This window comes from Carcharhinus amblyrhynchos, chromosome 26, assembly GCF_965287045.1.
Source record: "Carcharhinus amblyrhynchos chromosome 26, sCarAmb.v2.hapA, whole genome shotgun sequence".
In the NCBI taxonomy this organism is placed as follows: Eukaryota; Metazoa; Chordata; class Chondrichthyes; order Carcharhiniformes; family Carcharhinidae; genus Carcharhinus; species Carcharhinus amblyrhynchos.
Genome location: NC_137349.1, coordinates 28,184,429 through 28,237,034, shown reverse-complemented (window position 1 = coordinate 28,237,034; position 52,606 = coordinate 28,184,429). Strand labels below are relative to the sequence as shown.

Below are 52,606 nucleotides of genomic sequence, written 5' to 3'. Positions count from 1 at the left end.
CTCGTTGCAACTTCTGACATCCCTCCACACAATCCACAACACCTCTAACCTTTGTGTCATCGGCAAACTTACCAACCCATCCCTCCACTTCCTCATCCAGGTCATTTATAAAAATCACAAAGAGCAAGGATCCCAGGACAGATCCCTGGGGTACTGCACTGGTGACCGACCTCCATGCAGATAAAAACCCATCTACAACCACTCTTTGCCTTCTGTGGGCAAGCCAGTTCTGGATCCACAAAGCAATGTCCCCTTGGATCCCATGCCCCCTCGCTTTCTCAATAAGCCTTGCATGGGGGACCTTATCAAACGCCTTGCTGAAGACCATATAAATGTATCTACTGCTCTTCCTTCGTCAATGTATTTAGTCACATCTTCAAAAAATTCAACCAGGCTCGTAAGGCACAATCTGCCCTTGACAAAGCGGTGCTGACTATTTTTGATCATACTATACCTCTCCAAATTTTCATAAATCCTGCCTCTCAGGATCTTCTCAATCAACTTACCAACCACTGAGGTCAGACTCACTGGTCGATAATTTCCTGGGCTATCTCTTCTCCCTTTCTTGAATAAAGGAACCACATCCGCAACTCCCCAATCTTCTGGAACCTCTCCTGTCTCCACTGATGACGCAAAGATCATCGCCAGAGACTCTGCAATCTCTTCCCTCACCTCCCACAGTAACCTGGGGTACATCCCATCCGGTCCCAGCCACTTATCTAACTTGATGCTTTTCAAAAGCTCCAACACATCCTCTTTCTTAATGTCAACATATTCGAGCTTTTCAGTCCGCTGCAAGCCTGCACTACAACCACCAAGATCCTTTTCTGCTGTGAATACTGAAGTAAAGTATTCATTGGGTACCTCTGCTATTTCTGCTGGTTCTATACAAACCTTTCCACTGTCACACTTGATAGGTCCTATTCCTTCACATCTCATCCTTTTGCTCTTCACATACTTGTAGAATGCCTTGGGGTTCTCCTTAATCTTACCTGCCAAGACCTTCTCATGATCCCTTCTGGCTGTCCTAATTTCCTTCTTAAGTTCCTTCCTACTAGTCGTATACTCTAGATCCCTAACATTATCTAGCTCACTGAACCTTTTGTAAGCTTTTCTTCTTGACTAAATTCATTACAGCTTTCGTGCACCACGGTTCCTGTAACCTACCAAAACTTCCCTGTCTTACTGGAATGTTGTATAGAACTCCAGACAAATATTCCTTTAAAATCTGCCACATTACTTCTGTACATTTCCCTGAGAAAACCTCCTTCCAATTTATGCCTCTAATTTCCTGCCTGATGGCTTCATAATTCCCCTTACTCCAGATAAACACTTCCCTAGCTTGCCTAATCCTCTCTCCCTCCAATGCTAATGTAAAGGAAATAGAGTTATGATCGCTATCCCCAAAATGCTTTCCCACTGAGAGATCTGACACCTGTCCAGGTTCATTTCCCAATACCAAATCAAGTATAGCCTCTCCTCTTGTAGGCTTATCCACATACTGTATCAGGAAACCCTCCTGAACACACCTAACAAACTCCTCCCCATCTAAACCCCTTACCCTAGGGAGATTCCAATTGATATTTTGGAAATTAAAGTCTCCCATCATGACAACTCTTGTTATTATTACATCTCTCCAGGATCTCTTTTCCTATCTGCTCCTCAACATCCCTGTTCCTATTGGGCAGCCTACAGAAAACACCCAGTAAAGTTATTGACCCCTTCCTGTTCCGAACCTCCACCCACAGAGACTCTGTAGACAATCCCTCCATGGCGTCCATCTTTTCTATAGCCTTGACACTATCTCTGATGAACAATGCCACTCCCTCACCTCTTTTGCTGCCCTCCCTGTCCCTCCTAAAACATCTGAAACCCAGAACCTGAAGTATCCAGTCCTGTCCCTGAGTCATCCAAGTCTCTGTAATGGCCACCACATCACATTTCCAAGTAGCAATCCACGCTCCAAGCTCATCCACTTTGTTCACAACACTCCTTGTGTTAAAATAGACACATCTCAAACCTTCGGTCTGAACGCTCCCCTTCTCCATCACCTGCCTATCCTCCCTCTCACACTGTCGACAGGAGGAGAGAGGCTCTCTTACTTAGGGGACTGGGATCCTTCCAATCAAATGCTGAGAAGGCTGTGCGAGCGGGTAGCTATAGTCAATGCTATCAAGCCAGCCTTCTGGAACTCAATGCTGTATCGAATAAAGTTTAATGGCCTCTCATGATTGATCCGAGTCACTGAATGCAATCTTACATGCTGTATTCTACTAACAGCACCACTAGCTCACATACACTCCTCCACTCACCAAACCTCCTTCACTCGCCTACCAGGAATCTCAATCAACAATGGTTCGTTCCTCACATTCATATGCTATACCTTAGCTCATACTACTGGAAGGGGCATACCCATCTTACAGCTTGGGCACATTGTCACCTATTTAACTAGCTAATCACACAACACAGTGCACCATACTCATTGATACTGATCTCTCTGGTCTGCTGGACAGGTGGCCCATAACAGGTAGTAGCGGCAGATAATAAGTAGGGGCAGACACAACTATATGCTGGGACCCTTGAAGGATATGGTGCTGGTCCTAACCAGCAACACTGCTGAACCATAGAGGGTGACATTGTGTTCTTGCCTGATCCACTTTTACCCTCAACCCACAATCAGGTATGATTTACAATATTCAGATGGTGTAAGCATGCACTTTTTAGTTTGCACATCCACCACCCCACTCAGGTAGGACATGGAGATCCCAGGAGTGGAAGGTTGCATAAGAGTTTTGTTGTAGAAGACTCAGACAGGGGGCGTGATTTTTCAAGCCCGCTATACTTGTCAATTGGCACAGTGAACCAGAAGAAAGCGCACAAGGATTTTGTTCCAGGCACAAACTGGTCTCACGCTGAAAGCCATCTGTCTGGCCACATTTTGCTAGCAGGATCAGCTTCGCGTCGAAAAAGAGAGCAAAGCCGATTTAAATATTTATTGTTTTATTATTAATGCACCTGACACGACGTTTCCAATCTCCTAGACATTCCCCCACTCGTCAGCAAGACCTCTCATTTTCACTCTTGGTCCTCAGCAAACTTGATGGCCACACCATTGAAGCCCAGGTTGTCAGGGCAGTGCCAAAGGGATGAGCAGTCTCCACTTTTGATTGCACCAACTTGACTTGATGGGAGTTTGAGTTGACTGGTAACAGCAAGGGCACTGGCAGAATGACAGGGGTGGGAGCATGAACTTGCTGTTGCCTTGAGAGCAGATTCGTGTTCCATGTGGCCACTGCCATTGCCACTGTTCCAAGGAGTCACTTCAGCATTCCTGGTAATCAGTTGGAGGACAGATTGCTGCACTGCTGTAAGACCCTGTGAGACCTGCCCTTTTCTGCATGCCTTCAAAGTTCTGAGGCAAGATCTTCCCAAAAATATTCTAAATGCCTAACGATGAGAAAACAAGAATTTCAGGCTAGTTTTTTGGGAGAGCTTGGAAAAGCAATCTTATGACACTCACTTTTTTGGGCAGAAGTGCAGTCTCACCAGTAGGAGGAAGGGTTGGAGACTAAACTCTCTGGTGAATCCAGCGGCAGACCGCTTGGACCACCCTCACTGATAGCTCCATGAGCCAGTAATAATCCATTCGATAATAATTATTTGAGTTTCTACTTTTTAATTTACCCCCTAACGACTCATGTGTTCTAAGCAGAACCTCTTCCCTAGTCCTTTCTATGTTGTGGTACCGATATGGACACTACAACTAGATCCTCCCCATTCCCCTGCAAGTTCCTTTCCAGCCCAGAACAGATCTCCCGAACCTTGGCAACTGGCAGACATGATGTGGGTATGTTGTCAGACTTTTTACTGGCAGACATTACAGCCTTCTGGACTCATGCTCTCAACTGTCCCTAATCCCTGTTTATACTACCCTCTCCTTCCACAACATTCATCTTAACTTCCCCTGCTTGAATGCCTTTCTGTACTATGGTGCAACGATCAGTTCATTTATTCACCCTGCAGTTCCCATTTCAGTCCACTGAGGCTGTTGGAAGCTCGAATAAGTTGGACAATTGCAAAGGCTAAACCTCCTTCACTTCCACCTTCTCAATTTCCATTACTGCCTCATTGGTAATCACATTCTCCTGTGTCTGACCACGGACCAAATCAGATAACACTATCCTAAAGGGTGTGACTACTTTCTGGAACTAACGACCCTATTTTATCATTTTGATTCTAAGTGCTGGGCAGACTTGAAACTGGGAGTGTTTCAGATTTAGACGCATTCTGAGATGCCCCTATAAGCAATCTGCCTGAAAAAATATCAGCAAGTCTGAAAAGTGCTGCACAAGCAATGGGCAAGGCTTAATGCACCCAAAACCCTGCAGCTCCGATCAGCGTCTTCAACTGCGCATGATAGAAAAAGAAATGATAGAATGCAAATCCCCTGCCACATCCCTCCCGGGACAGATGCCTCCCCCTAGCACCCACAGACATTGCCCCACCCCCACATTACTGACCCTCTTATCTCCCCACACCCCTGCCACCCAAACCGATCAAGGGCTCCTCCCCCTTTCCCCCTCACTGATCTCAGGCAGAGTGGCAGCAGACCTCCTCTTCCCCTCCCCACTTCCCTTTCCCCTCCCCCACTGATCTCAAGCAGACATCATCGGACTCTCAAGCAGAGAGTCGTCAGATGCTCGGCACTTACCTCCTCACTAACTGGAACGCCTGAACCGGACTTTTGTGGAGCATGTCTGTTTCATGCCAATTCTGAATGGATGAATGCGGTGGTAAAGGGGGAAGTGCTGGTATGGTTCAGTGTGCAGCCCATTAAGTCAATTTAAATGCATGCAAATGCATTTAAACGGCCATCGTGCCCGGTCCTGATCGTGGCCATTTTCAGGCCTTGGAAAAGGGGGAATCAGTGTGGGGGCTGGCATGGATCGCACTACTTGCCTCAAGCCCGACGTTACCAAGTTTTCACACCTGTAAGGAGGCGCATGTTGATGGTAAAATCAGGCCTAAAGTGTCCAGGTAAACTTCCTCCTCCATCATGGATTGCTGTGCCTACAGTTTGGCCTCCAGCTCAGTGACTCTGAGCCAAAGTTCCTCCAGTCTCAGACACTCACCTCAGATGTATTTGCTTTGGATCACAAAGGATTTTACAAATACCCACATTCTGCAACTGCCATCTTTATCATGGCTAATCAATTAATTATTTTACTAAACAAATTTTCATCAATGTCTTTAGTCCTGCATGTGCTTATATTCTTATTATTCAAATTATGTTCTACTTACCCCAATTAAAATTCCCTAATTAAGATAAAATAGAAAATGCTCACTAGCCAATCTAATAAGTTTTACTAGTATTTGAAATCTTGGTAGTAATAAAACCTGATAATTACTAAATTACCCAAGTTTTGAATAATAAATGAGAAAAATACTTACCAGATAATCAATTCCTGATTTGCTGTGATATCCTATTTAGATTTTTCTCCTAAAACCTGAGCTTGGTGCTACCTAACCACTACTTTTTGATTCACCTCATCTACCCTCCTTTACTTATGCACTCCTGGTTGTGTCCTGCCATAAGGCCCTGGCTCTTTAGGTCCTGTTATTTTTTCCATTCAATTTATAATAGATTTCATATGTATTCCTTATAGAGACATGCAAACTACAGGGGACCAGTAAAATGCTAAAAGTGAGAGCACTATGTTGTATATAGAATCAGAGGCCTCTGAAGCCACATGGTACAAATGTATTCAGTCTTAATTAAATCTGTAAGTTTGACCTTTAAAGCAAATAAGTTGGAGAAATTTTTGACCTGTTCAATCTTTCTTGAGTCTTTATGACTCATCTGAAAAAAAAGTTGTGCATGAAACCCCTTTACAAAATAAGATTCATTGTTAAATTCCATTTAATGCAAAACGAGTGCCCTGAAATAAACAGAGTGGGAGGCAGATACAGTTAAGCCTTTTGGTACAGTAGTTATTATTTTATCCCTGCCGTACTGATGTAAAAAGATCATAGATTGCAGTCAAGAAAGAGATCAATGGGAGGGAGAGACATGGTTATAAAGATGAGTTTTTGTGGGGTTTTTGAAGTCAGAGAGAGCAGGAATACAGCAAAGAGATTTTAAGAGATAACCCGTGAAGCAAGAGCTGAAAGGTTAGCCTCAAAAAGTAGAGCAAAAGGAATGAGATTCGAGTCATAAACCTGAGTCAGAACATAGAATTCAGGTAGTGGGATATGACTCAGAGAGGAGGAAGTCAGGCTGCAGCAGATTTTGAAAATTAGTTTTAGGGCACAGAAAGCTGTCTCAGCTATTTTGAGTTAAAATGCAACCGAGTTTGATGTGATTAAGTCTAGAAGATAAACATATTCCATTTATAAATGATTTGTAAACTATTTCTTCTTGTCCTTCTATTTACAGCCTTTGATATAGTTGACCACATCAACTTTCTCCAAAGCCTGGACGGGAATGCATTCACTTTGTTCCATTTCTATCAATCTAATTGTAGCTAGAGAATCACTTGTAAAGCACTTACTGCTCCAGCACTATTTCCTTTGGTGTTCCCCAAAGATCTAGTCTTGGTTCCCTTTTATTTACATAGAAATATAGAAAATAGAAACAGGAGTAGGTTATTAAAACCCTCAGACCTGCTCTGCTATTCAATATGATCATGGTTGATTCAATATCTCAATGCCATTCGCCTGCACTCTCCCCAAAATCCTTGACAGCTTTAGTGTCTAGAAATCTACCTGTTTCCTTCTTAACACGCTGCCTCTCAATGAAATATCTATAAGCATGAGTTTTTCCAAGTATGCTGATGATATCCACTCTACCACACCACCACCTCCCTTGATTCCTGTTGCTAAAATGTAAACGTCCAGTACTGGATAAGCAGAAATGTCTTCCAACTGAAAATTTGGAAATCGTTGTCTTTAGCCACTGTTCCAAGCTCCATTCCTTAGCTACAATCCATCCCTCTCCCTGGTAACTGTCTGAACCTAAGACAGACAGCATACAAATTGGTGTCATAAGTGACAGCAATCTCCCACCTCCAATGTTGAAAGGAATGACATGTTCAATTCCATGGGGCTAGACAATTAGAAAGTCCCTGATGGCTGCCTGTTGCATGTGGACTGGTAACCCTGCCGCACCCCATCACCTCCATCCAACCTTTGCAAAAATGGTTTGGAGGCAGATGGAGCTGGGAAACTGTGGCTGCCAGTGACTATTTTTAGCTCATGTCTGCCTCCATTCTTAATCATAGTGGAGGAATCAAAATCCTGCCCATTAGGTCCATCACTCCCCCCCCCGCCAAAGATGCTGCCGGACTTGCTTAGCATTTTCTGTTTTTACTTCTCTTGTTTCTCACTTTGCAATAGAAGTTACTGAGCAGCAGTCAGGAGTGGGAACCGCTCTGTATTTTTTGATTTGATTTATTGTGACACGTAAATAGTGAAATGTATTGTTTCTTGCATACAGACAAAGCATACCGTACATAGAGAAGGAAACGAGAGAATGCAGAATGTAGTGCTACAAGGTAATGCGAGGGAGGTCCATTCAAAAGTCAGATGGCAGCAAGGAAGGAGCTGTTCTTGAGTCGTTGGTATGTCCTCGAACTTTTGTACCTTTTCCCTGACACAACAATGTAGAAAAGAGAATGTCCGGAGTGCATGACGTTCTTAATTATGCTGGCTGCTTTTTCAAGGCAGCGGGAAGTGTAGTCAATGTCAATGAGTGGGAGGCTGGTTTGAATGATAGACTGGGCTTCATCATTTGTAGTTTCTTGCGGTCTTGGACAGAGCAGCAGCCATATCAAGCTGTGATACAATCATAAAGAATGCTTTCTATGGTGCATCTGCAAAAGTTGGTGAGAGTTGTAACAGACATGCCAAATTTCCTTAGTCTTCTGAGAAGTTAGAGGTGTTGACGTGCTTTAGTTAGGAAACCCCAGGTTATCCTAACCTGACCAGGTCAGGTTTTTGGTGATCTGGACATCTAGAAACTTGAAGCTTTCTACCGTTTCTACTTTGTCCCCATTGATGTAGACAGGGGCCTGTCCTCCACTATGCTTCCTGAAGTCGATGACTATCTCCTTTGTTTTGTTGACATTGAGGGACAGATTATTGTGATTGCACCATAGAACTATAGAACCCTACAGTGCAGAAAGAGGCCCTTCGGTCCATCGAGTCTGCATTGGCCACAATCCCACCCAGGCCCTACCCCCATATCCCAACATATTTTACCCACTAATCCCTCTAACCTAAGCATCTCAGGACACTAAGGGGCAATTTTAGCATGGCCAATCAACCTAACCCGCACATCTTTGGACTGTGGGAGGAAACTGGAGCACACGGAGGAAATCCACACAGATACGAGGAAAATGTGCAAACTCCACACAGACAGTGACCGTAGCTGGGAATCCAACCCAGGTCCCTGGAGCTGTGAGCAGCAGTGCTAACCACTGTGCTACCATGCTGCCCACTACCAGTTCACCAGATTTGCTATCTCTTTCCTGCACTCCTTTTTGTCATTGTTTGAGATCTGACCCACTATGGTGATCTCAACAGCAAACTTGAAAATCAAGTTGGAGGGGAATTTAGCCACAGTCTTAGGTGTATAAGGAAAATAATAGGGGGCTGAGGACACAGCCTTGTGGGGCACCAGTTGTGAGGATGATCATGGAGGAGGTGTTGTTATCTATCTTTACTGATTGTGGTCTGTGTTTAAGAAGTTCAGGATCCAGTTGCAGAGGGAAGGGCTGAGACCCAGGCCACGGAGTGTGGAGATGAGTTTCATAGAAATAATGATGTTGAAGCTGAGCTGTAGTTGATAAATAGGAGCCTGACATTAGTGTCTTTGTATCTTTGTGTTCCGGGGTTGAACACAGGGCTAGAGAGATGGCATCTGTTGTGGACCTGTTGAGGCAGAGTGAAATGTAGTGGATCCAGGCAATCTGGGAGGCCAGAATTGATTTGTGCTATGACTAACCTTTCAAAGCATTTCATAATAGTGGATGTCAGAGTCACCGGATGAGTCATTTAGGCATGCTGTTTAGCTTTTCTTTGGTGCCTGGATGCTGGTCATCTTCTTGAAGCAGATGGGGGTCTCAGATTGTTGTAAAGGTTGAAGATGTCTACAAACACCCCTGCCAGCTGATCTGCGCAGGATCTGAGTGCTTGTCCAGGTACCCGATCTGGGCCAGTCACTTTCCATGGTTTGACCTTTGAGAAGGCTGCCCTGACATCTGCAATGGTGACCTCAGATGCAGGTTCATCCGAGGCTTCCAGGCTGGAGAGCATGCTCTCGCTGACCTCTTGCTCAAAACAGGCATAGAATGCATTGAGCTCATCAAGTGCATTGAGGGGTGCGTTGGTGCCAGTGATTTTACATGCCTTCATCTTATAGCCTGTTATGTCTTGCCATAGACCATGGGGGTCTGTGTGGCTAGCCTGGGACTCTAGCTTGGTCTGGTACTGTCTTTTGGCATCTTTGATGGAACTCCTTAGATCATATCTGGCTTTCTTTATTTAGGTATATTTTTCCTCTCCCCAGCTCAGAGACACAGATGCCATTTATGGCACCCATACTGTCATCTTGCTGAGATCAACTCACAGGCCTAAACATTTCAATGCCTCAGCACTTGTTCACTGAAATACTGGAGGAGTCACATGGCTGTAACATTGGGTTCCATTGCACAGCTGGTTTTGATGAATATGAACATATTAGGAGCAGAAGAACCTGCTCCATCATCCAATAAGTTCACGGCTGATCTGATTGTAACTTCAACTCCACATTCCCACCTACCTCTGATAGCCTTTCACCTCCTGGCTTATCAAGAATCTGTCTACTGTAATCAAAAACTTTGCTTCTACCACTTTTTGACCAAGAGAGTTCCAAAGACTCATAACCTTCAGAGAACAAAACTCTGTCCTAAATGGACAAAACCATATTTTTGAACTATGGCCCCTTGTACTAGACTTTATCACAAGAGGAAATATCCTCTCCACATCAACTGTCAAGACCCCTCAAGATCTTACAGGTTCAATCAAGTCACCTCTTACTCTCTAAACTCTAGTGGATACAAGCGAATCATGTTCTTTGCAGTTATAAGCAGGCTTCAAGCTGTCTGCTTAGAAGTCCTTTTATTGCTGCTTAAATGGTTTACATGGGTTATGTTTATTATTACTCTGGCCCATGTACTTTCTGGGATTTTTTTTTAATGACCCAGACTTGTTAGAGGAAGAATAATTGACAGATTAGGTGACAAGTTCTTACTTTCAATTTTGGGCTGCTGTTTTTAGATTAGGTGTTTTTACTTCAGGCTGGTTGCTACCAGGTTTTTTCTCTATCTTCTTGTACTGTAAATTCTGCTGGCTAACTGGAAGCAGTTCTTCTTGCCTTCCTGGTGCGAATGTTCTGCTGTTGGTGATTTGCTGGTTAGTAACTAGAGTGTCTCTGTCTCTTGAAGTAGTTTGCTGGCAACAACTAGAGGCCAGCAGTGGCATTATCTCTACCTCAAGGTCTGCTGGAAGTTACAAGGCTGGGAAGTCAGAATTTCAATTCTCCAACCAAAGGACTAAGTTCTAGCATCATGTCAGCATTCTTATTTTCTGTGCTAAATCTATGGCAAGTGTATGTTTTCAGGAAGTTTGTTTGGTTGGACCATTTCATATGTTCAGGGTTATACAATATCATGGTTGTTTTTTTTGCTTGTAATTGGTAAAAGTTATTGCTATATGTTAACTGTATTCTAAATAAAACTTCCTTTGATAAAGCCTCCCTAGTGGATCATTTGAACCATACCTGAGTGAAACATCTCATGTTTACCCTAGCCAAATTTAAACTGCAAAACTTATGATCCAGGCCAACTTCATAAAACACTTTGGAGTTTCTAACATTAATCATAACAATTGGGGGGTCTTTGTGGGATTAAAATCTGTAATCTTTAATTGATTGGGGATTATTGGGCTCAAAGATAGTGAATGGTAAGCATATTTGTGTTTTCTTTTCAGGTGTTGTAGTCAGGTTTAAGTAGGGCGTACCTCGTGGAATAATGACTCCTTCAAAGGCTCAGATGTTCCTGGCAGTGGAAGAAGTCATGTGGGATGGTTTACAAAAGATGACTAAAACAAAGCTTCTTGCAAAAATGTTGCAGTTGACATTACCTGATAAGGGGGACTTCATAGTGGCAATAGTGCAGCATTTAAAATTGCCAGAAACACAGTGAGAGTAACTGGAAATGGCCAGAATTGAATTACAAATTAAACAACTTGAACATGAAAAAGAATTGAAACAGTTTCAATTGCAACAAAAAAAAAATGAAACTGCTTGAATTACAGATCAGGGAGAAAGAAAGGGATAGCCCTAGTAGAACAAAAAAATGAGAATTTACACTTCAGAAATTGACAATAAAGAGTGAACATCAGTTTAAATTGGCGAAGCTAGAGGGAAAAGCATAGGTTGAGAGAAGTGATGAAGACAGTGAGGAAGAACAACAGCGTTGTAGTCAAAGGACTGGTTGGGATCTATTTAAATATGTCCAAGCACTGCCAAGGTTTGATGAAAATAATTCAGTAGCTTTTTTTATTTAATTTGAGAAAGTGGCTAAACAAATGAAATGGTCACTAATCATGCAGGTATTATTGTTTCAAACAAAGTTGGTAGGTAGAGCTGGTGAGGTGTTTGCATCACAACCAGAGGAGGTATTTGGGAATTATGATCAAGTGAAAAAATCCATCTTAAGTGCAAACGAAGTAGTGCCAGAAGCCGTCATATAATGGTTTAGAAATCTAGGGAAAGAACCCAGTCAAATGCACATAGAATTTGAAAGGATCAGAGTAATTTTGATAGATGAATAAGGGCTTTGAAAATAGACCAGATGTATGAAGCTCTTAGATAAATGATTATTTTTGAGGAGTTTGGTGGTGAGAACTCATGTGGAAGAGCAGAGGGTTAAAACTGCAAGATTAGCAGCAGAAATGGCAGATGACTTGTGTGATATCTTTGGACATTTTCCAAAGCAGGTCATTGCTTGCATTATATTCCAAAAAGTCAGCTTGTGAAGGATATAAATATTCCTTACTCACTCTGACGTTAATTTAGAATGAAGCACTGCAAGCATACACTTCCTGACTCAACCATATTACAATTTCAGTGTCTTTTTAAATGTACTCAATTGAAATCCAAATTAATAGCCTGCATCTTCATAAAACAACCTAAATACAATTAACACCTATGGTCTAATTTGTTGCACTGACTTTTGTCTATTCATTCCTATTCCCTTCACAGTGTATGACTGAAGGGCCTCTTCCTTCCTTTTAAAATGATGAAATCACCCCTTCCGTCACATCAGAGAACCTAGGATCCCTCTCATTGGTCTGCCATTCCATTGCTCCTCTTTCTTCCCTGTGAGAACCACATACAGGTAAATGTAAATTCCAGTTGTGGCCAGAATGCACCTGACTTTTAGGAATTGTGAGCCAGCTTTAACTTGGGTTAGTCTTGTAGTTGAATATGCAAACTTTCAGAAGGCTGCATGCCACAATCATGGAGATGAGTAGGCAATACAAAGGTTCCATACTGCCTACATTGTCTCAATTTGTGGGGTGTGGGAGGAAGGTGGGCTGATGGCAGAGATTGGTAATTGTGCATCGTAATCCTCACAGCTGAAAACAGGCTTTAGCTAATCCTTAGCCCAGAGTGTTGCAAAAAGGCCAGAAACACAGTACCACGTTAAGAAAAGATCACAACTGATGTTAAAACAGAACGTGAGGGGTAAAAAAAATCAGAGATCTGCAAGCTTTCTGCATAAAAGGGCTTCCACCAACACCTGCTATTTTGAGTCAGATGCATTAGTAAAAGTTTCAGAAGTTGAGCTGCATATATGTTCTTGCATGTCTATGAAAAGCATCTAACGTAAGCCACAAAAAAGCTTGGGCAATGGTGCAGAATTTGTTTGGATTTAAATACATTACTTATTCTTTGAAGTTCCAGCTTCGGAACACTCTTACATTGAAAAGTAAATAGACCAGATTTATTTTTAACTCCTGGAGACAAAAAGATCAGCACACAGATTTCAGCAAATATTTTATATATTTCATCATGATCTGGCAACGACATTATCACTATCATTTCCCTCCCAGCTTTTCTGTCCTTTCCATAAGAAACCTACCTCAGGAAAGTTGGTGTCTGATTTGAATTTCTGATTTTAACATTTTTAAATAAAAATGTTTTTTTTGCCTTGCAAAATGTTAAATGCTTGAAAAGTTGTGTGTTCTGCAGTATCAATGCTGCATTCCTCAGTAGTGGTGTTGTGTTCCTTAATATCAGTGCTGTGTTCCTCAACATTTCTGCTGCATTTTTCAATATTAGTACTGTATTCCTGCACGCGGTGTTCCTCAACATCACTGCTGCATTCCTCAGTGCTGTGGTTCCCCAGTATGTGTTTCTTGATGTATTTCTCTTTGATGTTTCTCTCCAACAGTTTCAGTGCTATGTTCCTGAGCAATCAGTGCTGCATTCCTCTATATCAATCCTAGGTATCACTACTGCGTTCCTCAGTATTTATATAGCAAAATCAGAAACTATTACAAATTTGTGTGTGCATCAAAAAGAGAAAAGGCAGATGAAAATTTTGTTATACTAAAGAATATTCTTAAAGTTAAACTCCTAAGATTTACTTGTTCTCTTCCACATGTCAGTCCTATGAGTTTCTCCTGAGTAACCATGAGAACAGGAGTCGATTATTCATTCCTTCAAGCCTGTTCTGCCATTCAAAATTCATGGCTAATCTGAACCATGACTTAATTTTTCTATCATTGTTCCATATTCCATAAACTTACCCAGCAAAAAAAAACTATTCACTTCAGTGACCCAACATTCAACTTTCAAAGGAGTTTATTCCAGACTTCCACTAAATTTTGAGTAATAAGGTATTTCTAGAACTCACCACTAAATGGTCTGGTTCTAATTTCTTGCTTTAATTTCTTGTTCTTAATTTCCCAGGTAGAAGAAATAAGTTTTTTAAATCTACCCTTTGGAATCTCCTGATCATTTTAAGCACCTCTCAACCTTTTAATCAACTTTCTAAATCCAAGAGAATATAAGTGAAGTTATCATTCTGATGAATCATTCTGATAAATCTGCACAATACAGCTTTCAAAGCCAAAACACCATTACTGAGGGTTGGTACTCAAACCTAATAAAAGACTCCAATTGGGGTCTGACCAAAGCTTTTAAATGAAGCATCACCTCTTCACTTCTGATCTCCAATCCCCTGGAACAACATACCTTCCAATTATTTTTGTAGTGCAAACCTTTTGAATTTTTTAACATGCTTGCCCACACGATGTAAAATAACTTATATGCAGCCTATGGGGAACTTTTGTGTTGTTGCGGAAACATTTCCCTGGAGAGATATGCTCCAGGCAAAACATTAACTTAATTTTTTCTCATTTCAACAGCAAAATGCCAGACTGAGGATCAGCAGAGCACTCAATTCCTTCAGTGGAACATTTTCTATTCCCTCGGCAAATATTCTTGTGGTCTTCTTAAATGAAGCTGCCAATTAGTGCTAAAGTGTGGATAGTTTAGTGATGGGGAAACCCACCTATTAAGAACCAGGCTGCAGCAAATCAATTTTCAAACCAAGCTCTCAAAGTTTAAATTTTATTTAAAAAGTATATTTATTCCACCATTTCTGCACCATTAGGCTATGTTAACTTTCAGACTGGCATGTACACAGAATCACACCACCAAGTGCTGAGGTGGAAACATTGAGTTTTAATACAATGGTACAAAAGGGCTGCACCTGTGAGGGAACCCAGACTTCCAATTAGCAAAGTATAAGAATATACAATGGTGTGACCTTTTTTTTCTCTCTTACAACTGTACATCTCATCCCATCTTGTGCCAACTACTGATATCCAAAAACACAACCAAAATGAATACAGGCAAACAGCCAATTCTTTGTATCAAAATGTACTTACAAATGAATACATCTGGCTAAAGGACACAACATCATAAACATAAGAATCAAAGACGTCTTTGCGAAAGGGTTTCTAAAAAGGTGCAGAGGAATTGCAATGAATGGTGTGAATAATGAGCACATTTTACAGGGCTGAACTCCCCTGGGGTTTACTCAGCACTCAAATACAAGCACCAATCCAGAAGTATAAAATCTGCTGGATGGTCTGAAGAATGTCTGTAACAAGCAGAGTATCTAAAACAAGCATCAAGAGAATGGCTAGTGGCACACTTAAGAGAGCTGGCTTGGTGACCAAAAGCTGATGTTGTAGAATTAAGAACTTGAGCTGGGGCTGCAAGATTTGAGTAAGCAATAAAGACTGCAGTCCTGGATCAGATATCTCTATCTCCATGTCAAGGGGCAGCTCAGAGATTCATCCTGAAATCACTGACTGAGGAGGGATTGTGGGATACATGGTAGGAGTTTGCGTGGTTGACCCAATAGCTGACACTTATTTAAAAATTTATTTGTTCAAGAGATGTGGGAGTTACTGGCTAAGCTAGCATTTATTGCCCATCGTTAATTGCCCTTGAAATATGGTGTGAGCAGCTTTCTTGAAATCTGTGATGTAGGTACACCCACAGGGCTGTTAAGAAGTGATTTCTAGGAATTTAACCCATCGACAATAAAAGAACAGCAGTACACTTCCATGTCAGGATGCTCTGTGGTACGGAGGGGAATTTAGCATCTGGTGGTGTTCCCATACTGAAAGCTTGTGCCAAGATCATCTACTCACTCGATCCTCTCACTGTTCTGATGATCGACAGTAACTGCATCCAAGGGGGCGGTGTAAGAGGCACACTAAGGAAAGATTCTTGAAAGCATCTTGTAAACTCCCATGAAAGGTCTCATGCTAGAAACTTCTGGGGCAGAGCAAATAAAGTGGATGGCCACATGATATAGGCTAGATTGCAAGGTGCCCAGGGACCAATCCATCTCAAAACAGTCAAACGCAGACAGGTGCAGATCATATTGTGACACAGCATGTAGCACATGTTGCCAATTGTAAGGAAGTTCTTCATAACTGTTATTTCCTCAGTAGAGGTCATGGGTAAGTTTGACAAATATGCCCTCCATGCCCAGAACACGGCACATCAATTCCATAGGGGTAGTTTCAGATCCAAGCATGGGAGATTGACTTTATACATGAACAGCTTTCAGGGTGTGAACAATACTTCATAAAAATTTGTGCAAATGGAATCTGGTAAAAGCCACTGTTTGGATCTGTTGCAATGATGTGTTTCCACTGGGCAATCTTGTGGAAGGTTGAGTCAACATCCAGCATGAGTGAAAGTTATGGCTTACTGTAGTGTCCAACATCAGCGAATGCCGTAAGAAGTCAAAAAAACTCCACGAGAAGTGATGGAGTGGAAACCATAGAGAAGTTACAGTGCAAAAAGAGGTCATTCGGCTCATTGTGTCTGCATTGGCGAAAAAAAAGAGAAAAAGAAATTAGCCACTCATTTTAATCCCATTTTCCAGCACCTGGTCCATAACCCAGGTTCAATTCCAGCCTCAGATCACTGTCTATGTGGAGTTTACACATTCTCCCCGTGTTTGTGTGGGTTTTACCCACAGTCCAAAGATGTGCAGGTTAGGTTGATCAGCCATACTAAATTGACCCTAGTGTCAGGAGATTAGCAGGGTCAAAATGTGCGGTTAATAGGGCCTTGGTGGGATTGTGGTCGGTGCAGACTTGATGGGCCAAATCAGTAGAAGTGTGAATTTCATCTAACAGCAAATTCAGGATTGAGATCTCCGCATTGACAGCTGCCGGGGTGCATAACCCATGGTTGGTGCTGTACCTCTACTTCACTAGACATGATAGGTAAGAGTAAATGATTTATAACCAATGTAGAGTCCCTATGTTCTCCAAAGAGGGTGCCTTATCATTCTCAAGAGTAGACTGTGATGACTGAGCCCTTGCTGCAAGAGGTTATCATCAAAGAATGTCATCACTGACACACATCCTCATTTCATTCATCTGATTGCAATCTGAAATCAGCCAGATTTATCAGTAACTGAGACACTATATTCTGCACCCTCTCTTATCCATCTCCCTATATATACTTTATGAACAATGTTTTGTCTATGTAGCACGCAAGAAACAATACTTTTCATATATCCCAATTCATGTGACAATAATAAATCAAACCAAACAGTTATCCTGACTACATTTCCTCCCAACCTATTTCCTGTCAGGATATGCTTCCATTCACCCAGGTGCCCCCTTATATCCCTCTCCATATTTCCCTGCCTCTATATTTGCTTCAAACCTGCTGCAGCTCCAACCATTTCCACTTCTAACGCACGGTCGACCTGAAACGATCTCTCCACGATAAGTTACCTGACCTACTAAGGTTTTCCATCTTAGCATCTGCAGTATTTGTTTTAAGCTCTCTTAACACCAACAAATACTCTAAACAAATTCCATTCTAATGACTACAATTATCTTCTCAGAGTGTGAGGGGGGGAATAATAAGGTTAGAAGGTGAGGGTGGAAACGATTGTGAGTTAAAGTGACGGGGTGGGGGGGGAGATTTGAAGTATCTGGAATTCCAAGCCAGTTCCATTTCCTACTTTAAGGAGCAACTCCCACTCTCCCAAAGACCTCGTCGCCCTTCGAGAACTTTTCCAAGGCCACGCCCCCCCACACGTGCGGTTAAGGCAGCTTCCGGCGCGGCCGGAAGCAGCCTGACGCAAGTGGGTGGAGCTTCAGGCGGTTGGTTTGTCCGCTGTCGGTGCTCCGCTCGCCATGGTGATAGCGAACCGGAACGATGTATCGGAGCCGATGCACCCGGACGACTGCGTGTGAGTAACCCCCGCAGCCGCCGCCGCCGCCACCACCATTACCACCATTCCTTTCGCCGAGTTTTCCGAAATATCTTGTGGGCCGAGAGATTTCCACAGGAGGGAGGGGAGGATGGCTTATTGTCTGATTGACAGACCGGCTGACCAATAGCAAGATGAGATGGTTCCCCTGGGTTATGGACTGCACCAATCAGAGTAAGGAGTAGGCGGGATCTGTTGGGCTGTGCTTCAGGGAGACGAATTGTATCAGAACACCCTTGTCTGCATACCTGTCATGTCAGTGTTAGCTCCAGGGTCATACCAGCACATGCACTTATGGTGGGGGTGGGGGTGGTTCTGTTGTTAGCATTTTTATTTTACCTAAAGCAAAAGCTAAACATTGCAGATGCTGAAAATCTGAAATAAAAGCAAAAACATTTAGCAGTTCAGGAGCATCTGCTGTGAGAGGAGCAGCTTCAGATGATCAGTTATTGTTGTGACACCTCCATATGCTTGTTGTTATCTCTGATTCCAGAATCTTGTATAAATAGTTGTCTTTCAGTGCTTGTAATTATGAACCAAACCTTGACGATTTTCCAGGTCAGTTAGTTGCCGTTCAGTGTGTTACTTTTCCTGAACGTTTCTCAAGTAGAGCTGCTCTGGGAATAACGGAACTGAATAGAAGTCCCTGGAGAACACGATGTCATAACGCATCTGTTTAGTATCGTCTTTCCTGTTTATTCTGTAACACATGCAAACAAATGAGAAGATTATTTTCTGAATGTTTGAAAGATAGAGGGATCTTTTAGAAATACCAATGGAATCTATCTCGTTAAGACACGAACAGTCAAGCCTTCCAATCTATCCTCCCAAATGATGTACCAGGTTATATAGAAATAACAAAACAATTATCCATTGTGTGTTTCAGTGAAAAATAATTTGGGGATTATTTCAGACACTTCTATTTACACATTCTGAGTTGTCAGCCTCACAATTCAATGCGCAATGAGACTTGTTACTAAAGGAGTACGATCATGTATACTGTATTTTTTCTTCTCCTTTTGTGGTCTATCCCTTCTTTATCATTGAATGATACAACACACGAGGCCATTCAGTCCATTGTGCACATGTCATTTCTTTTGATGGGGTTATTAATTAGTTCCACTGCTCTTTCCCCATAAGAGTTATCCAATTCTCTTTTGTAAATTACTATTGAGTCTATTTAATTAAACTAGGAAGAGTGCAGAAAAGATTTACTAGGATGTTACAGGGACTTGATGGATTGAGTTATAAGGAGAGGCTGAATAAACTGGGACTTTTTTCTTTGGAGCATAGGAGGCTGAGGGGTGACCTTTATAGAAGTCTACAAAATAATGAGGTGCGTAGACAAGGTAGATAGTCAATATCTTTTCCCAAAAGTAGGGGAGTCTAAACCAGAGGGCATAGGTTTAAGGTGAGAGAGGAAAGATACAAAAGTGTCCAGAGGGGCAATTTTTTCACACACAGGGTGCTGTATGTCTGGAACAAGCTGCCAGAGGTGGTAGTAGAGGCAGGTACAATTTTATCTTTTAAAAAGCATTTAAATAGTTACATCGGTACGATGTTTATAGAGGGATATGGGCCAAATGCGGGCAATTGGGATTAGTTTAGGCCTTTTTTTAAAAAAAAGGGCAGCATGGACAAGTTGGGCCGAAGAGCCTGTTTCCATGCTGTAAACCTCTATAACTCTACTTTCCACCATCCATTCAGGCAATACATTCATAATAACTCACTTTATAAAAAAAGTTTTTTTCTGTTGCCCCTGGTTCTTTTGCCAATCACCTTGGATTTGTGTCCTTTAATTACTGATGCCTCTGTAAGTGGAAACAGTTTCTCCTTATTTGCTTTCAAAATACTTAATGATTTTAAAACCTCTATCAAATCTTCTCCTTCGCCTTCTCTGCTATAAGGAAAACAACACCAGCTTTTTCAGTGAGGTGTGAATTTAAAGGGTAATACAATTACAATAAATTATAAAGTGAGTTGTACCAGCATCAAAAAAAACACCCACAATGATGGCTGCAGAACCTGCAACTTGCAGATTAATCTCTTAAACTGCTAACAAAAGGAACTATCCCATCCCTAATGGATTTGATTTGCTGTACATCCATCATCTTTTAATTATTTTTTTCCACAACAACTCTTGACTTCCACATCAGATTCCTAAATATGCTTATTCAAAAGGAGGAATTGATATTTGAGGGTCAAAGATGATCTACGCTGATTTTGACCAGGCACAGTGCATAAATAATTATGTTTGCATTTTCTGCAATTATTGTATAAATGACTTGCTGTTGCTGGTGGATTTTTGAGAGACTTTAGTTCACTGAAACCCTCCTGCGTGCTTGTAATAAAAGTTACTCCAGGCTCTGAGAGGTTTTCATCCACAACATTCAGTCTCTCCACATAACTAAAATCATTCATTCTTAGTGCAATTCTAGTGAATCTCTTATGCATCCTTTACAATTGATAAACATTTTTCCTAAAGTACAGTGCCCAGGATTGAACACACTACTGCACTTGAGGCCTAACCAATGTTTATAAAGACTGTATAGTTTGCTAACCATCAGGAATATTGGATGAACATTAATGGTCCCTTGTGAATCACTGTTTGTCGATTTCTTGCAACTGCCCTCCGTATTAGTTTTGTCAAATGCATTTGATTGGCTGTTTCCTAGATATGAAGTAACTGCCAGTTGCCTCCATACAATGCTTGTTTATTAAAGTTGTCTTGTGCATCACACTTAACAATGTTGACCTTAAAAATGGTGTACATTTTGAGTGGTTTTCTCTTAAAGACAATAACTTATTGCTAATGTTTCAGTTCTTGACAGGCATCATTGGCTTCCAGTAACTGATGGTTTCTCACAGAACAGTGTGTTTAAGCCAGTTGAAACATAATTAGATGAGTGAGGAGATGGTACTGCTGTTTAAAGGAAATGTGTCTCCATCTCATATACATTGGTTTTACAATTTGAAATGTGTTCATTTTAGCAGCTCTCACCACTGAGCCAAGAGGTTATGAGTTCAAAGCATGCCATAGAAACTGAAGCAGATAATTTTAGGCCAACACTTCATTGTAGCTTCTCAAATTAAATTTATAATGGCGAATTGGCTAATGTGTTGCCTCCACAACAACTGTGACAAGATCTCAGAAGTACTAGTTTGGCTGAGAATCACTTGTCATCCTGAGATTGTGGGTGGTGCTGTATGAATGCAAGTTTTTCTTTCCGTATAGTTCATGGGTGTTCATATTTCACCACCTCGTCAGCTTCTCAATAGTCTCACCTAATCAACTGTTACTGCCCAACTTCACATACCGACTCTTGTTTAGAACTATGGGCAGAGGTGTGAAAGTGAGTGTCGGGTATCTCAAAACCAAATAGCTCTAACAAATGAGGCTCAGCAGTCTTAGTTGGCTGCCTACCTAGGAGAGTGAAAGCTGATTTTATATCCCCAGCTATGCCCTGAATAGTGAAGGCTTCATTGGCTAACAATGTGGAAGAACACAGACAGTGCCATTGGGTTTGATGGTGGTGTAAAAAGGTCAGTTGAGACTCTCTGGTTTGTTTAGCAGTTCATCTAGTAAAAGGACAACTCTTAAAATTAAAAGCTGCACTGTTCAGCTGCTGTGTTTGTGGCAAATTTTGCACCAGTGCAGCATTAGTTTCCTTGGACAAGATAGTGGGAGTAGCTGTGAGTATATTTAAATGGTTAAGATTTATGCAATCCATGCACATTATTCAGTAAACCAATAAACCATCAGATTGCTGAGCCCTGTATCGATAGGGAAGTGACCACAGGAACAGGCAGGAGATATGACTAACAGTCCTCAATCAAAGTACTGCGCACAGATAGGCTCAGGCTTTTGGTCACTTTCCACAGATTAGAGCAGATATCACATTCGTATCCTCCTAAGATGACAGAGTAGACTTCTTTAGGTGGAGTGTTGCTCTTCTCAGTATGGGGAAAGGAAAAAAAGAGGAATCATAAACGCTGTGTGGCCTCCATGTATCAATCCTCATGGTTGATACATGAAGAAAATTAAACAAAGACCAAGGACCAACCTTGACAGTTAGGTGTGGGCTCTGGCATTGAATCTGAATTGACACATCAGCTCGAGTCACTTCACTTCAAAGCACTTGGAGAGTACTTTCATTATTCAAGGCAGCTAATGTTGTACTGGTGCAAGATTTGCCACAAGCACAGCAGTTGAATGGAAGAATGTGTTCATTTTGGACACTCTCAATGGGATCAGCCATGTACCACACCAGGACAAAGCCCATTGTCTTTGGTGATCCCAATGCCTGTGTTGGTATAGACTGAAATAAATGGAGGGAAGTTCTGGGACACATTGGAATTGATACTGTAAACTCCAAAGACCGGCTTCTTTTCTCCAGTGCAGTGAGTTCAGTCTCCCCATCACAAACACAATCTTTCAATGAGTTGCTAAAGTGAAAACAGTATTAATGCACTGGTACATATCAGATGACACATTGTATGAAAGAGACACAACAAAAATGTGTAGTCTACCCGCTGCCTAAGAGGTGCTGAATGCTGGTCATATCATTGGATTTCAGGAGCGTCGTACCTTTGAAGATAAGATTTAAAGCACAATGACAAGTCAAACCCCAAAATTCTCAGCCCAAATACAAAAATTAATCATAGAGCTCGCTGGTAATCCAGAAGATAGTATCAGAATTGAAAATTCTTGGAAGAAATTAGCATGGCACCTGAGGTCCTTGGATTCATCAAACAGAAGCACCAAAATTAATTTGGCGATAAAAGCCAAGTTACTAAAATTTATATAAAATCGCCAACAAGAAAAGCTAGATACCATAAAGCAAAAACACATGCTGCAGGCAAAACAGATGAAGAACCAATGATGGGAGAACAAGGCTGCAAAGCTTTGGGAAGCTGCCAATGAGCAGTACGTGAAGGTTCTCCACGAAGGTGTCTAATTTGTCTATGGTCCCAAAACCAACAATGCCCATCCTCTCGGCAGATAGCAGTTAGCTTCTATCACACAAGCATGACAATCCCTCTTGTTAGGCAGAACAGTTTAACAATCTCCTGAACTGCAGTGTGTGGCAGAGCCAGTGAATAGCTTCCACAACATTGTGTTCTGAATGAGCTTGCTCTCGATCCATCTCAAGCCAAAGTCACCAAGGGCATAAAGCAACTTTCTTTGGTGAATCTTTACGAGTCAATGGAAATCCACATGAAATATTGAAGTACAGAGGAACTTAAGTGGTTGGCAAACTCACTACCCCTGGAATTAGAGCATTGGGCCTCAGTATTACAAGGATGTGTGCATAATTTGCCTGTAGAAATAGAAGAGTATCAAATCCATCTGTGACAATCATCACAGTATTTAATTTCTATTCATGGTGAGAAATATCCTTGCAAGGGTTAATCTTTACAGGATTGCTACTCCTCTTTCAAACTCTGTACCTAGAATCACCGTGCTGGATGAGGACATGATCTTTGCAGCATCAACATTCAAGAAATGTTCGACAAGAAGAATATGGACCTCTACATAGTTTTCATTTACCTGACCAAAACCTTCAACACTGAATGATAAACACCTGTAGAATTTGCTGTACCAGTATGGCTATCCTTAAAAGAGGAACTGGTCATGGATTCATTTCATGATGGCAGAGGTGATGCAGAATGATGCCTCATTATATTCCTTTCCTGTCATCAGTGGCACCAAGCAAGACTGTGTAATAGCTTCAATTCTATTTGCCATCTCCTTTTCAGCCATGCTGTTGTGTGTGTCAAACATAAGATTACACGTTCCATTAAGGATAGATAAAAACCTCTTCAATCTGCAAATGTTCATGGTTCACATAAAGATCGCAGAACAAGTACAAAGTGAGCTCTTGTTTGTCGACAACTGTACTCTCATAGTACACACATCCCAAAGACTTGCAGCTGCTTGTTGACTACTTTCCCAAACCTCAATACTTCAGCCTTACAATATGTCTGAAAAACACAGATTTGGTTCCAATCTGCTTCTGGCCAGAAATCTCAAGGCTCTCTGGTCACAATCGGTAATTCACCCCTCAACTCAGTTTGGACAATCCATTATCTTGGGAGTAGCCTCTCTAATACTCTAAGCGGGAAGATTCTTCCCGCTTAGAAAGGATAGCAGAACTAGAAGGCACAGCCTCAAAATAACTGGGGGGGGGGGGGGGGGGGGTTGCAATTTAGATTGGAGTTGAGGGGGAACTTCTTCACTGAAAGGGTGGTGACTCCCTGGAATTCTCTGCCCATTGAAGTGGTGGAGGCTACCTCACTGGATATATTTAAGTCACGGGTAGATAGGTTTCTGATAGACAAGAGAATTAAGGGTTATGGGGAGAAAGCGGGAAAGTGGAACTGATCTTGTTGAATGGCGGGGCAGGCTTGAAGAGCTAGATGGCCTACTCCTCCTATTTCTTATGTTCAATAACACTATGCTGGATGATGAAATCACCCATCAACTGGCGAAAAAAATCAATCTTTGGCAGGTTCACCCATGTGGAGTTTGTCTCAAAACAAAGACCAAAGCCTATCACATCACTTCTCTTCTGGCTGTGAGACATGAACAACTTAGCAGTATCACATAACATAACTGGATGCCTTTCACATTCATTGCTTAAGCTATATTTGCAACTTCCAAGTAGCAGGATAAAATCCTTAATACCTGTAATAAAGAGTGCTGCACATTTGGTATTGAGACTGTGTTCATTAGAGCTCAGCTTGGCTGCATCGACCATGTTGTTCATGTACCAAAGGCGGTATTCTACAGGACCTGTATCATAGGACATCTCAACTCGGATACAAAGACATTCTGAAAATCTCTAAATTGGAGCCTACTACACAGGGAAAAGAAGCCCTGCATAGATTCGAATGGAAAAGTCTATTATTTGGGCAAAACAGAATCCGGTCCCCTCAGGACAAATGAGTACACCACAGGTCAGTGCTTCACCCACCCTTCCAGCAAAGACTTCACATGTAATATTTGCAGTCAGATCTACAAATCAGACTTTGGTTTAAAATCACATATGAGATGACGCCAACCTAGATGGTAAAAAAACTGGTATCCTTTCTGAACACCCATCCATTGGAAGGGATGGGAAATCCATCTGTAAGGTCTCTATCCTTGCTATAGCGTGATGTCCAGTATTGAACATAACTTCACCAGAGATTTTTAAAAGGTCTAGCATAAGTTGTTTGTTTTTGTACCCGATGTTTCCATTAGTAAAACCATATGCTTTTCATGATCACCACCACCTCAATTTTTCCTGAACCTTCAAAGATTTCTGTTCCTGTACCCTCTTAATTTATGTTGACTCTTTCTACTACAGTGGATCACTTCACATTTCTGCCACGTGTCTACCCATTTCATCAACCAGTTATGGTCGTCCATATGTTTCTGAATTTCTGCAAACTTTAAAATTATAACCTGGAAATTGCATGTACAGGGTATTAACGTGTATCACAAAAGCAGCTGTCCTAATGTTGCCCTTGGTGGAATACCACTATTCTTCCCTCCAATCTGAAAAACAAATGTTCACCAACACATTTTGCCTGCATTTTGTCCTTAACCAGTGTTTTATAAAGGATTAGCATATTTTTTAAACTTTTGTACTCTATATAAATGCACATAAAACAAATACTACAGCAATACTTATTAACATATTTGGTGCCAATAAAATACTTTATCAATATTGATTAACATTGTGCTCCTCCTCAAATTTCAGCCAAACTAGCAACAAAAGAAATAAGAAAATTGAACCTTATTTCCACTGAGCACTTAATGGGCTTTAATGTTGCCACCTTACGGCTGTGTTCACTCTGCTTCAGGTCAGAATGCAAATCCTCAAACTGATAGTGCATTTCATTGATTCAAATTTACTCATTATTTTATTTAGTTTTTTGACTCTGCTTCTCCAGAATAAAGACTGGAAGGGGCGGGGAGAAAAACAAATGGTACGTTTGTGCTGTATTATTTAGTTGTGTTTTGAGATTTTGCTCTTTCAACTTTCATGCCATTACAATTTCACGTGAGGATGGCACCAGGTGTGGTTGTGTTTTTCCTTGTGATCAAATAGCATGCAGCATTCACTCACTAAACTTGCCCACGAAGATTGGCTTATTGGACGAGGTACCAGCAGGTTGCCGGTGCCTGTAGAACTGCGAGGATTCAGTGCATCAGGAAATGGGGAAGGAACGAGTTAACACACACTGTGCTTGAGAATCCAGTACTTGCAGAACTGCTTGCATTGTTTATGACAGCAGATTGTGAAGCTGATTTTAGTTCTGCATCTGTCTAATTTAGTCTCTCTTTTAAATATATTCTCAGCTTGATTGAAGATTGCCTTCCTCCTCTTCACTACTCTCCAACAAAACGTACATCACCTGCAAAACGCAAGCAATATTACATCAACCAGGCAATCCGCAACTCTGATCTCATTCCCAAGGCAAAAGGAAGAAAAAGTCTAAGGCGACTTGAGAACAGTAAGAAATGTACACTAAGAATGCAGAATTTCTATAGTGCTCATTTTCTGTTACAAGCAAGACTGACACTTTGAAATATAAATACAGTTCATTACCATTTAGTTAAAGGTTAGTCTTGCACCTTTTCTTTTTGCTGGTCTAAATTGCATTTAATCATGTATTTAGAAAACAAATTGTGCTGGATTAGACAATGTGGGATCTTACGCTCTTTTTAGAAGGTACAACTGGTTTCTAGTTCTTGTGGTCAGGAGAGAAAAAACAACTTAACTTCCCCTGTAGTGAGTAAATTCACTTCCAAATGTGGAAATAGACAGAACTTGCATTCATTTAGCTTCTTTCTCAATCTCCGGATGTTGCAAAGCATTTTACAATCAATTAATTAGTTTTGAAATATAATCACGTTATGTTGGTGAACAGATCAGCACATTTTTGCAGAATCTTGCATTCCCTTTTTGGGTACTCAATCAAACCTGCCTTCACCACCCTCTGAGAAAGTTCATTCGAGACTCAACCACTCTCTGGGTGAAAAGTGTTTTCCTCATATCACTTTTACACCTTTTGTCAATTATTTTGAACCAGTGCCCTCTAGTTCTTGATGCTCTGAGTGGGAACAATTTCTCACTGCCCTGTCCAAACGCCTCTATCAAATTTCCTCTCGGCCTTTTTTCTCTGAGGAAAGCAGTCTCAACTTCTCCAATCTATCCTCATAGCTACAGTTCTTTTATCCCTGGAATCATTCTTATCAATCTCCCCTCTATTATCTCCAATACTTTCACATCCTACCTCAAATATGGTGCCCAGAACTGGATGAGGCCAAACTAGTCTCAAACAAGTTCACCGTTGAAATTCAGAAGAATGAGGGGAAATCTTATAGAAACATATAAAATTATGAAGGGAATAGATAAGATAGAAGCGGGGAAGTTGTTTCCACTGCTGCGTGAAACTAGAACTGGGGGCATAGCCTCAAAATAAGGAGAAGCAGATTTAGGACTGAGTTGAGGAACCTCTTCACACAGAGTTGTGAATCTGTGGAATTCCTTGCCCAGTGAAGCAGTTGAGGCTATCTCATTGAATGTTTTTAAGGTGAGGATAGATAAATTTTTGAACAGGAAAGGAATTAAGGGTCATGGTGAACGGGCGGGTAAGTAGAGCTGAATCCACAAAAGATCAGCCGTATCTTATTGAATGGCGGAGCAGGCTCGAGGAGTCAGTGTTGGGACTCTTGCTCTTCCTGATGTGTATTAATGACCTTGACTATGTATTCAGGTCATGATTCCAAAATTTTCAGAAGATATGAAGATTGGATATGTTGTCAACTATGATGAAGATAATCTTGAAAAGGACTTACTCCTGCTCCCAGGTCTTATGTTCTTTATGTAATATGACCACCTTGCTCTTGTATTTAATGCCCCCTACTAATCCAACAAAAAGCCCAAGATACTACGTGCTTCATTAACTGCTCTCTCACAACATGACCTGCCATCTTCAATGACTTGCGTACATAGACAGAAAGGTCCCTCTGTTCCTTTAGTGTTTTTCTCTTTGGTTTGTGCAGTTACTTCATATTATTCTTGCCAAAATGAATTACCTCACAGTTCTATGCATTGAACTTTATCTGCCATTTGACTGGATAGTCCACCAATATGCCTTGTCCTTTTCAGGATTATCTTCTTCATAGTTGACAATATATCCAGTCTTCATATCTTCTGAAAATTTTGGAATCATGACCTGAATACATAGTCAAGGTCATTAATATACATTGGGAAGAGCAAGAGTCCCAACACTGACTCCTGGGGAACTCCACTACAAACATTTTTCCAATCTAAAAAAACAACTATTCTCAGTTTCCTGTCATTCAGTCAATTTCTTATCCAAGTGCCTATTTCCCCTTTTATTCCATGAGCTAGAATGTTGCTTAACAGTCTGTGTTGCACTATACCAAATGCCTTTTGAAAATCCACATACACCACTTCAACAACATTGCTGTTATGAATCTTCTCTTTGCTCCACAAAAAACTTCAAGTTAATTAAACATGATTTTCCCTCAATAAATTCATGCTTGTTTTCCTTGATTATCCTGCACTAAGTGACTATTGATTGTTGTCCTTAACTAGTGTTTCCAGAAGTTGTCTCACCACTGAAGTCAAACTCACTAGTTTATAGTTGCCAGCTTTATCCTTGTACCCTTTTTTTTCAACAAGGTTGTAACATTCACAGTTCTCCAGTTCTGTCAACATCCCTGTGTCTAAAGAAGACTGGAACACTTCCACTAGTGTCTCTTCAATTTCCATTCTCACTTCCCACAATATCCTTTGCATTTCATTTGGTCCTGGTATCTTACCTTTTTAAGTAAAAATAGCCATTCTAACGTCTCCTTCTCAATTGTAAATTCTTCAAAACTACGAGTTATCTTCTCTCGTACCTTGTCCTGGGTAGCATATTCTTTTGTAAAAACAGATACAAAGCACTAATGTAATACTTGCTCCCAATTGTACTATCAGGAGGACATTAAGACAGATTAGTTGGGGCCCTAACATTACTTTGGTCAGCTCCGTTGGCTGATCTTGGCTAAAGCAGTGCTTTGAGTACTAGTGCCCCGTGTTTAGGAAGAGAAAATCAGACAGAGTTCCTGCTTCTTATTATACGTAGTGATCGCTGCTGGAATGCACTTGTGTATGTTAGCTGAGAACTGAATTGGGCTTCGCTGTTGAAAGGCTAAGTGCCTTGATGGGAAAACCTGGCATTGCTCATTTGAGTTGAGATGGTGTATGATTGATGGGAATTTAGAGATGCTGGGAATCCCATGACATTGCTACTGTCGTCCATCTTGGTGGGAGAGCTTTGAGAGGAGAAACTTGACAAGTTTCTGCAGTGTGTCTTGCAGATAAAAGGTACTGCAGAGATGATGTGCCAGTGGATTGGTACCAAATTCACAAATATGGTTTGCATTTGGTCCAACTGGCAGAATTGGCAAGGAATTCTAGTGCAAATTAGGTTCAAGTAACTGCTGGTTAGAGTTTAGCCCAAAGAAGGGAAACTGCTGAATGTAAAGAACATAGATCTACTTAGAGGCTGGTAGCACTGAATCCATGAGGATAACTAGTGCAGACTGAAAATTATGATGTGCATAGACTTCACCTTACTCCTCATTGTAGTGATCTTTTAGTACAAGTCCCAATCCCTGATTAGAGCTTGCCATGTCTGATTTTCGAACTGAAAGAAAACTGCTAATGTCAGGATGCATATGATTGGTTATAGAACCATAGAACACTACAGCACAAACAGGCCCTTTGGCCCTTCTTGGGTCTGCAGAACCATTTTTCTGCGTAATCCCACTGACCTGCACCTGGACCATATCCCTCCACACCCCTCTCATCCATTTACGGTCAGTTTAAATTCTGAGGAGCAAAATGGAATATAATCAAGTCCATTGTCACTGTCTCAGTTTAATTACCTCGACTGAAAACTCATAAATTTTGATTAGCCCTAATACCATTATCTGCAGCATGTAAAAACTTAGCTGCACTTCTGATTTTTTTTTTAGCTCACTATTTGATGAACCTTGTGGAGAAAGATGACTGCACCAAAGATGAAGGAGACCAAACAGATCCTGCTTCCCCTACAATTTTCACAGAAGCTTGTAGTAATGACGACTATATTGAGGTATTCTAATTGATTAACTTGAATTTAGAGCTTTACTAACGTGTACTCTGATTAAAATGATCTATAGTCGAAATCACTGATTTATGGTGAATGAATAAATCGGATTCTATTTATTTTGTGCGACCCTGAGTTTTTCTTGTAATCACTCGTCTGGAGTTCATATTCTGAGATTCTTCTGTTTATGATCCCGGGGCCATAGATTATTGATGGCCAAATTAAATCTTATTCATGGCGAATTCTGGGATTTTTTAATCTGTTTCATTTGATTTGATTTCTCTTCATTAATTCTGTTCATCCTTCTAATGAAAACAGATAACCCTGTCCCTTAAACTACCTTATATAAACAGGTATTGTGGCCAAAATATTGTATAGTCATCAATTTTGTCAAAATTCCTGGAAACTGTAAAGCCCTTGTATTGTACAGAAATGTAATAAATTTACTACTTCAGAGGGATGGAAATTAATATGTAGGTTTCTTTTATGTTGATGCTCACCTGCTGGACGAGGGTGGATATGCATCAAAAAATGAATACATCTTCCTTAGACACACAAAAAGATATTATGCCCAGTAATTTGTTTAATATTCCTTTTACAAAATTCTAAGCACAGTTTTAGTTTGTTGAAAGATTGTTATAATTGTATAGGCACAAGATAAGCAACAATTGGACATTGAGTTTGGAACAGAAGTGCAAAATTCCAGGCAGTGCCTTTTGTTACATGATTCAGCCAGCTACAGCTTGTCTGGCTTGTTCAATTACACAACTTTATCTTAATTCCCATTTTTAAATTTAATTTCTGATCTTTTTAACTATGTGACTTGGAAGTAAGCATTTACAAATTAATTTGCTCTTCACTGCATTTTCAGGCAGTAGAATTTGAGCACTGCTTGTCTCTTTTACCATAGAAATTGCCTCTTCCACCTGCTTCTGATAAACATGTCCTCTGATCTAATTAGTACTTGTGTATGTGCCCCTTTGCTTTTTACCCGATTCAGCGGTCACTCATTCAATGTGATTTAGTTAACTACACGGTGAGCCATGATCGCAGTCTGTTTACACTCTCCCCGGACATCATCCTGTGAACATAATAGGGCTGAGGAGATGAGGAGCTAGTCCTTGGACCAGAGTCATTGGTACTTAAAGTCACTGAGTATTCTCTCATTTTCCATTCTGCTCCTGAATAATTTAATTGCTCTTTCAGTGCGAAGAAAGTGCTCCAATGCTGGAGTAATAAGTTAAAAAGAATCGTGCTTGAATATTCAGATTCAGGGATACAGGGTCTTGTGATCTGATGGGATCGCCACCTGTGAGAATGGATTTTATTGAAACTATTAGCTACGAGTTAAACACACTCAGTACAAAACTTCAAATTTGCTGGATAATGAGTTAGCCAAATTGATACTAAAAATTACACCCATTAGATGGTTATTGCTGCACCCAATACATAGTGATTGAATTCTATTTTTCAGGTCTGGAATGATTTCATGAACCGATCTGGTGAGGAGCAAGAGAAGTTCCTGCGTTATCTAGAGGAAGAAGCAAAGAAGAAGAGCAAAGGAAAAGTTCATTTGAATTCGCAGGACAAAAGAGGAGGTAAGAAATAATCTTTAGGAAAATAAAAATCAAGACTAAGACATTCAACCCTACATTTCTGTTAGATAACGGCCAACCTTTATCTCAACTCTATTTACTTGTCTATGCTCCATATCTCTCTGTACACTTATCTAAGAAAAACATATCAAACAAACTGCATTTGGTGGAGACAAAGTTCCACGTTTTCACTAGCCTTTGTGTTGCTTCTTGATTTCCTCCTGAATCACTTGTTTCTAATTTTAAGTTGTCACTTTTTTCTGGATTCCTCTGTCAAAAAATATTTTCTTTTTACCTACCCTATTAATTTCTTTATTTTAAGCATCTTATTGAAATCATGCTTTAATTATGCTTAGGAATACAAGAGAAGTTTATTCAATCTATCCTCATAATTTAACCCTTTCAGGTCCAATATAATTCTACTGAATTTGTGCTGGTCCCTGTTCGAGTCCAATGTATCCTCCTGAAATGCAGTACACCAAGTGGAAAGCAATAATTGAGCCTGACCAAGGCTGTATTCAACTGAAGTTTAATTTCCTCATCTTTTGTAGTCGTTTGTTAGTAGACTTGACAATTGCTTGGAAAAAAAGACATTTTTGGTCAAAGTTTTTTGTCTTGCACTCAAGACTTTTGCAAGAATACAATGTAAAGAAAATCAACAAAATTATACTGTAAGGAGACTGCAGATTGGTGGTAAGTGAACTCTGATTAGTAAAGGCTGTGCCATGGAAAATGCGCAGCTGTTGTCTGAAATTTAAACTAGGCAGCTTGACTCTGGTTAGGGCATTGCCCTAAGGAATGAATTTGTGGCTAATTTCTAAATAGTCACACTGTAGCTGTTACTGGGCATTAAATACTGACAATAGTTGACGTGTTTGCCCTGTTGACAGGATATCACAGGAAGCTGAGCAAAAGACATTAATAGCTTTTACATTTTCAACTTTTTCTTGCAGAGCAATCAGGCTACACAGGAAAAGAGTGTTTTCAGCGAATTGACCGAAGACTCCGCATTACTTTAAGGCGCCGTCAGATCCCTATGGTTAGCACTACCGTGGTTTTATTTAATCAGATTAGAGTTCTTGTGTAATTGCCATAGCACTATTTGCATGGCACCACTTTGATGAAACATATATTCTTGGAAAACTGCAATTTTTTGCCATTGTTTTGAAGATCACAAGCTGTGATTCCATCTGTTTTTCCTACAGTAGTAAACCTGTAATCTTGAGGGCCTAATTTTCAAACATGCACATCAACACAAGGGTTAACATTATGCTACAATAGCGTTCCCTGATTCCACACCGCTTTCTATTTCAGTTGTGTCATCATTAAGTGGAATGTCTCTGAATAATATTTGAGGCTTTAGCAAGTGCCACAGAATGAAACCTGAAAATTGCACTATTCTGAACTTGCAGTTAGTTAGCAGACTGACCTCTCATTTCTGGGACCTATGTTCCCAAGCTGATAAGACAAAACATTTTTAAGGTGGTTACAGTTTGTGCTGTTTCAATTCTATTTTTGGACGCATTGACCAACAGAATAGAGCTCTTCCCTAATGGTGTAGGCAGCCAAATAAATGGTGTATAACATACTAGTGAAGAGCTTCATTAAAAGATTAAGAAAAATTTCTTTCCAAAGATACTGTAGTGGGTGCTGATGAAGATGTTGTTATTATTAGTCATCAGCAGTATAAGATGTGACATAAAAAATCCATGATTCATAAAATTGCAGGTTCACAGATATTCACTAAAGTGAATAGAGTGTTCCTCACTCACTACTGTGCTAAGTCACCTCAGATAAATTCATGCCCTTGACCCACCACAAGTAGACAAAGGAACACCTGTGCACATATAAACTATGCTATTAGTGCCCTGCTTACACATTAATTTCATAAAAAGCAAATTAGATTATTTGAAGTGCAGTCATCAATGAATGATTAAATTATAAATGATAAAAAAACCTGCCGTTACATGATATCTTCTATCCGTGGCACTTCACAGTGCTTTATAACCAATTAAATATTTTAAGTGAAGTCACTGTTGCAATATAGAAAATGTGGCAACCAGTTTGTACATAGGTTGATCATAGGCCAGTGAGGTAATAATCAGCTGTGGGTTATGGACAGATATTGGTCAGGATGTAATTTAATTGTCATTCTGCAACAAACATAGTTTTGGACATTCCTTCATTTAGGGTACTCTGGAGTTTTTGGAAGAGGAGCTGACTGGATTCTTCGCCATAAAGCCACAGTCTGTATACAAAGCAATGTTGGAAAACAGGTAACATCAATTCCTTCAAAGCCATATGTTACAATATTTTTAATGCCTTGTAATCCAACAAGGAAAAATGTTTTATTTACCCTGTGCTTCAAATGGTGAAATCCTTGCCAATGGAGAAAGATAAAGATGGTCTGAGCTGTTTTGATTGTTTGTATTATTTACGCCACCTTATTTTTAATTTTGTGTTATGCTCATGTGCCAAAAATATTTCAATGTCAATCATAACCTGCATCAACAATGGAATTCGACCTGGTGCGGAGTAGATAACCAAAGAACACCACCAAGTGGTTGAGTATTCGGCTGTGATTCTGTTTGAAAAATAAACATCTTGGAAGATCTCAGCTTTGCAGTGTTGGGTAAATGTGATTTTTAAAAAAAATATTTCCCTGACTTTCCCTAACTTCTGGCTCCACAGTGTCACATTTGAGGAGTATCCCAAAAACATGCTAGGAAATCCCTCTTGGCAGTTCCCATGTAGGGGTTTACCTGGCAATAGTCCAGAAGGACTAACTTCCCCTGGGCGATTGTATTGGGCTGGAAACCATCTGGCAAAACAAGTGAAATCATTTATTTTGAATTGATCAGATTTTACACTGATAGTTACTCAGTGATTTTTTTTTTCCAACTCTTTTCAAAGTTTAGCGTAACTTTTTAACAAACAGACCAAGCCTCGCAAGGGGGATACACCACACCTGCAAAGTATCTCTTCCCATCCTCCCACATGAAACTTTCCCACCCAACATCGCAACCCAGATATCTCGAACTTCCTCTATCCTCGCACTTACCTTCTCCCTTTCAATGGGACATATAAACTACTTATTTACAGTGGCTATTGCTTTACAAAGTGGGTGTATCCTCCTTTGCGCCACACCTTTTGCACTTCACTGCTTGAGTTGGGGAAGGACTTTACTTCTTCAGTCTCACCTGGCATGAGCCAGGAAGGTCAGGAGAGACAGGCACTTTCCATTTCAAGCACAGGTAAATCACTACGGTATGGCACCTTGTTGATTGCTATGCCATGGAAGTTATGGCCATGAATTTCTGACTATTCGTTTATGCTCCTATTTCAGCTACGAAAGGTTGTTACTTCATGCCCTTTGTCAGTATCTGGATCTTATCTCACAAAGTAAGTAGGTTTTACAATAATCCTTTGTTATTTAGCTCCGCAGTAGACATATAATTGAGCCTGACCTACTACTTTATAACTTTTTTTACAGGTTCTAACTGCAATGGAAAAAGGCAGACGGAAGTAAGCAACAAAGGCACAGACTTTTTGCCTCCAGTGCCCCTGTTATCTGTCTACCTTGAACAGAAGAGTTGATCATGAAATTTTCCTTTTCCCCTTAATTCTATCAGATCTGTAAATGTCATACATATCTAATCATCAGCAGCCAAAATACATCAATGTAAAATGTTCCCTATGTGCTTGGTCACACATTAGGAACTAAAAGGCCTCAATTTCTGCATATAAATTTAGTGAATTTTGATGTGCTTAAACCATATATACATTTACACTTTGAATGTATACAATTTTTTGAAGATCTGCCAAAAATATGGTGCCTCACTTTTTTAATTTTCTAATGCTTTGTGATACATTTGATATCAATATAAAATTAAATGTTTTCTGCAGCTTGGTTCATGTGGTATTGTAGAATAATGGCTATTTGAGATGTATTTATAAAATGTTAATATTAAATTCTTTTTCCATCCATTTTTTTTACCATCCCTATCCTGTTGACGTTGCTTGTATTGGAGCGAGTCGGGGGGAGGGTAGTGAGTGTTGTGGTGATTTGAGCTACTAACAATCTCATCTGACAATTCAGGAGAGTCTGGAATGAGTATTAAGTGTGATAGTATGTCCAAGCCTCTCACCCAACATGTACTTCAAAAGGATTTTCCACTGGGGAGTAAGGAGCAGTAGCTACTTCTCTCCAGTTAAATTAAGATGGACTAGTGCAGTAAATTGAAACTCTTGTGTGTAGATAAGGAAATATACCATACAGTGCATTTCATCCACAAGACAGTGGATTGATGGAACACATATTTTAAAATATTGTAAATTGCATTTGGTATGCATAACTGCAGGTACCATTAGGTATTGCAAAAAATACATTTAAAGTTGCAGCATTTTCTGCATGATTTGTTTTAAGTTTTACTTATGGAATTACTTGAGTTGATTGATTTTTGGTGTGGATATGGTCACTAAGGAGGAAAAGTACAAACTCAGATTACATTATATGGACAGTGTGGTATAGTGCTACTTTGGTATATTTTATATGTGGTGTGAACTTAGTCACCAGGGATTGTGCTATGTCTTTCTTGAAGTATGTTTAATAAAAATTTGTCCAAATGAAAAAGCTTTAATTGTATATTAGACTTTGATATTTTTAAAGTGTCACAGAATTTCCCTGTTCTGTCCATTCACCATAAATATTTCAGTCATTGTACTATGCCCTTAAACTGTTGCTACACCACTGGATCAGTGAGCAAATGCTTTACTTGAGTTACACAGACCAGGAAAATCTCAACTTCGATTTCCAGATCTATATGGAGATCATTGCTGGATGTTGGAGCAGAGAGCAGCAATTAGCAGATTAGATTCAGAGACTTATTGGGAAATGCCCTACAACATCCCACAATCTGCAGTGAGATGATTGACCTGATTTCTTTTGGTTGTCAATTTTCCTAAACAAACACTAATCTGCAGGGAAGTATTACATTTCTCTATTGAAGAAAACTCAGTTGCACCTGGATGTTATCCAATTTCTGCTTCATTATTTTGTGGGAGAGGGCAAGCAAAGAGGGAAATTGATCCAGGTTATCTAGTGCTCACTACCTTGTTAATCTAACAAAGCAATACATTAATAATTAATTTTGCCATCACATTACACTTCAAAAAGTTCCCATATATAGAGATTTTACCAGGAGGGAGGTTAAAGGAAAGTTAAAATCTAAATTTATTGATCATCGCAACTCACTTATCTCTAAATTTTTGTTTGCCTTCACCCCTTTAGAATGCTGTTTTCTTCCCTGTACTTAAATTATTGCTTTCAAACCTAATTTGTTATATAAAACTTGAAGATTGAGACGAGAAGAAACTTTTCATTTCTTGATAGATGCACATCTTAAAAATACACTTGGATGTTGCTTAAACTGGCACACAGTCATTTCAAACTTGTATCTTGCTGCAAGTCCAATTAGATGCCTGAAATTTTAAATTAAAGTGTGTGGGATTAATTTTAGTCACTCTTTTAGCCTGCTGATTAATGCAATGCCATTATTAACCATTTGTTACAGGAACATGTTAAGTCATACACTTAAGAATATTTAAATCCATGAGTCAGTAAATTCCCAGAGTGCAGTTAAGTCTCAATTTATTTGCTGATTCAAGTACCTCTGATAATATATTCATATCTTGATTTTAAAACTGGGCACAGTTTTAGTTAACAATTTTAACCCTTTTTTTTCAAAGTTCATAACTTGTTGGGGGAGAAAACCACCACTTAACTCACAACTCTAACCACTAATGTATTTTTTTTTAGTTTAGGGTTACCCTTCTGACCAATTAATCTGCCATCCCAAAGAAAATTAAGAAATCGTAGAAGTTGAAGTTTTTGTACACATTGCCACCACCAAGGAAACCATATTAAACATTTTTATATTTTACAGTATATTAATGTTTTAAAGACAGGACTGGGGGAAAAGTTGAGTTAACTTTTTACAGCAGGAATACAAAATGAAACAGCCACAGTATAACATTCTAACTATAAGTTTCATCAATATACAAAAAAAAGACAATTCTAATTTTCGAAAGAGTCTTAAGTATGGATGCACACAAGTGAAAAGCTGCACCTGAATGACGGATGTAAATATCACAGATTTTAAGTTGCCTTTGGTGTTCTCAAAAGACTTGCTGTTTTCCTCTGGAGGAGTCCATACAGTGTATTTAAATGAGTTTCAGAAAATCTCAAAGCTCATCACTATGGTCACACAACACACTTTTTTTTTATATACACATGATAAATATTTCTTTGTTCTAAATATTTACAAGGTAAAGCTTTCACCACATCCACATGTTCCTTTAATATTTGGATTATTGAAAACAAATTCACTGGAAAGTTTTGATTCAATAAAATCCATCTCTGTTCCTAGCAGAGTTAACTGTGCTTTCTGATCAATGAACACACGTACTCCTGAAAAGAAAATAAAACAATGAGGGATAAAAGTTTTTAAATATAAGAACATAAGAACATAAGAAATAGGAGCAGAAGTAGGCCATCTGGCCCTTCGAGCCTGCCCCGCCATTCAATAAGATCATGGCTGATCTGTCGTGGCTCAGTTCCACTTTCCCGCCCTCTCCCCATAACCCTTAATCCCTTCTCTTATCAAAAACCCATCAACCCGCTTCTTAAAAATATTTAGCGAGGCAGCCTCCACCACTTCAACGGGCAGAGAATTCCAGAGATTCACCACCCTTTGAGTGAAGAAGTTCCTCCTCAACTCCGTTCTGAACCGCCCCCCCTTTATCTTGAGGCTGTGCCCCCTAGTCCTACTGTCTTTTTTGAGCGGGAAGAGTCTTTCCACCTCTATCCTATCCATCCCATTCATCATCTTATACGTCTCAATGAGATCTCCCCTCATTCTTCTAAACTGTAACGAGTACAAGCCTAGTTTATTCAGCCTCTCCTCATAGCTCAACCCCCTCAACTCCGGTATCAGCCTAGTAAACCTCCTCTGCACTCCCTCCAAGGCCAAAATATCCTTGCGCAGGTGCGGCGCCCAAAACTGCACACAGTACTCCAGCTGCGGCCTCACCAATGCCCTATACAGCTGCAGCAAGACCTCCCTACTTTTATATTCAATCCCCCTCGCTATGAAGGCCAGCATCCCATTCGCCTTCCTGACCACCTGCTGCACCTGCAGGCTGGGTTTTTGCGACTCATGCACAAGGACCCCGAGGTCCCTCTGCACCGTTGCCTGCTGCAGTTTTTCGCCACGTAAGTAATAGTCCTTCCTACCATTCTTCCTACCAAAGTGGACCACCTCACACTTGCCAACATTAAATTCCATTTGCCATTTCCTGGCCCATTCGCCCAGCCTATCTAGATCCTTCTGCAGACTCTCCACACCCTCCGCACAATTTGCCTTTCCCCCAATCTTGGTGTCATCAGCAAATTTCGACACCCTACACTCGGTTCCCTCCTCCAGATCATCTATATAAATGGTAAATAGCTGAGGCCCCAGCACCGACCCCTGGGGCACCCCACTAGTCACCAACCGCCAATCCGAATAGCACCCATTGACCCCCACTCTCTGCCTCCTATTTGACAACCAATCCTCTATCCACGCTAACACCCTACCCCCAATACATTAACTCAATTGTCAAAAGCTTATAGTTTGTTATCATACAGTGGACAAATGCTCGAATCAAAACAGATCTTTAGGTCAGCCATGCCTCAGTTGACAGAATTCTCACTTCTGTAAACTTGAGGTCATCTAAAATTCTGCTGCCCATGCCCTGACTTGCATCAAGTCCTATCCATATCTTACTCCTATGCTCACTGGCCTTCAGAGCCCCAGTTAAGCAACATTTTGATTTTCAGATTAGAAAATGAGAAATTTTTCATGACCTTGACCCTCATCACTAATTTCCTACTGTACCACAACCTTCCAAGATATCAATCCTCACCTAATGATGGCCTCGAGAAACTTAAATCTTAATTGCTTCATCACTAGGGCCGTTCAACGTTATCGATGGGCAACCTAGACTAGTGAGTGGGCTGCAAGATTAAAATCAGGCACTTTCACTAACCATGACCCCATGAATATGATTAAATACATTTAATAAATGCTGATTTTTTTTAACGAGTTCTAGAAAATGCTTAGTCATATTACTGGAACTATCAACTTCAAATGGTAAAAACAGAAGAAATATTTACACTTTGGATACAGAGGAGCATTGACACGGTTCTCACAGTCAAGGTTGCGTGCAAGCAGCATGCACCTCATTTCACTTGCCCTTGCTTTATAATGCATATCACTGTCATAGGGAAAAATAACTATGCAGACAGAAATCAGCTGAATTTGGCAAGCCTACCCTTGGGCAACAGTCAGCAAAATGCCTCATGGGCCACAGTCACAATACAGACAGTTTGCATATGGTCTCTGCACCACACATTATCTGCCACTGCTCTATGCCCTGGTATTCCTGCTCTGAACATCCCTGCAAGTGTACACCTTTCTTTGACACGTTCCTTAAAAGCCCTTTTTCTGATCAAGTTTCTGGCTATTTTCTCTAATATCATTGTATGTGGTTCAGTGGCAAATTTTACATCATAGTTCTTGTTATTACTTTAAAAACCCCACTACAAGTTGTTGTTGAATCAATTCCCTCTCCACAGACTTGAACAAAAAAATGCATCCTAGCACTCCAATGCATTACTGAGGGCAAGCTGCACTGTTGGTGTCATCTTTTGAAAGAGACATTACACCAAAATTCCATCACATGTAAAAGATTCCATGGCAATATTTTGTAGAAGAGTTGGGAAATTATCTCCAGTATCCTGACTAGTAGTTATCCCTCAATCACAATACTTAACAAGACTATCCGGTTATCACATTACTGCTTGCAGGAACTTATATGGGAAAATCTGTATTGTACTTCGCACACAACAAATGACAGTATTTTGGGACATCCTGTATAAATACTTTTTGTTTTCATGTATTATTTTGGGTAACAATTCTACATTTATTGTATTGTGTTTGTAGACAAAACTGTCCCCATCCCAAACACACATCAGTCAGCTCTTTTACTCTCTCAAGTTAATTCATTACCATAAGCAAGGCCTGGCAGCAATCACTTGTCCCATACTGTTGGCCTGAGAATGAAGAACAAATGAAGCTCCAAAGCCAACTTCTGTAAGGAAAATATCCTCCCAGTAAACTGGGGATTTTTAGTTTAAATTAAACATGGAATGCTTGACAACATTTCAGCACGAGTTAGTGATTGCCAACATTGCATACCATCCTGATTAACTTCTTCATCAAACTTCCCCTTCTCTGTTGCGTACTCTATCACATATGAGAGACCACTGCAACCACGAGTGCGGACTCCCACTTTCAAACCAACCTGAAGGAAAGAAAGGAAAATTCTCTAAACAATATCAATGCAGCTGCAATACATGCGTTTCGGAATAACTCTTGAAACAAAACTGGAGGACACTCCCTTAAACAGCTCTTCCTTAATTGTACATATAGATCAATAGTGAACAAAGATTATGCACCTCGATTGTGTCGATTCTCCCTGTAAGGACATAGTGAGGGGGCACAGATATGTACAGATTGGTAAGCACTATCTGGTCAGTCCCAAAATTGAAAAAGTTCCAGTTTACCTTCTCTCTTACAATCTTCAAAATATTAAGCATCTTCTTCAACCTGCTTACACCATCAGTTTCTATTGCTTCCATAGACAATCTATTCAACATTTCACTACGCTGTGTGTAGAGATGTTAAATCTGATTACCTTCCCTATCAAGTCATTAGAGTCTGGTTGGTCAAACAACTAATCAGGATTTTATTAAGTCAACAGCCCTTAGAACCCTGAAATATGAACACGGGGTGGCACAGTTTCACAGTGGTTAGCACTGCTACTTCACAGTGCCAGGGACTTGGGTTTGATTCCTAGCTCAGGTCACCGTATATGTTATTCTCCAGGATCATAGAGGAAATTGTATTTAAATCTGGAAATTAGATTAAATTATAAAGTTTAAATTCTGTAGATTGTAATTTTACATTCAAGTGTTTCAACTGTACAAACAATGCCCATACTTAAAACATCCATCACTAAAATGGGCGGTACCAGTGAGCCGGGAAGGCAGTTGGAGCGGAGAATGAGAGGCAGGGCTTCAAAATGAACTGGTCCGTGTGCAAGTTGTTGTTCAACGAAGGGAGGATGGTCTTAAGAACTCTTCTGGTCTTGCCTGAGACATTGTATTTTATTTATTTTACTTTAGCGGATGACTGTAGATAAGTGCCGTAATTTTTTTTTGAAATGTTACTGACGGCTATATTATTATTCCAGCAGAACCATGAGAACGTTAGGTCCTCATATTTCCTATTTTATTTCCTACCAGAAGCCTTGGCCCGTACAACGAAGGACCATCACGGTTGATTACTAATGATATCGACTTTCCTTTGCGCTGATGGCGGTTTTCCATTGAATGGTTGACACTTGCTTTGAGATGTTAGGATGGAAAATTTCCCCATTAGAAAGGTCAATAAATGATGCCTTCCAAGGGTCAGTGCTGGACTACTTTCGTTATCTCTGTATTTGGGCACAGAGAGCACAATTGCAAAATTTACCATGACAGAAAAACATGGGATTATGCAAATAATGCAGATAGTTATTATCAGAGCGTGGTTGAGGTGTGGAATAGACTGCCTGCTGTGATAGTGGACTCGGACACTTTAGGAACTTTCGAGTGGTTATTGGATAGGCACATGCAGCACACCAGAATTATAGGGAGCGGGATAGCTTGAGCTTGGGATTGGACATAGCTCAGCACAATACTGAGGGCCGAAGGGCCTGTACTGTGCTGTAATGTTCTATGTTCCATCTTGTCTTAAAATTAGCAGTCTCATATTGGCTAGAGATAACCATGATCTTTTAGCATTAATATCAATTTTAAAGTTTCCGATTATAGTGTATTAAGCACTCCAATTATTTCAGACACAAAAGGAAATCATAACTCCCAAGTGTGCACCTCATTAAGGTTGCAGTGAATACAGGAACAGATAATAGCAAAATACTGCTGGTTTAATTTCAGAACTTCAGCAAATGCTGAAAAAGATTAGCAGGTCTGGCGACATTTGTGAATAAAGAAAATGTTTCGACGTGCAGAATATGACACTATCCAGTCATACTGGATTTGAAGCATTGGGCTGAATTTTACAGTCCAGGATCTGAAGCGCTTCCCACTTTGTGGCGCATATTATGGGATATATTGACATCAACACGGGTGGCACAGAGCACCAGCGACCTGGGTTCAATTCCAACATTGGGTCATTGTGGACTCTGCACATTCTCTCCACGTCTGCATGGATTTCCTCCAGGTGCTCTGGTTTCCTCCCATAATGTGGAGATGCCGGCACTGGACTGGGGTAAGCACATTAATAAGTCTCACAACACAAGGTTAAAGTGTAATAGGTTTATTTGGTAGCAAAAGCCATAAGCCTTTGGAGCACTATTCCTTTATCAGGCGAATGGGAGTTGTGTTCACAAACAGGGCATATGAAAACACAAACTCAATTTACAAGATAATGGTTGGAATGTCCATCTTTACAGGTAATCCAAGTCATAAAGGTACAGACAATGTGAGTGGAGGGAGGGTTAAGCACAGGTTGAAGAGATGTGTATTGTCTCCAGCTAGGACAGTTAGTGAGATTTTGCAAGTTCAGGCAAGTTGTGGGGGTTTTAGATAGTGTGACATGAACCCAAGATCCTGGTGGATTCCGGGGAAGTGCCGGAAGATTGGAAAGCGGTTAATGTTACGCCGTTGTTTAAGAAGGGTGCCAGGCAAAAGGCAGGGAATTATAGGCCGGTTAGTTTAACGTCTGTTGTAGGTAAACTGTTAGAATCCGTCATCAAGGAGGAAATAGCGAGGCATCTTGAGAGGAATTGCTTGATAGAGCAGACGCAGCACGGTTTCATTAAAGGGAAGTCATGTCTGACAAATTTACTGGAGTTCTATGAGGATGTGTCTAGGGCGGTGGATAGAGGAGAGCCGGTGGATGTGGTCTTTCTTGATTGTCAGAAGGCGTTTGACAAGGTACCTCACAAGAGGTTATTGCAGAAGGTCAGGGGACATGGAGTTGGGGGTAGGGTGTTAGCGTGGATAGAGGATTGGTTGTCAAATAGGAGGCAGAGAGTGGGGGTGAATGGGTGCTATTCGGATTGGCGGATGGTGACTAGTGGAGTGCCCCAGGGGTCGGTGCTGGGGCCTCAGCTATTTACCATTTATATAGATGATCTGGAGGCGGGAACCGAGTGCAGGGTGTCGAAATTTGCTGATGACACCAAGATTGGTGGAACCGCAAATTGTGCAGAGGGTGTGGAGAGTCTACAGAAGGATCTAGATAGGCTGGGCGAATGGGCCAGGAAATGGCAAATGGAATTTAATGTTGGCAAGTGCGAGGTGGTCCACTTTGGTAGGAATAATGGTAGGAAGGACTATTACTTACGTGACAAAAAACTGCAGCAGGCGACGGTGCAGTGGGACCTTGGGGTCCTTGTGCACGAGTCGCAAAAACCCAGCCTGCAGGTGCAGCAGGTGGTCAGGAAGGCGAATGGGATGCTGGCCTTCATAGCGAGGGGGATTGAATATAAAAGTAGGGAGGTCTTGCTGCGGCTGTATAGGGCATTGGTGAGGCCGCAGCTGGAGTACTGTGTGCAGTTTTGGGCGCCATACTTACGCAAGGATATTTTGGCCTTGGAGGGAGTGCAGAGGAGGTTTACTAGGCTGATGCCGGAGTTGAGGGGGTTGAGCTATGAGGAGAGGCTGAATAAACTAGGCTTGTACTCGTTAGAGTTTAGGAGAATGAGGGGAGATCTCATTGAGACGTATAAGATGATGAATGGGATGGATAGTATAGAGGTGGAGAGACTCTTCCCGCTCAGAAAGGACAGTAGGACTAGGGGGCACAGCCTCAAGATAAAGGGGGGGCGGTTTAGAACGGAGTTGAGGAGGAACTTCTTCACTCAAAGGATGGTGAATCTCTGGAATTCTCTGCCCGTTGAAGTGGTGGAGGCTACCTCGCTAAATATTTTTAAGACGCGGGTTGATGGGTTTTTGATAAGAGAGAGGATTAAGGGTTATGGGGAGAGGGCGGGAATGTGGAACTGAGCTACGACAGATCAGCCATGATCTTATTGAATGGCGAGGCAGGCTCGAAGGGCTAGATGGCCTACTCCTGCTCCTATTTCTTATGTTCTTATGGTTGAGGCCGTCCTCAGGTGTGTGGACATGATTGCTGGCTATCAGTTTCTGCTCAGCAATTCTGCATTGTCGTGGGTCGTGAAGGCCGCCTTGGAGAACACTTACCTGAAGATCAGAGGCTGAATGCCCATGACTGCTGAAGTGTTCCCCAACAGGAAGGGAACACTCCTACCTGGTGGTTGTCGAGGGTGTTCATTCACCTGTTGTCGTAGCGTCTGCATGGTCTCCCCAGTGTACTAGGCCTCGGGACATCCTTTCCGTCAGCATCTCTTTAACCTGTGCTTAACCCTCTCTCCATTCACGTTGTCTGTACCTTTAAGACTTGATTACTTATAAAGACCCGCATTCCAATCATTATCTTGTAAACTGAGTTTGTGTCTTTATATGCCCTGTTTGTGAACACAACTTCCACTCACCTGATGAAGGAGCAGCGCTCCGAAAGCTTATGGCTTGTGCTACCAAATAAACTTGTTTGACTTTAACCTGATGTTGTGAGACTTCTTACTGTTCCTCCCACAATCCAGAAGACGTGCTGGTTAGGTGCATTGGCCGTGTTAAATTCTCCCTCAGTGTACCTGAACAGGTGCTGGAGTGTGGCGACTAGAGGATTTTCACAGCAACTTCATTGCAGAGTTAATGCAAGCCTACTTGTGACAAATAAATAAACATAAAAAAACTTAAATGTCAGGCACCGTTAATGACATCACACTAGTTTCCAATAATACAGCAATTGGGCAGGTCAAAAATTCAGGAACCTGCCTGCCTTACTTAGTTATTAATTTTAACAGGCAATTGAGCTGATTAACTACCCACTCACTAGAATAATAGTCAGAAGGCAATAATATGCCTGATATATGGGATGGATTTATCATAGGTGGGGAATCCAATTTTTTTTTAAAGGGCAAGCTTGTTTGGGTGGATTTAAATCTGCAGCTGATAACAGGCTCAGCTTTGCAAGGACTGCTCAGCTGAGTGTGCAGAGGAAATTTTCAGATATTTTTTCTAGAAGACTCATCTTCAGTTCGAAGGATCATTATGATGGAATATTTTCCTGTGCATTACCCAGGGATGAGAGGGGTAAAGTATCCAAGACACATGGGTTGCTGGTCCAATTGGAGACACAATCTCCAGCAGGCAGGAGAGGAGAATTAAGAGAAAAAGGATGAGTGGAAGAAAAGAACTGAGGTTCAGGATTCTGTGGTTCATCAGGAAGGGCACAGGGCCCAAGGATCAGGAGAAACCCAGGAACACTCAGCAGAAGGACAGACCATCTTCTACCGCCCCAAGGATATACTGGCAAAGATTTAGCTATCTGAAACAGGTCTCTTGATCCCACTGAGCCTTTTGTGTCATTGGGACCAAATCCTCCTCATCACATTAACACTGTCAACCTCTTTGTCACCTCTTGCTTTGCAACACAAGTCTGCCTGGGCTTCTTTCTCTCACCAGAACTCAGCATCAACTGGTCACATGTCTATCAAGTATTGCACTGAACCTGGGGCAGGTTTGCAGCCCCAGAACGTCTCTCCCTTTACTCCAATGGTACAGACAATGGAGCTATGTAATAAATGCACAACATTTCAATGCCAAAAGATGGGAGACTTGATTTTTAAAACGTATGCCACTTACGAAGATTGACATGATTGGCAGATATTAGCTAAAACGTATAATTTAAAAAAAAACTGAAAATGCTGGGAAGACTTAGCAGATCTGGCAGCATCTATGGAGGAAGTGAAACAGAGTTAACACTGTTTGTTTGTATGATTTCTTCAGAGATGAAGAAAAGGTAGAAATATACTTGGTTTCATACCCTTGAAGAGGAGGTGGAGCAAAATAAATCAGGGATAGGTGGGAGCTCAGGAGAGATTTGACAAATGTCATGGACATAAGCGAAAGGGAGTGGTAATGATAGAGTTAAAGGCCAAGACAGTGCTAACAGTGGCAAAAAAACAAAAAGGTCAGCATTCTCCAAAAGCAAAGTAAGGACAAGTTAAAGATTAGCCCGGAGGAGCAGACGAGAGAAAATATAAAAATGGAGGACAGAGTTCATGGTCTGATGCTGTTGACTTCAATGTTAAGTCCAGAAGGCTATAAAGTGTCCAACTGGAAGATGAGATGATGTTTCTCAGCTTGCGCTGGCTTTCAGAGTGCTGATACTTGTCTGCCATCAACACATCATGTTACTATTATACTGCCCTTCAGCACACATTGGTCAGAGGACAGTCTGTAACCCGTTCTTACCACTATTTTGCAGCAATTACCATACTATTGGGCATAGACTGATAGCAGGCCCAGAAGTTAGAACACTGCCGACCCGGGTGCAGAAACTGCCGCTGTTGGTACACAACCATATTATTTAGCCTGTTAATTATGCATCTCTCTTCACATATGCTGCCAGGCCCACTGAGTTCTTCCAGCACTTTCTGTTCTTGTATAAATAATACCTTGTTAACTTGTATGCTTAAGACCTTCTAATTCCCTCTATGAAACACGGAGGTTATAGCTTGTACCAAGTCTGACTGCAGTTTAAATAAAATGGCAAGTCAGAATAGAGATGAAAACATCCAGGCAAAAGGAACATTCTTGTTCTAAAGTTCAGTATTGTACTATTGCTACCATAATTTGTAAGCAAATTATGTCTGCATGAACATGATTAATGGTAGGGACTATAATGACTGTAAAGCACTGAGGAAGCTCCTTGTTAACATAGCAGTGCTACAGGACTCTATGACTCCAATGCTAATTTTATTTGTTTTAACTTATAATTATTTACAAAGGAGTTACAGATTCTGACACTTTTTTTGCTCAGACAATAACAATTACATCAGTGGAAGTGGCTCTAGAGTCTCTCTGTCCAACAGTAGATAAAACTAAACTAACATATATACTGGTATCTGTACAACCATAAATTTAGACAGCCTGGATTGATGACTACCCAAGAGGGCAAGCAAGTATTGTGGCTCAGATTAATAACAGAGGGACAGTGTGTTGGATACTATCTCTTCACCTTTGGAAAACAGTTTAAAACAACTTAGGATGCAGTACCTCTAGAAACAAGTTAATTAAAAGTCAGTTTCAATCCAGTCTCTGATGGAAGGGAGACAATGGACCAAAAATATTAGTAAAGTTGTAGTCTTACACTGAGATGATAAGAGCACCTGGCATGAGAAACAACAGATTCACTATTATTACAGAGGCTACATCTCTACAACTGGGCAAAAGCCATTGCCCATTATTTGATCAACACCATACTTAGTGAGAAAATGTTAGACGTCATCTGATCTTGGGCCCTACGAAAGGGTTAACTCTTATCACTGATAGTCACCCTTGAAGTACAAAATTCATCCCTTCCCCACAAAAATTTACATTTATGATTGTCAGTTGCCACTTAGTTAACAGACTAGATCAGTCTTCTGATTCAAGGCTTACAATCTTATTATTTTGAAGTACAATTTTACATACACATTCTGGTCTGTGTTGCAGAAGATTTTTAATTCTGTTGACAGCAGATGAAGTCTGAAAATTGAAAACAATATACATAATTAAAAAGATAAAAACTGCCATTGATAACAAATATAACAGGGTAGATTTTAGGACAGACTGTTTGACTGCTGTAAAATAAAGGAAGTTGTCATGATTCAGGAGAGGTTAACATTAGAAGAATGTTAACAATTCCACTGCATTACTCCTCCTTCAAACAATATAAATCTCAAGTTAACTTATTATTCATTTCATTTTCTGAGGTCATGTCTGCTCAAAATGGCTATATTGACAAAATTAGAAACAGTAGCTCATTGTAAAAAGTGATTCTTTGTATAAACTGCTTAAAATATTTCACCTGACAGCATATCTATGTAATATTATTTGACAGTACATCAAAGGAGTTAGATGAGAAGTATTATGGTACCAGCTAACATCCCAGCCATTGTTAGTGGGTAATTTGAAGCAAGATTGTGACTTTAATTATGGACGTAGACCTAATGCAACCTGAGTTGTCAATCAGGGGGTATGGGCAAGTGGCTTGTAAATTTCTGGCTGTACGTCACAAGGGATCAGCATGAAACATTTATCTCCCTAGTTTGAAGAGATTGGGTTTCCATCTGACTAGTGTGACAGGCCAGCGTTAGATGCAAAACTTGTATTTTATCCCTGGCAGATATCTTGTAATATTGCTCATAGCGAGTCAAGAGGTTTTCTAATCACGAGGTGTTATCCAAAATATTACCATTGACATGGGAATGTTAGGGAAGCAATGGATAGGAATTTTCCCTGGCTAATGATTGTAGAACTCCAAGGACAGAATTTTCTGATCTCATTTGTGGCTGCCCCGCCACCAACAAGAATGGAGAATTTGGCACACAGCCAAACTCCATTCACTGTAGCGGCACTGAATCCCAGCCACAGACAAGGCAAGAGGCGTAAGACTTAGAATTCTAAGGCTAAGAATTTGGGTGATGTAATGATTTGCAATGCTGCCTCACAGCACCAGGGACCTAGATTCAATTGCAGCCTTGGGTGACTGTCTGGAGCTTGCATTGGACCCCCATTTGTGTGTGAATTTCCTCCAGCTGTTTCGGTTTCCTCCCACAGTCCAAAGATATACAGGGTAGGTTGATTGGACATTATGGGGTGATTTGGCATGTCCAAAGATGTAGATTAAGTGGATTAACTATGGTAAAATATACTGAGTTATGGAGATAGGGTGGGAAAGTGGGTCTGGGTAAGATACTCTTCAAAAGATCAGTGCCAGCTCAGTAGGTTGTATTATCTCCTTCTATACCATGGTGATTCTATCACTCAAGGTTAGAGATTGGCCATTCGGGACTGAGACCTGGAGAAAATATGGATTAACAAAGTTATGAAAAAAACCTTCAAAAGTGTTGGGGAGTAGGAGTTGAAATGACAGACAGGGCTCAAAGTATACACTGCATAAAAGTAAAATACTGAAAATCATAGAATCCCTACTGTACAGGACGACATTCAGCCCACTGAGTCTGTACCAACCACAATCCCACTCAGGGTCTATTTCCATAACCCCACAGGTTTATCCTGCTAATCCCTCTGACAATAGGGTCAATTTAGCACAGCCAATCAACCTTACTCGCACATCTCTGGACTTTGGGAGGAAACCCAGGCAGATATGGGGAGAACATGAAAACGCCACACAGATAGTGACCTGAGGCCGGACTTGAACCCAGGTCTCTGGCACTGTGAGACAGCAGTGCTTACCACCGTTCCACCCACTACCTAGAAGTCTGAAATAAAAACAGAAAATGAAGGAAATGCTCAGCTCAATTACTTTTCAAAAAGTGACTGCCTAAAACATCGGGCCCAATTTTAACTACATAAGAGACTCTTAGCGAACTAAGATCTCACTGATTAACTCTGTTTCTCTTTCCAAAGGTAAGATTATCAACATTTTTAAAATTCCTTTTCCTATTAGTCTCTCCAGATAATTATGCAATTATCTTTTGAAGGCTGTAATTGAATCTGTCTGCATTACAGTCTTAGGCAGTGGAATTCAGATCAAAAAAAAGATGGAAAAATCTCAGCAGACTTTATTGAAGTGTATAAAATCATGAAGGGCATAGACAGGATGAATACGTAGTCTTTTTCCCAGGGTAAGGGAATGGAAAACTTTATGATATTGCTCTATGACAGATGGTGTGGAGAGAAAAAATTTCCTCCCGAAACGTTTGTTTTATTCTCTCGTCACAGATGCTAAGATAATTCCAGCATTTTCTGTTTTTGGTTCAGAATTCAGTATCCGCAGTAATTTGCCTTTATCTTAGTGGAATCCATATCCCAGCCATTTGATGCATTCTAAGTTTTTTTTTGCCAATCGCTTGTGTCCGCTAGTTCTAAGTCCTTCTGCCACCGGCAGCAGTTTATGCCTACCTACTCTGGCCAAACCTGGTGTTGTCAGACTTTTTACAATCTCAGATCACCTCTCTTTCTCGCTTCCTCTTCTCCAAGGACACTAGTGGCCTCAGCTTCTACAGCCGACCCACGTAAATGAGGACAGTTTTGACAGCCCAACACCACAGACTAGGCCGCAGGAACAGTGGAAACTTGCAGAATTCAGCACAGGTTACTGACCAGCAGCAGGGCGGCTCGAGCCGGCATCCTTAGCCTCCGGTCTCTCGCTGCTCGGACACTGGCCCTCACCGCTGCTGTCGCCACCGCCATTTTGTTGTCTCAGCCACTTTCAGTAACGTGGCTTCCCATTGGTCCTTTCCAGACTAACCACAGCGCGCCTTGCTGTGTTATGACAACGAAGAGGAGGAGGAGAACGCCCATAGCAACGGCCAGTGAAGGGAATCTGCACTTCTCCTTTCTGTATTCTGGACTGCGGAGCCTCAACTGATGCCGAAATGCCTTAACTTTGGAACCTGTTTTTCTTCGGCATGGGAATCAACAACCTGCACATATCTAGCACCTTTAACTCAGAAACATTCTGAGGTAGCTAACTGGGTCAATGGGCAAAGAGGTAGAATATAAGTGTTAAAGACAGGTATACATAGAACATTACAGCATAGTACAGGCCCTTTGGCCTTCGATGTTGCGCCGATATGTGAAACCAATTTAAAGCCCATCTAACCCACACCATTCCAATATCATCCATATGTTTATCCAATGACCATATAAATGCCCTTAATGTTGGCGAGTCCACGACTGTTACAAACATATAGTAATCAAAAACTTGATTGGTTATTCTATTCGTGTCACAAGTGGGCTTACATTCACATTGCAATGAATGTCCCCTAGTCGCCATACTCTGGTGCCTGTTCGGATACACTGAGAGCACGGTCAATGCACCTAACCAGCATGTCTTTCAACTGTGGGAGGAAACCAGAACACCTGGAGGAAATTATCGCAAACACAGGGAGAACATGCAGACTCTGCACAAACAGATTTCCAAGCCAGGAATTGAACCCAGGTCACTGGCACTGTGAGGCAGTACCACACCACTTTGTGCTGTGCAAAGGCAATAAACATGAAACAAATCTAAAAAAAAATCAAAAAAAAACTTCCAAGTTTGTTCTGATATTGGAACATCTTTTCTGGGTCTCCCATGTGGAAAAAATAAGCACCTTGTGCAGTACATATGTATTAAATCTCTTAACTCAGTTTTCATTTTCAATATGACAGAGATTGAATATAAAAGTAGGGAGGCTATACTTTAGTTGTACAGGACACTGGTGAGACCACATCTGAAGGACTGCATATGGTATTGATCGTATTCAAGGGGATGATTTTACTGACCCGTCCAAGGAGAGGCAAGGTGGTAAAATTGCACAAGAGCCAAAAAGAAAGGTTTGTGTCCGATTTCGTGCCTCCCGTGAGCTTACTGACACCAGATAGCGGGTGTATCAGTCTCCCACCCATTTCCAATGAAATGCTGAATAAATGATTTAAATATATGCAAAGGCTCATTTCTATGTGATTAGTGAGCCTGGGATGCAAACATTTGGGCTCACTTGCCTTTGTGGCCTCTACGGGAGAGGTTCTTTCCAATGAGCAAAATACCTGACGTCCAGTGTGATGGCCTCATCAGTAGGACAGGAGGCCATTGAGGTCCCCCCCCGGGGAGATTGAGGGCAAGGGGGAGTGCCACTTGGGCAGTGCCAACCTGACACCTTGGCAGTACCCGCCAGGCAGTGCCAGGGCAGGACCTATCGGGGTAGGGCCTGAAAGGTATGGGG

At 40.9% G+C, this 52,606-nt stretch overlaps 2 protein-coding genes across 4 annotated transcripts; one reads left to right on the top strand and one right to left on the bottom strand.

The window, feature by feature from the left end:
- Positions 1-17,748: 17,748 nt before the first annotated feature.
- Positions 17,749-36,265, top strand: r3hdm4 (R3H domain containing 4). Of its 3 annotated transcripts, XM_080213167.1 has the most exons (9): positions 17,903-18,047; positions 25,815-25,850; positions 26,224-26,378; positions 29,923-30,041; positions 31,510-31,633; positions 32,584-32,669; positions 33,821-33,906; positions 34,977-35,032; positions 35,124-36,265. In XM_080213167.1, exons 1-9 carry the CDS (start codon positions 18,013-18,015, stop codon positions 35,225-35,227), a joined length of 801 nt encoding a protein of 266 aa, XP_080069293.1. In that variant the 5' UTR covers positions 17,903-18,012; the 3' UTR covers positions 35,228-36,265. The 3 variants fall into 3 exon arrangements, with proteins under 3 accessions (XP_080069294.1, XP_080069293.1, XP_080069295.1); XM_080213168.1 differs by lacking the exons at positions 17,903-18,047; positions 25,815-25,850 and adding an exon at positions 17,749-17,852; XM_080213169.1 differs by lacking the exon at positions 25,815-25,850 and having other exon boundaries at positions 17,904-18,047.
- Positions 36,266-37,263: 998 nt separating this feature from the next.
- Positions 37,264-51,098, bottom strand: LOC145358839 (iron-sulfur cluster assembly 1 homolog, mitochondrial-like). Its single transcript, XM_080213170.1, has 4 exons — positions 51,000-51,098; positions 48,363-48,416; positions 40,930-41,035; positions 37,264-38,099 (listed from the first exon to the last, which is right to left on the bottom strand). The coding sequence occupies exons 1-4, from the start codon at positions 51,087-51,089 to the stop codon at positions 37,951-37,953; spliced, it is 399 nt and encodes a 132-aa protein (XP_080069296.1). The 5' UTR covers positions 51,090-51,098; the 3' UTR covers positions 37,264-37,950.
- Between the last annotated feature and the right edge of the window lie 1,508 nt (positions 51,099-52,606).

Bases quoted from the DNA above. Each gene is read 5' to 3' on its own strand.
- r3hdm4 (XM_080213167.1), top strand. From the start codon at position 18,013: ATGGTTCCCCTGGGTTATGGACTGCACCAATCAGA. The intron at 30,042-31,509 runs GTATTCTAATTG...TCTATTTTTCAG, and splicing joins GTAATGACGACTATATTGAG to GTCTGGAATGATTTCATGAA. The intron at 35,033-35,123 runs GTAAGTAGGTTT...CTTTTTTTACAG, and splicing joins TCTGGATCTTATCTCACAAA to GTTCTAACTGCAATGGAAAA.
- LOC145358839 (XM_080213170.1), bottom strand. From the start codon at position 51,089: ATGGCGGTGGCGACAGCAGCGGTGAGGGCCAGTGTCCGAGCAGCGAGA. The intron at 48,417-50,999 runs GTCAGTAACCTG...TTCAATTTTCAG, and splicing joins CTCGAGCCGCCCTGCTGCTG to ACTTCATCTGCTGTCAACAG. The intron at 38,100-40,929 runs GTATGCAATGTT...TTTTCTTTTCAG, and splicing joins TGAAGAAGTTAATCAGGATG to GAGTACGTGTGTTCATTGAT.